General features: G+C 45.0%; 1 protein-coding gene across 1 annotated transcript; it reads right to left on the bottom strand.

Moving 5' to 3' along the window:
- Window positions 1–22844: 22844 nt before the first annotated feature.
- Window positions 22845–71254, bottom strand: TGFBR1 (transforming growth factor beta receptor 1). Its single transcript, XM_037035701.1, has 9 exons — window positions 71075–71254; window positions 46808–47053; window positions 43240–43470; window positions 38191–38421; window positions 34236–34403; window positions 33395–33551; window positions 31678–31802; window positions 30510–30640; window positions 22845–27158 (listed from the first exon to the last, which is right to left on the bottom strand). Exons 1-9 carry the CDS (start codon window positions 71163–71165, stop codon window positions 27033–27035), a joined length of 1506 nt encoding a protein of 501 aa, XP_036891596.1. The 5' UTR covers window positions 71166–71254; the 3' UTR covers window positions 22845–27032.
- Between the last annotated feature and the right edge of the window lie 835 nt (window positions 71255–72089).

Here is a 72089-nt window from a genome sequence, read left to right as displayed (position 1 = left end):
GCTGCTCTGTCTCGGACCCCAGCGCAGCCACCCTCCATGACAAGAGGCAGCTCCACCCTGAACACACTGTGTGCTCCTCAGTCTCTGCCCACCCCTGGTCCAGACAGGGAGGGTGCTGGCAGCAAACAGCAGCAGAAGTGGCTTTGATCAAAAAACTTCTCACCTTCATGCACTCTGTCCCCCAGTACATTTAGTTTTTTAAAGCTCTTGTCTTTACACACTATGTCCTTTAGAGTTCCTTCACTTCCTTTCTCATTTAAACCTCCACACACGAGACAGGACTGAGGCGGTATTATCGCATTTTACGGGGGGGGGGGGTGCTAAGGGTGGGGGTGCACACAGCTTCTGAGCATCCCAGCTGGAGTCAAAGCACAGCTCTCTTGGCATCCCAGATGGAGTGTCCTTGTACCTAAGCAACCATCTTTAGACCGCTTGCTAGGATTGGGAGATGACACTTTAAAGGCTTTGAAAGCTCTGTAAGTGAGGGGAATCCTTATCATCTTTCTTTTAAAAAGTTGCCTTTTACCACTTCCCAGATCTGCTAGGCATCTGTCCGGCTGTCCCTACAGGAATATCCGATGTGTGGGCGACCATCGCCCTCTGGTGGCGGATAAGCAAAGTGCGTTATAATCTTCGCATCCAGAACAAAGACCCAGGTCTCCCAGCTCCCTGTCACTGGCTGAAATAGTGACAGTTCTTTACTCTGGGGACCCGGACTCACTGGCTCAACTGACTAATGAGATGTACATTAGCTCAAGAAAGAGCTACTGAGAGCTTGGTGGAGCGGCTGGATCTGAGGGTCTGAGGTGAAAATCTAGCTTGGTCAGTTGTGCTGGCGTGTTTGAACTTTGAGAGTGCCCACGAAGGTGATGCGTGAGTATTGGTTCCCCCGCAGAACCCACCGCAGCCCATCCCCCAGCTGCCGCTGAAGTCCAGCCTCAAGGCCCAACTCTCACGCCCTCCTGCAGGAAGCCTTGACTGCTCCCTGCCGCCCTCCTGAAGCTGGTGACCGTGGAATGCCCTGGTGTGAGGCCCCGTGTCCAAACAAGCCAGGATTGTGGGGGATGTCTGCTCAGCTTTGACATTTCTAAAGGCAGGTGCCCGTCTGTTCAGGTCCCAAAGTAAGGCCAGGCCTGGCCAGGCCCAGGTCCAGTGAGTGAGTGAGTTTGTTGTGTCACAGAAAATTTCAGCTCAGCCATCGTCTCGCAGGCCCACAGTGGGAAACGCAGGCTTTGTATGTCTTGTACCCGTCAGTGCTTGGCTACAGGTTCAAGGATGTGGCCAGAGAAAACACTTCTGGGTAGCGAGGCAGAGTGAACATCTGACCTGCAATGCTGTCTTCTCACACACTTTTGCAGCCCGCACTTCTCCCAGGAGTCCTCTGGGCGGCGCCTGTATGGGGTGTGTCCCCTGGCCAGGCAAGCCTGGGAAGGAGCGAGTCCTCGGGCCTGGGACTAATTCTGGGCAGTCATCTCGGTGCCTTTACTTTCTCATCTATACAACAGGAACAAACAATATTGAAGAACCATTTTCAAACATAAAATCACACAATTGATACAATCCTGTTTGCACCGCAGTCAGTCTTTCTAGTCACTTCTGGGTTCTGAGCCCCCTGGGTAGGCATTTCCTACCAAGTCATTCATTCAGTCACTGCGGCAACAATATGGGATAGTGGCTGGAGTCTTGGTGCTGGAGTCTTGGTGCTGGAGCCAGATGGCCTGAGTTTGAGCTCTTGCTCTGACACTCACCAATGTTGGGACCTCAGGCATCTCATCTAATTTCTCTGTGTCCAGACAGCAAGTCTGGAAAAGAAAATGACAGCGGCATTCCCATCAGTGGAGTATGGGAGTGGTGAATCACTGAATGCATGTAAAGACAGGAGACCAGTGACTAGCTCTTAGGAAACACTCAGAAAAACAGGCCCTTCCTGCATTATTACATAGAAGCTGCTTATTAGGAGGTTGGCTCAGCCTGGAAGGGTGTATCTCAAAGATGGAACTGAGCTTTCATTTACATAGAAATTGATCTCTCTCTCTAATGCACATGTTTGGTATAAAGTTCTCTACCCTGTGGTCAACATACCACACAATATGTCATAAAGACATCTGTTGCTCTGATGTTTACTGAATTACTTAACAGGTTCTATTTTTTTCTGGACAGATTTGCACACTATGCATACCTTTGTAAATGAGGGAGCAATAACATACAATAGAAATGCTGGGCATGATCTCCAGCCCCTGACTGCGCTAAGCAGAGGCCAGTGGCCGAGACGGGAGTCATACATCTGCCGAGAGCCCTGGAGACCTTTGTGCCAACCCATGACCATTTAATATTTTCATTAATGACTTGAAGGATGGAATGGAGACCCAGATAATCAGATCTCTGTGTGATACGGGGCTGGAAGGGATCTTAGCTCCTTTGGAGGACAAGAATAAAATACAATACAAGCTTGACGAATTGTAGAGATGGACCTAAATCAATAAAGAGAGTGGCAATAAAGATAAATGCAAGCTGCTCTGAACAGGGCCAAGCAAATTATACAGCTTCCAAATGGTGATGAGAGGAATGAGCTTTGAGGAGGCTGGGAGGAGCTACCTGGATGTAAATTCATCAAGTATTTGTAAAGTGGAGGCTCAGCTCCATCACCTGGTGGATCCCAAACTTCAGTGAGTGTAAGAATAACCCAGAGAGCTTGGCAAAATTCACACACCCAAGCCACAGGCCCAGACTGCAATTCAGTCGATCTGGAAAGGGCAGCATTTTGAGAGAGCTAAGCACCTAGCAGGTCACAAAGCAGCCTCTGACCACACTGCTATTTCCCAAATGTTTGCCCTGGAATGCTATCCCATGGGATGCTATGCAAGAATGAACTTCTACAGTAACATAAGCTGAGGAATGCTCCCTTTCTGAGAAACAAAAGAACATTATAAGGAAAGTGAGCATATTCGTGATTTTCTGCCATGAAATAAACATCTTAACTGAATCCCAAATTTGTTGCCCAGGGATCCATTTCTTCGTGTAACATCCAGCAGCCTCTTGTGGAGCACACTTCAGAAACTGTGATTCCACGTGACCCCCTTCCTCCGCAAAAGCTCCAGGATTACTCAGTCTTCCCACTGACTTGTGTTCAAACTCATCCAGGGGGCTGGAACTTGAAATCATCTTAAATGCTGCTCTGTCTCCTCGACTTCCCTGGGTCTTCCCTCTAATGTGTAAAGAGAAGGTGGAAGCAAATTAGCTTGAGCTTCCAGGCTTAGGTTTTTCTCTTGCCTGGTAACAGTGCACCGTGTATCCCAGGTTGGGGAGGACAGAGAGAATGCTTTTCCTTCTTCCCTCATTGCTCCTTGCCTCCCCATTGTCTGTTCTCTCCTCTCCCTTAGTAACATAGTAACAGAATTCCCTCCTTATGTTGATGGATGTGGCCCTGGGCCCATTACAAAACCTCACTTCTCAGCCTCCTTTGCAGATGAGGCTTAAAGTCAGAAGTACATGGGAGTCATTGGGGATTTCTGGGGAATTACTCTGAAGGGAGTTGACACATTCCAAAGCCACCTTTTTTTGTTCTTCCCCGTTTCCTTCTTCTTAATAGGAGCTCGGCAGCCATGTCGGGTGAAAAGGTAAACTGCAGATGGGAACCATTCACTGAGGAGGGCACAGCAGAAGATTCTGAGCGATAAGCCATCAGAGCCACCCTGCACTGCCTGAAAGAAGATGTACATGCCTCTTTGGTTGAAGCCATTGTTTCTTCAAGTCTCTGTCATCAGCCGTGCAATGCAATTTTGAGCTCATACAGAGCAAAACCAGCAAAGCCTTTTTGTTATTCTTCCGCAAACCTCAGCCATGCTGGGCTCCCACCCTAACCACGCCCCTACACGTCCTTGCTGTGCTTCCTGCCTGCGTGTGCGTGCGTGATTGCGTGCGTGATTGTGTGCGTGCGTCCTTATTCCCTCCTTGGCGTAAGGCAGTTAGTTACGTCTCTTGAGCCCAGCCTAGTTCCCATGCTGCCACGCCTGGGTCTCTGCCTGCCTCTTAATCTTTTTCCTTCTGTTGGAGTGAACTACAGAATGGAATGAACTCAGAAGGGCTTTTTCGAGAGCGTTACATCCCTCCAGAATGAACCTCCCTTTTGAAGTCACCGTCTTGAGACCATTTTTTCTCTAGAGTTCTGCCGTCTCCATTCTTGTCGGAAACCAGTGAGTGGCTCCTGAGAAAAAGTGCGATGAATGCAAACTCCATCTCAAGAACTCCCTCTAAATCACCGACGAGACTCACTGGAAAGAAAGGAAAAATCATGCGATCGCAAAGAAAAGCAAGAAATGAGCACCGTCAGAGTCAGAAGGATCCACGTGACTCACTCCAATGATGGGTCAAAGGGCAGGAGGGTGTCCTCTGCAGCCAAGTCCCCCCTCCCACTGGGCCGCCTCCCAGCTCCAAGGGCCCTTGGGGATTCGGTCTGAGACACTCCACTCTGTCAGACAGTCGGGAGCAGACCCTCACTTTGCCACTCAGGTATCTGCCAAAGAGAAACAGACCCACCGGCCTTTCTGCTTCTGGCCCCGGGATCTCAGAAGCAACACGAAGGTCTTTGACCTTTCCCTCTCCTCTTCTTTGACAGGGAGCTTTTTTCTTTTCTTTTCTTTCCTTTTTTTTTTTCAAGGAAGGTTTTTCCAAGTTCGAACCTAGTGAGGCTGTTGCATTTTCTGAGAGATTCGAATGGGAGATGCTCCTGGAGAAGGAACCAGCGCCCACTGAAGCCTCCCCTCTGACTGTGCGGACTCGGCACTGTTATCTTCAGTTCAGCTCCTTCTCATCTTCCTGCCCTCTGAGCTGCCGCGCCAATGGGGCTGCGAGACCTCTGTGGTTTTCACTGACGTGCAGAATAACAAACCTGCTCAAAGCGTCTGTTTTTCCAATAATACAGGTGGCGTGTATGTGTCGTCTTAAAACGAGCAGAAGCCACGTGCCATGCCCTGTCCATCCCCAGTGCCTCCCGGTGACTGAGTGAACAAATGAATGAATACTGAATCAATATTGGACAAATTTAATATTTATAAACATGTGCAAACTGTGTTACTCCCCTAGGGAAAGACTTTAAGGTGAAACTCAACAGGGTTTCACTGGAGAATAATTGGACTCTTGCTCCCTGATACTCTAAACAAAAACAGCACTATTCTTGCCTGAATAGCTCCCAGATGATATCGTCTCCTTGCAAACAAAACTGTTTACCTGAAAACTTCCTGAAATAGAAGAGGTGGGTGTCTGCAAAATGTCAAGTCAGTTTTTCCATATACTTCCTGGGCTGCTGACCGGATGCCTGGTGTTTCCATCTTCTGCAGCCTTTGGCCAAACACACCAGCCCATGCTCGATTCTCCAATTGACTGGATGGCTCAGGGAACAAACCCTCAAATCTGATTACAGGAAAATTCATTACTTGAAGTCCTCCCTTAGGGTTCAGAGCTCATAAAAGAAACCTCCAGAGGCCCCTGCTTAGAGGATGAGGTACTCCACCCCCCAATGCTGTGAATCTGCAGATGGGCAATAATTAACCTGAACTAATTATGGCCAAGCCCTGGGTCAGCCTCCCCAGATCAAGGCTGCCTCCTGACAAGCGGGTTTTCAGAGGAAGAGCTTTTCACTCAAACACTAAAGAAACATTCAGCAGATTTTAACATAAAAGAGCCTCACTGGAATGGCACCCTCTACCGGGCAGAGATGGAACTGCCGGAGATTCCGCGCTGGGCCCCAGTCACGCGAGTGTGCAGGGCTGCTCCCCCGAACCAGCTCCCAGGGTTCTCAAGGACTTTGAAACAAATACAACCACAGATATTAACACATAAAGACACCAGCAAGCTATGAAAGCTACGTTTGACTTAACATATTAAAAGATAACGTGGAAAGATAAGGGGGAAACCATGAATACTCCAAAAGAAAAAAGGAAATTTTAAGGAAAGATAGTTTGCCACAGAAACAACAACCAGTCAACACAACATGGTTTTTGAAATGTTCAACCTCACTCTAGTAATAAAAAAAAAAAAAGCAAACAATGAGAGAACTTTTTGTCTCACAAGATGAATCATTTCTTCTGTTAATGGTAACACTCGTATTCATAAGGGTGGTGAGTTGGGCCCTTTTATATACTGTTGGTTGGAGTAGATACGGCAACTTTTGGAAGGCAACCGTGAAAGATAAAAGAAAATATGGGTATCTTTTAACGTTTTGACTTGAGAACTTTATCCTCAAGGAAGTGGTTCTCAAGCACAGGCCACATCACCACCCAGGGGACATTTGGCAATTTGGGGATATTGACTGACAGGGCACTGGGGGAGGGGTGCACTACTGGGTTGCAGGACAGCTCTCCCCCCAGATAAGAATTGTATTGGTCCGAATCATCAATAGTGTCACTGTTGAGAAAACCTGCCTTCAGGGAGGACCCCAGGCAAGTCACGGGGCTAGAGATGGGAAGACATTCAGGGTGGCATTGCACCAAGGGCTGCAATGCTCAGAATGGCACTCCTTTATAGGGGACTAATTAAGTAAGTCACACTCCACCCTACACCAGAATACCGTCAAGCCACTAAAAATCACACCAATCCGGTGTTTCTTGACAAGGAAATGCATTCATCACGTGGTGCTAAGTGAGTGTCTGGTTTCAGAATCACATGTGCCTAATGGGATAGGGTTATTTGTGTGCCAGTTTGTATAGGAAAAAGTATGAACACTTCGAACCACCATGTCACATATTTGACAGTGACTTTCTTCAGGTAGAAACATGATAGGTGATATTCATTGTTGATTTTTAGCTTAGCGGTGTTTTCCATTTCCCTTCCAACAGCGTGGCTAACGGGGGCCTTGTCATGCACTGCTTAAGACTAGTCAGACACTGAGTGTTCTGGCTCTGTCCTTTCCAGTAACACGGAAACAGAAAGCTCTGCTACCAGGGGGCTGTATCCCCACCTGCCACTACGCATCTGGGGCTGCCCCCTTCGCTGGCCTCAAACCTCATAAAGTCACCTGACAGCATGATGTCAGTAGTTCCCTTTTCTCTCCCTGGAAACTACCCCAAAGTAACAGTTTTTATGGGAAGGGCTTTCCAAAGCAGTGGGAATAAAGCAAGAGCCCGGACAGGGGACGCAGGAGAGGAAGTCAGGAGGCTAAGCCCCAAAATGTGACTCTGAAAACTGAGGGTCACTCCATCATGCGCAAAACTGGAGCTCCTGGTTTACGCAGTGGGAAAGAAGAGCTATGGGCCAGCATGAGGACACTTTCTGGACACTGTTTGGTTTTCAGAAGCAAGGGGAGGTGGGGCTAAATGAGAGATCACCCAAGTTGGCCATATTTGCAGGAAGCAGTCTTCCTCTGAAAAAACTGAGGAGCATGAAATTGCCTGGCAAAAACAAGCACCTCCCCCTGCAAAACATCAAATGCAAACCAGCTTCTCACTGGCTTGGGAGCACCAAAGGCAAACTAACCACACACAATACCTTGCATCATTTTTATAAAAAAACCCACTGTACTGGGGACATAATGGTGGAGCTTGCAGACATGCCTCCTGCCTCTGCAGATCCCACAGTTGGGTAGGAGGCCAGGAAATAGTCAAATTTTGCCACAATTTGCAGATGAGATATGGTGAGAGCTTGGATTTGGGAGGTGGATAAGCCCAGGATCTAGCCCCTACTCCTCGGGGAGACTCTTCGAGAATCTGCCAAATGCAGGAGGGCTGCTGTGGGGTTTACCAAAGATACTGCAGGCAAGTATTTAGCACAATGCCTGACACAAAGCAGGTGCTCCCCAGGCGTTTGTTATTGTTGCTGTTAATACAGCTGACATTATCCACAGCAGCAGAATAGTAAGAGTAGGATGAAGGGAAAACAAAAGTTGTAAGGACTCACAGTGGGGTGGGGGTGGGAGATGTGGATCATGAAAGCTTCTCTGGGGAAGAGCTGGAGGAAACACCAAAGCATATAAGTCTCCAGGAATTTACAAAAATCTTGGGGATGATTTGGATTCTGCCAGTGCGCAGCACAGGTGTGATAGCGGAGCTTAGCTGGATCTCTGGGGCCAGGAGACCCCGGCTGCCACCTGCACCCATTCTGGCACTAAGGGCCCCTCCCCCACCCCATTCTGCCTCTGCGGACAGCAGGTGTGAGCAGCCTGGCAGGAGCTAATGAAATGTTTACTGGAAAGATTAGCTTGTCAGTGGAGCCTGAACAGATGGCTATTGATCCTCTGCTGTCTGTCATCCCTACTCCATCTGAGACTAGGTGTGGGAGCAAGTTCCCTCTGACCCAGAACTCCGGGCGGGGGCTCAGGCTTCAGGCACAGTGGCACACAGAAAGAGATGTCTGCAACGTGAGAAAGTCTCTTAGATCTGTGGTGTGGTCAGTGTGGTCCCTGAGTCCCTAGATCCCCCACTTCTGCTCTCATGCATTCTTCAGCTGTGGAATTATGGACAGAGCAGAAGAAATATCAGACTGAAGTTCAAATCCTGCCTCTATGATTCTGTGGCCTACAGGAGACTCAATTTTTCTCATCTGTAAAATGGGGACAATAACACCTACTTCATGGAAGTGTTTAAAGACAGATCAGGAAATGGTTACCAAAGTTCTAAGAACCAATATTGTTGAAGGGATATTTTTCTGATTATTTTTAAATGAGAAAATTGAGGCCAAGATGAGAACTCTTGTCCTAGTCCATGAATTCTTCTGAGGTATAACCTAATGCCAGTTGGGGGTCTTGAGAAATCTGACTTGCAGGATGGTCTGAAAGTGTGACCTTTAGCACGTGGACAACGCTGAGCCACTGAAGGGTGTGCCTTGATAAAATACGAGTTTAGCAAGATCCTCTGGCTGTAGGGAGGTAAGACTGCAATTTGTCACAGCTAATGTTATGGCAGTGGGAAGACAGAGGCTCCTTGGAGATTGAAAGTGTAGGGCTGAATGATTAATTGATTGATTGATTGGACATGAGAGATGGGGGAGGAATGACTCCTGTGAGCAAGGCAATACTTTCAAGGAGAGGGAAAGTCCCAGGGGAGACACAGACAAGGTGGGGATAACGAGCCAGATCTGAATGCGGTGACTGTAACATGCCTATACAGCTCCCAAGCGAGGTGTCAGCCTGGGCGCTGGCTGGGAGCCTGATGCTCAGGAGTCAGACCTGGACTCAACACAGAGGCAGCAGCTATCTTCTCCATCTTCGTCATCTAGTTGGTAATGGAAGCTGCCAGCGTGGCGGGGGGCTGCCCATGGAGGAGGCGTGAGTGCAAGAGAAGGGTCCGGAGGAAACAGGCAGGAAGGAAAGTTTTCTTGGGGGCAGGAGGAGAGTGAGTCCCAGGAAAGAGAGAGAGAGCAATAGAAAATTCTGGACTTCTGGCAAGATGGAGGTGTAGGTACACACACTGTGCCTCCTTGTACAAGGACAAAAAAGGACAAAAACAAATTTAAAAAGGAAAAACAACCAGAATTGACAGAAAAATGAACTGTATGGAAGTCTGACGACCAAGGAATTAAAGAAGAAACATTCATCCAGTCCAGTAGGAAGGGTGGAGATGGACAGCCAGGTGGAGAGGACTCATGGCACAGCAGCTGGAGGACCAGGGCAGGCAAGGCGGCATCTGGTGAACCTATTAAAGCAGCGGATTGAGGACTGGGCGGTCCCACATTCACATGCAGATAAACCAGGAGGAACAGCTGGGGAGCAAGACAGACCTTGAAACCCAGAGTTCCAGTGTGGTGAAATAAAACCTCAAACCACTGACTGAAAACACCTGTGGGGGTTGAGGTGGCAGCAGGAGAAACACCCAACCTCACAGGAGAGTTCGTTGGAGAGACCCACAGGGTCCTGGAATGTACACAAACCCACCCACTTGGGAATCAGCACCAGAATGGCCCAATTTGTTTGTGGGAAGTGGAAGAAGTGACTGAAATCTGGCAGAGAGCCAAGAGAGCACCATTGTTCCCTCTCCGACCCCTCCCCCACATATAGCGTCACAACCCAGTGACTGGGTTGACCTGCCCTGGTGAATACCTAAGGCTCCACCACTCACTATGTAACAGACATGCTGAGACCAAAAAAGAAAAAAAAATAATGACGAAAAAACAGATCAAAGCTCCAGAAAAAACACAACTAAGCGACAAAGAGATAGCCAACCCATCAGATGCAGAATTCAAAATACTGGTGATCAGAATGATCACAGAATTGGTTAAATATGGTTGCAAAATAGAGAGAAAAGTGAAGGCTATGAAAAGTGAAATAAAGGAAAATGTATAGGGAACCAATAGTGATAGGAGGGAAACCAGGACTCAAATCAATGGTTTGGAGCAGAAGGAAGAAATAAACATTCAATCAGAACAGAATGAAGAAACAAGAATTCAAAAAAAAAAAAATAAGGAGAGCCTTAGGAACGTCTTGGACAACTTTAAATGTTCCAGCATCTGAATCATAGGGGTGCCAGAAGAAGAGCAAGAGCAAGGCATTGACACTTGTTTGAAAAAACAATGAAGGAGAATTTCCCCAATCTGGCAAAGAAAACAGATTTCTAGGAAGCTCAGAGAGTCCCAAACAATTGGACCCAAGGAAGCACACAATAAGGCACATCATAATTACATCAACCAAGGTTAAAGATAAGGAGAGAATCTTAAAAGGAGCAAGAGAAAAGGAGACAGTTACCTACAAAGGAGATCCCAGAACACTGTCAGCTTATTTCTCAAAAGAAACCCTGTAGGCAAGAAGGGGCTGGAAAGAAGTATTCCAAGTCATGAAAGGCAAGGACCTACATCCAAGATGACTCTACCCAGCAAAGCTATCATTTAGAATGAAAGGGCAGATAAAGTGCTTCTCAGATAAGGTCAAGTTAAAGGAGTTCATCATCACCAAGCCCTTATTATATGAAATGTTAAAGGGACTTACCTAAGAAAAAGAAAATCAAAACTATGAACAGTAAAATGACAACAAACTCACAACTATCAACAACTGAACCTAAAAAACAAAAACAAACTAAGCAAACAACTAGAATAGGAACAGAATCACAAAAATGGAGATCACATGAAAGGTTACCAATGGGGAGGGGGGAAATGGGGGAAAAGGAACAGGGAATAAAAGGCATAAATAGTAGGTACAAAATAGGTAAAGGGAGGTTAAGAATAGTACAAGATATGTTGAAGCCAAAGAATTTATATGTGCGACCCGTGGACATGATCTGAGTGCGGGGTGGGGGGCAGAATGCAGGTGGGAGGAGGGTGCAAGGCAGAGGGGAATAAAGGTGGGAAATGAGACAACTGTAATAACAATATATTTTTTCAAAAAGAAAAATTCTGCAAAAAAGTATATTTTAACCCCCCAAACAAAAACGTAATTCCTGGATTTTTAACAGGTGATTTAGGAACATGTGAGAGTAGGTGAGAGGTGAGGATATGCAATGAGTGGAGAAGCTGGCCACCAAAAGGGAAGAGAGAGGGAGGGAGGGAGGTCAGGACCATTTTAGGATGGGAGTCACAGGAGAGTATTCCAGCATGTGGGAAGAATCCAGGAGGGAGTGAAGGGCCAAGTTGGAAATTGGGGAGAGAGAGGAGCAAGATGGAGGCACAGACTCGGAGCGGGGGTGGGGCGCTCAGGGCACCTCTATAAGTAAAGGGGAGGGGGGAGGGGGAGGCTGAGCCTCAGCAGGGAGGAAGGGAAGCTAAGCAGAACCCATTGATGGTCTCTGTTTTCTTGGGGAGCGAGGTGATCAGGACAAGGAGGGACGAGTTAGGGCCTTAAGGCAAGTGAGGAGGTTGTGTAACAGTCACAGGAATGGGAGAGAGAGAGAAGCAGGCCTGGACCACCAGAAAGAACTGCCAGGTGGAGGAGGCCCCGCCCACCTGGCAGAACGGCCTCCAGACCCTGTGACCCTATGACCCTGGGCACTTCTCTTCCTTTCCCTCAGCTTCAGTTTCCCCTTGTCCACCATAAGATTATTTCCAGGGATCTCTAAGGACCCCAGTCAGTGAAGACTTCTTCAAAGTGCAGTTTTACTTTTGAGTGAGTGAGCTTTTCATAACCAGAAGCGCTGGGGCAAGATGAGGGCGAGACGGGGGCGGAGCCGAGTAACACAAACTCACCCTTGACAGCCAGCGTCTCGGCAAGATCTGAATGCAGAGCGTTTCCTCTTAATTAATGGCTTCTTTTGAGGCTATTAAGTTAGACTGGATAGGTGTGTGGCCTTTCTTTCTATTGCCCTTCCAATTAACAGGCACTTTGCTTGGTAAATGTTAATTTAGAGTAATTGGGCGTTCCGAAGAGGGACGTGCAGGCAGGGGAAAACAATGATCCCTCCAACTGTAGGTTAATTGCTACTAAGTGTTGTTCCCACAGCCCTGGTCGCCAATGATTAATGGCCTTGGAGTCCAGGCTGAAACCCCTGAGGAATGGCAGAGGCCTCGGCAGGTTTAACCCCTTGGTGACTGAGATGAGGGCGGAGAAAAATCACAGCGGTCTCCCCGGACCTGGAAGCGGGGCTCGGGCTGGCTCCTCCCCTTCGAAACAGACCGGTCGGATCTCTTCCTGCGGCAAGTTATGAGAGTCAGGTATCCATGGGGCAATGTTGGCAAAAACGCTCCCTTCCACCCATACGGAGACTAGCTAACCGGACCAGTGGCTGACTGCTCTCCGCCCGTCAGTCTCTTTGGGCTCAGTCACTTTCAGCCCGAGTGGGTCCGTTGGAGGTGTCTACCTGATTAGGCTACAGTCCCCCGTTACCCAAATGCTAACCTAAGCATTGCTGTGCAGACATTTTGTAGATCGGTTAAAGTTTATAATCAGTCGACGCTGCGAAAGGGAGATTATCCTAGGCGGTCTGAGTGGGGCTAGGATAGTGGGGCTGGCTTAGGTAAATTGAAAGGCTGTAAGAGTGGAAAAAACTCCACCGTGAGGAAAACTGGGAAGACGCAGACTTCTCGGGACTCGGATGGCCACGGCCGCACAGGAAGCAGCCCTCCACGCCCTCTGTTTCTATTTGCTCTGAGAGGGTCCCATCCATCTCTTACTCACCAACCTCCCTTTGCCACCCCCCCCCAACCTAGGCGGGTTCTTGGCTTCTCCCTCCTTTTGAGGAAGGGCAGGAGGTTTGGAGGGAAGGCTATGCCACCTCCAGTGCTGCCTCTCACAAGATCAGTCCGGGGCACGGGAGCCCACCATGGGGACAGGGCGGGGGGGCGGGGTGGGAGGGGGAGGAAGACAGGCAGAGAGAAGAGACCACTGCAAAAGGCCTTCAACAACCAGCTCCTTTCTTCAGCTGTGGTCCCCACATTCCGGGAGTCCAAAGTTAGTGCAGGGTCCAGGCGCACTGCTCATCCACCCCAAGCACCAACTCCTGGTGTGTAGACTGCAGAAAGATACTCAAGATGGGAAAATAATGACTCTACTGGAATTTCTCACAAGCAGATTATTCCGTGTGGCTGTGACATTTCAGTAAATCTCTTTCAGGGGTGAAGGAGAATTGAATCCTCTGAGGGACTTGGCTTGAAGAAAACACTGTCTCAGGGTGGAGTGGGCTGAGTTTTGTTTTCATGAGTGGGCAGCGGCACATTTGGAGGCAGAGCTCAGCTCGCCAGCACAGAAGAGGAGAAGCCGGGCAGGGCTGCCACCGGCAACCCTCCTCAATCGGAGCCTGCCCCGCCTTTAGGGAATAGCTGTTTGGCACAGCAGCATTCAGGTAAAAACAAGAGTGGGAGCTACACGCATGTATGTGTGTGTGTTCACGTGTATGTCTATCTGCATGCACTCATGTATGTACCTATGCATGTGTTCATCTGTGCAGGAAAGAGCCCTGGGAGGGCCCAGTCACAGGCTCTCATTAGTCCCCTCCAGGGGAGAGAACTGAGTAGCCCGGAGATCACATCAGGTAGAGACAGGACAGGCTGCTGTAAGCAGTGACCCCAGATTACGAGTCTGTAACAAGGCAGCGTTTCCTTTCTCTCTCAGGTACAAGGCTGGTATAAGGGCAACGAAGTGTCAGGGACCCAGGATGCTTCAGTGTTGTCATCTGCCACCCTACAGCTTTGTGCTCCTCAGGATAGACAAGGGTGGCTCCCCTTCTCCCCACCTCCTGCCACTGCACTCCAGCCAATAGGAAAGGGGAAACCCAGGAAGTGGAGGCTCCTCCGTGCCCTCCAGCCAGAATTCAATCACCTGGCCACACCTAGGAAGGGTCCTCCTTAGGGAAGTGGTGAAGAGCCCAGTTAAAATCTGGGGCTTTTTAAAGGAAGAACAAGAGAACGGATACAAAGGGACAACTAGTAGTCTTTATGTGGACCAGGAGGAAACAGATATTTTCACTTTATTGGTCTGTCTTATACCTTTTGAACCACATGAATTAAGAAAAAAATTAAAAACATATTGTACCGGAAGTCACAAATTGAGTACAGACATCTTCCTCTCCACTGTACCATTGGCCCATTAGAATTAAACATAGAATAAAATATAAGGTTTTTTAAAAACATAATTAAATCACACCAGTGCCAGAAAACAAGAGAAGGAGCCAGTAGATCAGAAAGTCTGAGAAAATAGCCCTGGTTGGTGTGGCTCAGTGGATTGAGTGCTGGCCTGAGAACTGAAGGGTCACCGGTTCGATTCCCAGTCACAGCACATGCCTGGGTTGTGGGCCAAGTCCCCAGTAGGGGGGTGAGTGAGAGGCAATCACACATTGATGTTTCTCTCCCTTCTCTTTTTCCCTCCTTTCCTCTCTCTCTAAAAATAAATAAATACAATCCTTAAAAAAAGAAAGAAATGAAAGAAAATCTGAGAAAATACAGGAAGCTAGAAAGTAGGTGGGATCAGATTGAGAAAGACCAAAGGTAAACCACATCCCCAAATACCAGCACTAAGAACTTCCTCTCTCTAGGTAACTTCGGGAAAACTCCAAACTCAGAGCCAAGCAGCCACAAGCAAGAGTAGGCCACAGGGCAACCATCAGAATCACTGAGCAAAAAATATCTATTCAGTGACTGGGCCAGTGGGGCACCCACCTTTTCCCTGCTCCTATCCCTTAATATACCTTCAACACATCAAGAGCAACTTTGCCCAGGACTCAAAAATTATTCTCCAAAAAATATGGGTTGTCTATCTAGGAAGAGATCCTCATATGGGTGTTGAAACTCAAGAGAGAAGTTGAGTAGAACTTAAAATTGCTCCATTCACAGCAGACACGCACAGCATGGGGGAGGGGACAGCTCTGCTCCCACAGGAAGCACAGGTGCTCCAGCCCATCATTTCAGGCTCCCCTCACATCCGCAGGTGGCGAGTGTACACATCCTCAGGCTGTGGTCCAGAGGCTGAGTCGGCTGACAACACAGCCCAACCGCTAGTAGGAGCCACTGGCCAGCCCTCCCCTTCCCGGGGACGCCTCTTGGGAAAACGGGCCTTACGGACTGTCTAGACATCTTAACCTAGTCCTTCATTTATCAAAGTGAAGCCCTGGGTGGCCACACATTTAAGGGAAACCAAAAGTACAAAAGAGGCAAAGAAAGATGAATAAATAAAAAGCCATCCTGGAAAAACGAGACACAGGGGGAAATATTCAAGGAGAAAACTTGGAGTGTCTTTGGAGAGAGGAGAGAGGATGTGAAGCCCCTGAAACAGGGGCGAGCTGCCATTAGAAAGGGAAGCATCATGACTTAATTTCAAGAAATCAAAAAATCACGTCTGGAAATTTAAGATGACCGTCAAAATCAAAAGAAAAATTTCAGCAAACGGAAGGAATGGCCAAGACCCCAAACCAGACCTGTTATCTGGAAGTCAGCAAAATCTCCTAAACACGGGGAAACCACAAGGCAGTGAAGAATGAGCGGGAAGTCTGGAGACAGAGGAAAGGCCCAAGAGGTGTTGGCACCCATTCGCCCAACCAGAGTGCGAGAAAGAACAAAGAGAGGGGGTGAGAAAAGTTTTCTGAGCAAGGGGAAAACACACACCTCCAGAGAGGCCCAGCAGGTACCAGGTGGGATACATAAAAATGAAAGCCGTACCTAGAGATCAGTAGAGAATGCAGAACCCCAGGAACAATGAGAATCTTAAAAGGCTTCCAGAAAGGGAAAAAAAAAAATAGGTCAACTACAAAGTAATGAGATCCTGACTGACATGACTTCCCAGCAGAAATGCTTTTAAACCATGCCTTTAAAATTCCAACCATCTAATCTGGAATAGGAATTTGGGCCTAAATGATGCTCCAGGCCACACCAGTAGTCAGAAAGGGATAGATATTTTCAGCTATGCAGAGAAAGCGATGCTCTCAAACTTACAAATGTACTTGAGTAGAGCAAAAGGCATCGAAGAATGAGATTTCAAGAGACATGAAATTCAAACTAATAAAAAACAGTGATAGCTGGGTAAAAGTGAGGAAAATAAAAGTGAAATGAAAAGACAGCTTTGAACCTCCCCAGTTGTGGGGTAGGGGTTCAGCACAGGGGATTCTCTTCATTTTTCTACAGATCCAACCACATTTTGTTTGGCGGTGACTAGCATTTCCATAACCACAATATGGTAAATGCTATTTTCATTAGGTTTGGGTGTCTAGAGTTCCCCTAGAAGACGTGACTACCGTTCCGGAACAGAATGGAGATATTGTAAACCATGCAAGTAGGAAGAATGTAGACCACATATGTTGCCATGGAGGAATGCACGTGATAGAAGCACGGAGAAGATGCAGAACATCTTCTGCATCTGGACGTGTACGACATGCCCCCATTCCCATGTTACATGTGTACTTCATACAGAGTGAAGCAGCTGGCAAACTTCCATTCACTTTTACTCTCTATACTTCCATGTAGTTTTATTGCTTTTACAAGCATGATCACTTTGGTAATTAGAGAACTTTCACTCGAACACTAGTTCAAAGATGTACTTACTCACTAGCCTTCTGAGGGGAGGTGGGGTTTTGGCAAGGCCCTGAACAGCGAACTGATTGAGCTTACATTTTGTGGAATCCATCATCTCGAGAGACAAAAATCTCAGCTGTCTAAATCTGATAAAAACAAAAAAACAACAAAAAACACCAGGCTCCCCAGCACCACCACCCGCAACACACACCAGAAAAAGTCACTGAAAGATCAACACTGCCATCTACTGAGCATTTCTTGGAGAACAGACTGAGTGGGGAAGGCTTTTTTTTGTTTTATAACCTTGCCTTTTAAGACCTCAAATCTGCTTTATCTTCCACCAGCAGCGGGGGTTACTAGCAACATGGGTAAGAAGTTAGGATCGCACAGACAAGAGTTTAAGACGTGGAGTTTGTTCATCCCGGTCAAGAACTGAGGGACGTGGTCTCAAATTTCTGACATGGCTAAAGTGGGGCAGTGTGGGAGCAACTTTCCTCACAAGTCCCCCCATTTGCCACAGATGAGAGTACACATGACTGAGACATGATGTGATCTGCCTGGGGAGGAAAGGTAGCCAGTTTCCCAGAGGAAAAAGGCCTTGAGCAGTGGCCAGTTTCTCAGGGGAAAAAGGCATTGAGCCCCTTCCTCCAAGGGCTTTTATTGGGAGGAAGGGTTGTAATACACAGGAATACAGGGCGGCAAGGATCAAACAGTAGATAACATTTCAAAGAAATCTGAGGGCTTAGTATGAGTCAGAGTCTGTCAGAAACAGATTTTTAGGGTTTCCTGCTCGAACCCTTAACATATGAATGAGAGCACTCTTAGCAGAGCAGATTTCACAGGTTTATCAGGAAGTCTTTGTGATGCCAGATTTTTTCCCAGGACACTCTCTAGCAAGGCAAGGAGCTGCACCCCTCCCCAACAGGTATTCAGGCTTAAGGGGATTAGAGCCAGGAAGTGCTTCTCCCAGAGAACATGGGGACTCGGACTATGTCAAAGCTGGGGGGACAAGAATCCACTGCTCTTTGTTGCAGCCCCCGTGTCCTTCCAGGAAGGCCTCCCATGTGATCAAGTCTGGCCTAGGTTGCCCCCTGCTGTGAGGGGTCTTACCCATCATTGACTTCCAACCAAGCTTTGGGGGCAGAGAGAGGAAACTGAGGCAGCACTTGCTACCAGAGACAGGCTTTGTCTCCTGTGGCTCACATTCCAAAGGCCGTCCCTCGCCCTTAGCCACAAGGGGTCGAGATACAATTCCTAGAACCAAGCAGAGTGGTCCACAACAGGGCAAAGGCCGGGCGTGGGGACCAAAGAAGAGGTGACAGGGCACCAGGAAGAACCTTTTGGCAAGTGTTGTTTTCCAAAAATACCTTGTCCTGTGAAATAGTGAACACATCCGTGGTCTCTGGAAATGGGGGTGCAGGCGGTGCAACCCTCTATCCTAGGAGTTACAGAAAGAACGTCTGTGTTTCTGAGGAGTCGGACCACGTGAGGGCCGTGGCATTCAACTAATGTTTTGGAGAGACTCAAATGTAGCCGAGGCGCCAGAGCCGAAGGGGAATGGAGCTGAATCTGCTGTGCCCTCTTGCCGAACCCAACCTGCTGTGAGAACCCTTAGGACACAGGCCTTAAAAACCAAGGCCCCGAAATCTAATCAACCAAACTCTTGTTCCTTTTTCCAGTAAAGGTTGTAGATGGCAACATCCCAGTAAGACCAAAGCTGACTTCATTCAGTCACTGGGTCACACACACACACACACACAGCAACGAGTATATATATATATATATATATATATATATATATATATATATTAGAATTACAAATTTATTAAAACTGAAAAGACTTCCAAAATCATCTGGTTCATGGAGTCCAAACAGGGCTGAGCTCTGGAGTGCGTATTTAAGAACTCTCAGTTTGAAGTTGGAAGGATAGTGCAAGAAAAAGAAAGAGATGAATGGTATGGACAGGATTGGTTATATAGTCATTGCTCAGTAAAGATTTATTGAAAATGTAAACAACGTTCTTTCACATTAAATAATTCCAATCCTAAAGGCACCAACGTCCATCTTACTAAAAGGGGCCAGGAAAAGAGGAAAAGGACTCATGGACAGGAGAGAGCGGGGTATAAGGGGACTAAATGGTAATAAAAAAAACCTATAAAGATTACATTGAAACCATAAAAGGTGCGGAGCTCTAAGGAGAACCCACTGGTTTTTTTTTAAACAACACTGAGTATGAGACAAGTACAAACTACTAAAAGGACAACGGAAGTAGTAGATGGAATAAGTAAAAAGAGAATCAATACGGAAGCCAGAGACTGGTGGGGCGGGGAGTGAAGACGGGAAAAGGTCTCTAAGACCTGAAGGGAAGCTGGGGTGTGGAGCTTACAGACCCTCCGTGCGGAGAGCCCAGGGTGAAAGGCTTTGCTTCTACAAAGGAATTGTCCAGCTCCATAGCTTCATTCTGTCTGACCAGTTCATGTTCACTTAGGATTCCTGTAACTGGATGGTCATTCACTCAACAAACTCTTCTTGGGACCTGCTCTGAGCCAAACCCTGAGCTAGGCAAGAGGTTCACACACGTGCATGAGGGGTGGTCCCTCATTCCCAATACTTTGGGGTATTCATTTCCAGCTGCAGAGGGCAGGCCCCGGAACCATTCAGGGACAGAGAGTTTGTGTACGGGCATACAGGGAAGCGTTCGTACGATAGGGCACGGTTTCACAGGAGGCAGAGAGGACTCCACTAAGACATGGATGGCATCGTGCTTCTGACAGAGCACCCCAGGCAAGCCACGCTCCCTGGAAGACAAGGGACCAGCAGGGTTAGCAACCTTGTAGCTCTGGGAAACTATGTTGTTAGTCCTTACAGGAGGTGCTGGGAAAAGGAAAGGTGTGAAACCAGCTGCTTCCTTCATGGTGAAGAGGGCGAGTCCTAAAAAACCCTGAGGGGGTTAACAGGGGAATGGAGTGGAATTGGAGGCTGTGCAGACGTGATCTGGAAACACTGCTGGGGACCGAGCACTGAACAGGCAGGAGCAGGTCGAGGGTTGGGTGGAAGAAATGACCTCTGAGCAAACCCTTGGGATGATGCTTGTAAGCAGGGGGGGGGGGGAGGAGTGCAGCCAGCAGAGCCCCAGCCGAGGGGCCAGAGGGGTGCTGGGAACCCAGAGCAATTCAATGACAGGCAAAAACAACAGCAACAAAAAGTGTGCTGGGTGGACGGAGTGGCACAAGTGAGGCGTTTCCATTCGGACACCGTATTTCACTCATTTCACGTGTGCAGTGAATGACTCAGTAAATTGATAGTTCTGCATCCATCACCAAAAATGCAGTTTTGGGAAATTTTCATCACCCCCAAAAGTTCTGGGTGCCCACTTGCAGTATTTTCATCATGCGTATTTGGCTTTAGCATGAAGGTTTGGAAGTTCCGCCCCGTTGCAACATGTACTAGTGAGTAGTCCACCCCTTCTTACTGCTGAACAGTAAACCACGGAACAAAGAACTGTAATGCCTTTAAAAATCAGGTCGCCAGCCGGTGGCCGTTACGACTGCTTCCACCTGGGGCCCCGACGTGCTACGCTGCTGTGAGCACGCACCCTCGATTCTCCCTGGGGGGTATGTTTTCATTTCTCTTGCATGAGGGTTGCCATATTTAGCAAGTCAAAATGCAGGACTCCGGTTACATTTGAATTTCAGATAAGAAACTCTGTCTAGTTTATGTACTATTTGAGACATACTAAAAACTTATTTATCTGAAATCTAAGTTTAACCAGGCATCCTGTGTCTTGCCTGGCCACCCTCCTGGGTGCACCTATGTAGAAATGGAACTGCTGGGCCACGCAGTAGAGGTTTGTATCTACGACACTGCCCAGCCGTTTCCCAAAGGGACACACCTCAGAAACACGGGAAGATGGCGTTTTTTTCTCATCTTCCCCAACGCTTGTTTTTTACTATGGCCATTCTAGAGGATATGGAGCGATTTTTCGTTGTGGTGTTAATTTCGCCAATCGTCTTTGAGAAACTGTGTTTATGAGCCATTGGTGTCTTCTTGAAACAAAGGCCTATTGAGTCTTCTGGCCATTTTTAAATTGGACTATTTGTCTCGGGGGTGCTTTGTGCACCCTGTCATTTGTCAGCTGCATGATACGGGAATTCTGTCTCTAGCTCATCTCTGAAGTTATTTTTAAAGTCCAGATTTTAATTTGGATGAAGTCCGATTTAGCAACTTTTTAAATGGATTTTGCTTTCGGTGTCACACTGGAGCCTTTGCCTAACCCAAGGTCATGAAGACGCCCCCTTCTTCTTTCACTTTTTGCCTTCGTTTCTGAAAGCTAGTTGTATCCAAATCTTGTCATGCTCCCACCCCAGCCTCTGCAGCTTGCTGAAGGTGTAGAGATAGCCCCGTAGCACCCAGTCTCTTCACTGGTCTTGAGTCAGAGATGCCAAGCAGGCTTTAAGATTAGATGCAGCAACATCAGACGTGCTGGGGCCCACTGGGGAGACAGGACACTCACTCCAGAATCTGCAGGCCCGCAGCCTGAGTCCCAACCCCAGGGTGTTCAGCCTCTCTAAGCCGAAGGAGCTTCCGGCTCACTCCTGTGAGATCAACAGCTGGAAAAGGAAGGAAAGCTCTGAATCTGGCACAGAGACATCTGCTATGAATGCACCCAGGTACCCTCCCTGTTTGGGAACCACAGAGAAGTGCTCCTGCAGGTCATCCATCGTGTATTCTACCGGTAGTGCTTGTCACTGCCCTGGCCCGTTTCAGATCTGGGTAGGTCGGCTACATATGGACAACACCTGGATTCTTCAGCTCCCCACCCCCACCACCAGATGTCTGATCTCACTATCCTTGAGACGGAGGTGAACACTAAGACTGACGCTGGGGCTCGGCTGGGTGCCACTGGTCTCCCAAGCTATACAGCCTCCCAAATTGGAAGTCCCCGGGGCACATGCTGAGCTCCGACTTCCCATGAAAGCTCACAGCTAGAATGGCCATCCAGGGAAAGAGGCCATCCCTGAGCCGCCCGTGCAAAACCTGCCCTTTTCGGCCTCACCCTCTGTCAAATCCACACTGAGGCCACCTCCAGGCAGTCCCCGAAGGGCTGCCACATTCCTCTCAGTCCTGGGTATCCTGGCTCAATCCTTAGGACACCTCCCAATTGGTCAACATCCGTGCTAGTTGCAAAAATCAGGAGATATGCAAATGAAAGCCTGTGGACAAAACTCAAATGCTAGGGTAGCGCATTTAATCCCAAACTCACAGAGCGTCCATCTATTCCAGCTTGTGAGTCCCGGACCCACCTGAGTCCTCGAGGGTCTCAAGAGTGCCAAGCAGCCATTTAGACTTCACTTCAGTGTCGATGTCCACAACCTTTCCCACGTGCTTTCCCCTTTTAAAGCGTCTAACATCACCAGGCAGCCTGTCAACTCACACCTCCCTCTAAATGTAGACCTCTCTGCCCACCATCTCTTCCAGTATTAAGATCCCAAGCATTTAAGAGCTGCTTCTCACAACACGTGCACATTTTATTGCTGATCTGCACCAGTACTCCCCTTTATCTCCTATTTTCATTTTCCGTCCATTGCTTTCTTTGGAGAGAAACATCAATGTGAGAGAGAAGCACTGATCAGTTGCCTCTCGTATGCACCCTGACCGGGGACCAAACCCACAAGCCAGGCTTGTGCCCTGACTGGGAATCGAACCGGCAACCTTTCTCTTTGTGGGACGAAGCCCAACCCATGGAGCCACACCAGTCAGGGCTATGGCAACTACATTCCATAAAAGCATGGCCCACTCTGATAGACACACTTTATTTTAAATTAAGCCACTAGCACTGGGAGGGGGAAGTAATTTATTTGCATTGCTTTCATTTTTCTACTGTAGTGTTAGGACTTGACGTAAGTATCACTCTCCTACTTCCTATTTACAGTTCATCCAGAATATGACCACAAACACAATATACATATTTTAAAAACTTATGGGGAACTGCAGTTTTTGTTTCTCCTCTTTACAAGCTTTTCAAAATCATTCAACTGAAAGGAAACTGTATATGGACATTTTCTGTACACATCTGAAAAAGCAGAGATCACACGGATAAAGCCAAAGGATTATGCACAAACACAACAGGACACAGAAAACAGAGCACAGGTGATGTTATCTGGGGCACAAATATACACAGTGCAGTACCATGTGAGTAACGCAGCAACACCATACTCCTACTTTACAGAAATAAAACTGCAAACCAGAGAGTGCTCTGACAAATATTAAACATATATATACAGTGAGGTAAATGTACCTTGGTCTCTTGAGAGGTAATTTCAGTTTAAAGCAATTGATATTTTGAAGCATCTCCTTAACGTACGAAGAGACACCAAACGCCCCGTCCCGTTGGCACATGTGAAAGAAGGATATCAAACACGGTTCGTGGCATCCATTTGCCAATCTTGTTAGAAAATAAGAACAAATTCACTGAAGTTCTTGTTAAGCTTTAAAGAAACAGACTGAGTGCTACGAGTCACCTTTTCAAAGTTTACAATTAAAATTTGACACAAATACAACTGCGTCACGGGACAAGTGTGACGGGGTGACAATCCTCAGAACGTCCTGGAAGCCCCGCAGCCCCGGGCAGAGGGCCCGCGGGCGTCCCAGTGTTCTGAGTCAGCCACCAGGAGCCGCAGTGCATGTCCAGAGTGACTCTTACGGATCTCAGACCTGTGAGAATTTTTTGCCAAGTGGTAACAGAACCATACTTTGGAATCTGCAGCATCTCGGAGCCAATACACCACACCACAGTCAAGAAACGGAAAACCAGCTGACTTGCCGCCGCTCTCTCGGTGCAAGGACACAAGTGAACTTGTGATGACATGCCTAATGGGATACCGATTTTGTTGTGCATTTTAATGAGCACTTTGCCAGGTTGTTTCACGAAACATTCTACGTGTGACAGTTCTCAGGTGTGGAGGAAAAAACGGTAGTTCATGTATAAACCACAAAATGGCCACAGGACCACTCAGAGCTTGGAATAGGAACTGACGTTCGGAATTCCTGACGGCCGTGGCACGCACACCGACTCAAGGCACTTCTTGAGCACTATTACTACAGCAAGTTTCCGGCTCAGTGCTTTGGGCCTTACCCTGTCCCGGACAGGGCACAGCTGGCCGCTGCTGCTGGCACTTCTCCCACCGCCACAGCTGCCAGTGGTCAGCCAAGGCTGCAGCTGCTGAAGGGCAGCCAGCAGGGCCCTCCTCTGCCCAGTCCCTAAACATGGAGACCCCTCCCGGCAACATTCAATGAATCAAGGACATGAAAGTATGTCCCACAACTTCCAACGACTATTTTGCTCCAGGTATCAAAGGCAGCTACACAGTCAAAAGACAGCTGGGGGAAGGGTGCTGGAGAGGGGGGACGGTTGTCAAGGCCATGGTCGCTGAGTCAGGGATCGGCAGGAAGGCAGGGCGGGAGAAACAGGGCTGAAGTCAGTAAAGGAAGGACCAGGGATGTCTGTGCCCTGCTAGGCCAGACCTCCCCTGTCCCCACCCCTCCGGTGTACCGACCAAAAGGATGTGGACAGGTCATTTGCCTGAAGGTTCCTTTAGCCAAGTTGAATGCTGGAAGGTGAGCATCTGAAGACAGGCAGTATAAAAAGGCCTGAGTTTCTGAATTTCTAAATGACAAAGTTAGTGCTCTGGTCAAATTTACCTGTGGTTGATCCACTTCATCTTCTAAATCACTCTCATTTTCAGTATTAGCCAATTGAGTCTTATCAAACCATCATTCGCCAAAAAAGGAATCAGCTGCAGTAATATGTAAACCCAATTTAGAATTAAATTCCAACTTTAAAAAATTCCCTGATTCATCAAAAGTGCATTTTATTCACTTAGGAAAAGTACAACTGTAACTCGATCTTTGATTTAGTAAAGAACATCTTCAGCAAAGTTGATTACCTTATATGAAACTGAGAAATCATGTGTCACAACTTTAAATCAGACAGGAACTTTTGGTATGTTCTTAATAAAATTATATAAAAATAGTTTTAGTGATAAAATGCATTGGTCCCCTGGATTTCATAAAGATCTGGTAGGCTTAGAAACGGCAAAGGGGAAAAAAGAGTGTCTGATCACAGAGCTGGAGACTGTGAAACAGGAAACGTAACACAACTGTAAAAACAACCCTCTCAAATACATATAGCTGTTTTGATGAAATCACAGTAACTACAGAAAAAAAACTCTCAAATTTGGAGTCAAAATATTAACCTCTAAGCACATTCTCCCCGTGATGTTTTGAACACATGAAATCAACACTAAATTCCTAAGTAATACTACTCTATCTAAAATTACTTTGGTTTTAAGACCAAACAGTCTCTCCGATTTACTCTATGAAGAAGAGATAAGACATTTCAGAACGCAGCTCTGCCGGCGCCAGGGGCCGTTCTCTCCTCCCGACCTCAGTGCTGGCGAGGATGTGCGGGCCCTCGCACTGGGGACTGGTGGCCTGTGAAGACCCTGTGAGGCCAGGGTCTCGCCGCACGGCTAAGAGTCTTTGCCCCCTCAGAGTAAGATCACAGTGATAAAGAAAAGTCTGAAAACTGAACAAGTCTTGCAAAGAGTTTCAGCACTGGAAGTAACAACCAGTTACTATCAGCTAGTTTCCACTTAATGTGAGAAGACCACAACCAGTTTATTTGAAACATTTAATCCGACCAAAAAACACCTGTACATGGAGAACCTGTGTTTAGGATATGCTTTAGCTACCACTCTCCCACATATCCGGAGTGCACTGAATCTGTTACATAACCAGGTAAATCGGGCAGTTAAAATACCTGCGCACAGAAGGAAAGACGGAATTAGAAGCTGCCTTCCTCAAAATGTAGTGAGACCTCCAAACCACACTAAATCTAACCCTAGTCACAAGGACTGAAACTGCACCGAACAATGACCCCTACGTGACAAACATGACTCTCCTGCACACCTGTTACCTACTCCAATTATTAACTACCTTTACCCTCCTAGAAAAAGGCCTATCACTTAACATCACCCATATGCTACCTTGAAACATAATTCATTTCTTAAAAAAATAACACTGTCTTTGATCAGATAAAGAACAAAATGGCTTACAGAATGCCACACAACTTTTCACAAGCAGCTAGACAAATTCTCCCTTTTAGAAAAATTAGTCTGGATGCTACAAGTTTCACATGAAAGTACCAGAAGCGTCTAGAGTGCCACTCGATGCTTTTAAAGCCCACCCGGACAACACCGCTGAAACGTCAAAACTCGACGTGAGACTCTTCGAACGTGGCTGTGGTAACAATGTACAGTTAATGCCACCTCATCTTGTTAGTGGCTTAAGCGCATTCTGGCAGGAGAAAGGCATTTTCAGAATGGGATACCAAATGACATACCACAAAACCTCTTCCCCAGAAACAGAACAGAAAAGGTCTATGTTACCAGATAAATACACTTTTTGGATCAAAACACTACAGGTTTCAACAAGCACAGGCTTTAAGCCATTCTGCTTGTTTCCATTAGAAAGACACAGAAGTGGCACTTACTGGTGTAGTACAACCCCATTTGGAAGGCATGTAATGTTCTGAATATGTGAAAGAACAGTAACAGTATACAAAACACAATTGCATAAATTACGTTCCTCACTACTATATGAGGTCATTTTTAGACTCAAGATAAGAGTTTTTTTAAGTGTTAGTTTTAAGATCCTGAAATGTATAGAACCGTACATTCAAAGTCTGAATCAAAGAAACTCTTCAGTGGTTCAGAATCCTCTGAGAATGTACTAACCAGGAGTAAATCACTTTCTTTAAAAATAAGAAATGCTCCGTATAACTCGCAATCCAGCTCCTTTACCCTTAAGATGATCTTCAGCACAGCAGGGTCACCAAAGTTAAGACCAGCAATCATCTTTAAAAAAAGGCTTGTGTTAATAAAAAGTAAAGGCAGACTACACAACACTCCGTGACTGTCCCGGGAAAGAAGAGTTCATAGTGCACGGCGAGGACCCGCAGGGCTGGTTCCTGGGCCCACAGCAGTCCTGGGGGGTTTGACTCGACCTTGCGAAAGGAAGCGGCGTCCTTCTATCCCCTCTCGGTGAGGTAGAACAATTGACCTCCCAAATCAGACCCCAGGAGCAGATCTGAAGAAGAGCAGAGTTCGGGCAAAGCCGCAGAGTTACATTTTGATGCCTTCCTGTTGACTGAGTTGTGACAAAGTTTTCTTAATCCGCAAAGCCGTGAGCCGAGCTGCTCCGTTGGCGTACCAACACTCTCTCATAATTTTGGCCATTACTCTCAAGGCCTGCAAGAAAACACACAAAAATAAAAAACTGTAATGAATGCATGCACCACTTTCCACTGATCTGGATAAGGCTGTTTACCTGAAAGTTTTCTTTTTAAATGACATGTATACAAGTCGTTCGTTCGTTTGTTTGAGCACTGTCTGTAATACCACGTGACTAGAAATAACCAAAGTTCCCATCAGTGAAGTGCTGGTGCCAGCAGCCGGAAAGCAGACAGGCACAGTGACTTACTTAGCAGACCTGAAAAAGCCAAACCCACACCCGACTTGTGCAGGGAAAGAAGGAACCTGACTCACACTGAACCACCACCTTAAACGGAGGAATTAACTGTGTCAAGTACCTCTAGAGTGAAGTTTAGACGAAAAACAGAAGCATCAGCCAAAAGAACTGGAACCCCAGATGCCTACCCCTCCCCTGCTCCAGCAATAAGCTAGAGGTTTGTACCCAAGAGGGTGCAACAGGAATTCCTGACTTGGGAACACAGAGGAGAAAGTCCCACATTGGCAACACACTAAATGCTAAGGCCGTAGGCTTTCTCCACAAAACACAGGCAGCAACACACACATCCTCCTCCAGGCAAGAAACTGGCAGAGTCTTCCCTGGGCAGTGTGAGCAGCCCGAGAGGAAAGACCTGAAGGGACTGACATCAGTGGTTCCCCAAGGAAGCGACCCTGTCAGATCACCTTCCAGACTAGCCAGAAAGCTCCATCTATCTGCATGAAGCTTCCTGCAAGCTTTCAGGGCCCTGTTTTCAAACACAAAGTATGAGTTTGGTCAGGCATTTGGGAAAAGTACATAAAATGAGAAGCTGCCAGAAACAGACAAAAAGCAACTTGGAGAAAATGGAAGCTGTACACAGAGAAAAAATATCATTAACAGTCTCAAAGAGAATAAATAAAATATGGTAATAGCTTTTTGTTTCTTTCTTGACCTTGAAAAGGTCACTTTACAGAAGTGGGAGATAAACCTGATTTTAAAAAGCTGATAAACCTGTTGGAAAGTGGAGGGAAAAAACAACAACAAAGAAATGGATAACACGAGGGAAAACATATGCAAACTGGGAGGAGGTCTAACATTGATAATCAGAGTTGAAAAAACAGAGGAAAATGCGAGAGAACAAATCAAAGAAATATTTCAGAAACATTTCCTAGAAGTGAACATTTGTTTCCAGATTAAAAGGGACAAGATGCCCATCAAAGGCATATATTCGGTCAACAAATATTTTCTGAGTGCCTGACACATATCAGATACTATCCTAGGCGCTAGGGGTACATCCGTGGACAAACAGACAGAACCCCGGCCCTCATAAAGCTTATATTCTAGAGCAGCAGTCCCCAGCCTTTTTGGCACCAGGGACCATTTTGTGGAAAAATGGTTTTTCCACAGACTGGGGGGGGTCAGGGGTGAGAGCAGTAGGCGGAGCTCAGGTGTAAATGTGAGCAAAGCTTCGATGGACTGCCCACCACCCTGCTGTGTGGCCCAGTTCCTAACAGGCCATAGGCTGCTAGCGGTCTGTGGCCCAGAGTGGGGACGGGACCCGTGTTCTAGAGGACTAAAGCATACAGTGAATGAGGAAGCAACCCACACAGACTGTCAGCGGTGAGGCTAATGAGAAACGTCATTTAGGGAAGGAGAGAAGATGAGCTAGGCAAGAGGATGGTATTTTAAATAGACAGAGAGGTAACGTCTCGCGGACCACCTAACATCTGGGCAGAGGCCTGAAGGATGCATTAGCAAACCCAGAAGTGGGCAGACGTGAGATCCAGGAAGGACTCCCACAAAAGAGGCAAAGGGAAGCCCAGGACGACAGGGGAGGAAGGCTGCGCAGATGGCTAGAGAGCACGTCTGACTAGAGGGAAGGTCGGGAGGTTCCGTGAGACACTTCTTTAGTCAGGTTCATGTTCTATTTTTAAAGACTGTGTTTAAACTGTGGAGGGGAGATTTATAAAACCCTAGAAAAGTGAAAAATTGAATCGGTGATAAGTGCACACAAAATTAACAAAATGGAGAAAAACCAAAATGTCAGCGATGGCATTAATTCAGAATAATGTGATGGCAAGTGGCATGTGTGGTCTTAGTATTAACTGTGGACTTTTACTTGTGCTTAAAAAGCCATCTGTTCAAGAATAACCTGCTCTAATTACTGAGTGAGTGCATAAATACTCAAGTTTGTATTCTGCAGTATTAAGATTGAATTTTTAAAAGACAAAAATGTAGCTCAACTTCATTTGTTAAACATGCCAAGTCTTTGCATCCACAAGATGTATTGTATTGTATCTCCCACATATGTTATTTTGTTAGCGGGAGCTAAGGAGCCCTCTGCGTGTCAAAGGCTCTATGTTATTTTTATTATTTAATTTTTATTTTAACATTTTTTATCCTCATCCAAGAACATTTCTTCATTGCTTCTAGAGAAAGTGGAAAACACTGAGACAGAAGCATCGACTGGTTGCCTGAGGCAAACGCCTGGACCAGGGATCACATGTGACCCAACCGAGGACTGTACACGCCCAGACTGATGTGGAGGGAGCTGGAGACCCAAACCTGTAACCTAGGTATGTGCCCTGACTGGGAACTGAACCCTCAACCTTTTGGTTGCAGGACAATGCTCCAACCACTGAGCCACACTGGCCAGGGCTGAGTCCCACATTATTTTAAGATGTAAAATCAACTACTTAGTGACTAGCTTTTTATTTCCCCTAAAGTACAAAACTTCATATCTGGAGGGGAATGCTTTGCCTCAACATTATTATAATTAGTAACGGCTGGCAATTAAAGAGAGACTACATAAAATTTGTCTGACGAATTCTTTAAATTTACGACTACAAAAACATTTCTAAAACCTTTCGCAAGAGCTGGGGTTGAGAAGCTCAGACACTGCTGGGAAGCACCTTCCCCGAAGTCCTGGTGCATGATCGCACGGGCAGGCAGATGAGTAAGACACAAAACCATCTGAACCTCTTCATAATCATCTCACTCAAGCTCCTCATTTCACAGAGAGTCCTGTCACAGTCCTAGAACACAGGGCTGCCGTTCCCATCGGCACTCACCCCCACGCAAGGCCGCCCCGTGGCAGGGGATCACTCACGCACAGTGCAGGTGCTGTGGCGACGGGCAGCCCCACGCGCTGTTCGGAGGCCGCTGCCAGGAACACTCCACAGCCCTTTCGGTGCACTTACACACGAACATAAAAAACAACTTGTTCTGCTTTTTCTCACTGGCTCAATTGCCATGAGAAAGAAAGAAAAGGGAATTCTCGTGTCTGTTATTCTTAAAGGAAAGTAGCAAATTTCCACTTCCCAGGCAGAAGCGGTTGAGGAAGCCTCCCAGTAACTAAGAGAAACACTCACCTCGCAGCTCTGCCACCTGTTGGGAATATTCGGCCTCAACTTCTGCTCACAGACAACCTTCCTCATTTCTTCAACTGATGGATCGGAGGGTACAAGATCATAATAAGGCAGCTGGTAATCTTCATGAATTCCTATGTTGGTTTAAAAAGAAAGAAAAAAGAAAATCAACTTTAAAGAACTTACTCAGATAATGCCAGACCATTCTTTGAACAGACAGGAAAGACGCACCGAGCATCTGACTACCAGGCCCCACCACTAACACCAGGTAGGTGGGACGGGCCCGCAGCTCGCTCTACCTCATCCACACCTCGAAGGTAAACAGTCTCGTGGGATCGCAAGGGCGGTTTTAATGACAGTGAACCAGGAGCTGTGAGGTCTAGGTCGACATCTTCCCCTAGAACTGTGATGTGCAAAAAATGAGTCTGTATCCTGCCGGTGCACAGCCTCTCACTTAGAACAGGGATATGCCCTCTACCATGGAGCTGTGACTCCTACAAGACAAGCCTGAGGCGCAAACACCTTCCTCCACCTGCCTCTGTCAATAACCCGTCTGCGTTGCTACAATATAGGGACACACTTTACCCCTTACAGCCTCAAAAACTTGCGACCCTAGTCTTGGTCAAGCATGGGCCCCCAACAAATAAGAGCCTTCCTCAAGGAAATATTCAAAGTGCTCAATCTGAAACTAAACTTAAAAGTTAAAACAAACTCACTTTAAAAAGTACTGTAATGGCTGTGTGACTGTACTGTACTCTGTGTATCTAATTCCCCACTTGGAGAAAATGACCACTGTCCCGGGGGTTGAGGGCGGGGGGAACCAGCCTGACCCAGGTCCATGTTCGAAACAGTTTCCTGGGTGGCCACAGAAGCAGCTACCCATTCCGAATAACTAAGTTTTAGGATGATAAAGGGTTAGTTTCTGATGTTTTCCAAGATTCAGGTGGAAACGGAAAAAGAGCACGTCAGGTAGGCAGTGCACTAGGCAAAGCCCGTGGCTATGCTTCCTCACTGCGCGTTCCGGCTCTTTGTCTCCCTTGGCGTGGCCCGGGTTGCCCAGCGACCACAATCGCAGTCTGCTGCCGAGTGGGATTCTCTTCCATATGAGGGGCGGCAATCCTGTCTAACAATTCTGTTCAGGATAAACCGTTGAGGAAAGGGGGGGATTTACCACCAATGGAACATCTTCGGGCTATTTCCCAGAATACTAAGCCCATTGCATAGATGTCAGCACGCTTGAAGGATTCGAAGTGTTTCATATTTATGGAATCATCTAGAACTTCAGGGGCCATGTACCTAAAAAGGAAGCCAGCACTGTATTTTACTGAATAGTGGCCATGTGACAACTGAACTCTTAACCCTTGAGAATTAAAAATAAAAAGTCAATATCAAGACTCTCATCCTCTTTCAGCACAGTTCTTTTTTTTTCATGACTCCTACCTCTTACAGAAATTTGCCCGAAGTACATAAGGTGCAAAGTGAAAAATCATGCCATTACTGGCACACTATTAACATTGGACGAATATGCTTCCAGACATCTCTGTTCACACGGATGCAGCACTACACAGCTGAGATCATAACATGGGCTAAACCCTCACTGCTATGTGCCTTATGATCTTAGTCTCCTCTGAAAGCCACAGGGACCAGTTCTGCTTGTTAAATTTCTTAACATTCACCACCTCCTTTGTCATGTACTCTGCAGGGACTATGTATTTCTAGAAGTCTCCTCACTAAAACAGAATGGAAGATAGCGCAGGGACAAATTTCAGGGAAGAAAATAATAGATTAAAATGAATGCCAGTCCTCCTATTGACGCTGCACTGTGGAGCCCTAACGTTTTAAAAACCCTGCAAAGGTTACAGATAGGGACCTACAAAGACCTGCAGGGGAGTGGGGTTGTGGGGAGGGGGCAGACCCTGCACAACCCCTGTCCTAGAACCCAGAGCCGAGAGTTCTGAGTTCCTGTTGAGCCCAGAAACTATGAATATGACTTAGGCAGAACAAAGAATTGCTCTATCCAAGGCTAAGGCAGTGGTCTGAAAAGATGTTCTGGCAACATGCTGTGATATAGGGCAAGCTTGTGTTCACAGGTTCAAATCTCACCTCCTTAGTTTACTATCCATCCATAAGAGAGGTTGGCCACATTACAAAACCTCTATTAGGTACATTCCTCTGTGAATTGAGTAATCACACCTACCTAGTCAGATTCTTTTGAGGACTTGTAGGTTTAACAAATATTTACTGAGGACCTATTATGTATTAGGCACTGTGATGGATGCTGGAAATACAGACTGCTCTCAAGCAGCCTGAAATCCAATGGAATATACAAATAAACAGACAATTACACCATAATGTGTAAAGTGTTTCAATGGTTCAAGTCCAGTGTGCCGTGAGAGCGCTTGGCAAGAATACCTAACAGGCCAGAAAAGCCTTCCTAGGAGAAAGAAAGGGTGCACACAAATTAGGGAAACAATAAAGGAAAGCAGGCTTTAGGGCACAGCGCATGCAAAAGTTCTAAGGAAGAAAGGCACATTTTCAGGAACTGAAAATAGGTGGGCTAGCTACTGCATGGTACTTGAGTTGGGCATTAAGTGAGATAATATATTTTAAAAGACTCAAAATGACTGGCACATAGTAGGTACCCTATAAACGTCAGCTCTGATTGCTACTGTAATCAATATAACGATGATATCATCTTCTGGAAGGACCGCCTCTCATCAGCAGGCATCTTTGTAGTCAGGGGACCTGGGTTCCTGAGCACGAAGCTCTTCTTCCCACCTGAGGCCAATCTAACAAAAGTCTGAGTCTCAGAGGCGATAAACATGCACAGATGAGAAGGAAAAGACACTGCTCTCCGAACACACTAACTACTATTTATTCCTGTGTACCTTTTTGTCCCCACTCTGTGGTTTGGGGCGATGTCAATCGTGTCTGTGGCTGAATCATGCCTCACTGCCAGCCCCAAGTCCGCAATACAGCAAGTTCCATTCTTTTTTACCAAGATGTTTTTTGATTTCAAATCTCTGTGAGCAATGGCCGGTTTTCCTAAAGAAAAACAAATAAACACACATAATTGCTTTTTAAAAAGGTAATACCAATCACAATTCTCTCTTTTAAATTCAAGTCTCTTCTCCTGTCCCAGTGTCAAAGCATTTCAGCCCGCATCGCCCACAAGACTCAGGCCATTACGTAATAACCTCAAGTGAATCAGGTTGTAATAAGTGGATAATCAGAGAGCAGAGAGGTATTTCGATCTCTGAGATTCTACACGGTACAAAAATCATAGCATAAAAATTTCCTAACTAAAACTGAGTATTTAAGTTTTCAACTATAAAAGGCTCTCGTGCAGTCTCCTTATCTCGAAGTAAAATATAATCTTGTTAGATAGCCAGATAACATTTATACAGGCTGCTGGTGTTTACAAAGCATCTTCACATGTCATTTGATACTACACATAAAAAAATACAGTCTTTCAGACTTGAATTCTAAAATGAAGATTCTCAAAAATCACAAGTAGGGAACTAACTGAACTCACAAAAACACTAGTGCTATTACAATGACCACAGGATCTCTCAAAAAACTCCCTGATTCCTAACTCCATCTAAGATGTTCAAGAGAAAGATAACACCTCCAATTAGGTTGCCTTCTTGCAAAACTGACATTAGATCCTGAATAGACACTAGATCCATAGGGTTTCCGAGCCTAAACAACAGGACTGCTTCACATTACCTTGGGTACCGACAATCTCCATATGAAGATGAGCAAGTCCACTCGCTGTGGACAGAGCGAGTTTTATCATTCCTTCCACGGTAACCGTGTATCTATTCAAATAATCAAAAAGGGATCCATGCTCATGATAATCTGACACCAGCCAGAGCTGAGTCCACGTACCATTGTCTGCAAAGGACAGCAACAATTATTTCAGGTGGGCTGTAGAACATTTACAATTTCCTTGTTCAAAAATTGTCCCTTTCCTCTCTGCCCCAAATCCCACAACTGCAATATGATGGCACCTTAAGTCTGCATATATTTCCTTCGTATTTTTAGTCTGTCTTCTACTTGTATGCATGTATCCTTTAGGTCCTCAGAGGAAGCCCCCTATTCTTGAGATAAGGCAGGATGACTAATCCCACTTGAGAGACAAGAATCATAGTTCGAAGTCAGTAATCTCGAGTGTACACAGAGACAGTGGCAGAGCCAGAAACTTTAATGCCTAGAAAGATGGCTGGTCAAGGTCAGGTGTTCAGCAGTTGTTTCTGCAGGGATAGAGGGAAACAATGAAGGAGGGAGGCAGGAGAAGTGTCAGGACCCCAGTGTGGGCACAGTGGGGATGGAGTAGGTGGAGCAAAACTCAAGGTGAGATTAAATGAAGAAGTGCAAGCTTTAATGACAGACTCTATGTATAATTCACAAAGGAGCCAGACTCCAAGGTTTCCAGCCCAGAGAAACAGAAAGAGCGGTATCACTAACACGGGGGAAGCTGAGAGAGGCACTGATATGTCAGGAGGAGGAAAAGCACAACTGAACCCGGTGTTACACACATAAGGTGATTCTGATCCTCGAGAACTAGGAATGTGTGTGCCAAAAGTTCACTTGTAAGCTGATACATGAATTTGCAATGTGTTTTCCCATGAGAATTAAGGTAAAGGTTCTGGCCAGGCTGGTCTACAAAAGCCTATTTAACCTAGAAGTAGCTGGAAATATTACAAAAAACCGTATGTTTCATGAAATTGTGTGTTGGGGGGGGAAGTACCACAATCCTAGGGGGCAGCAGAGCTCAGTAAAAGGGACCAGCCCTAGGTCACTCGGACCTGAGCTGAAACCCAGGGGCTGCAACTGACTAGGGGACGTCAGACAAGTCTCTTAACCAGTGAACCTCTGCCTCCGTTCACACAACAAGAAGACCTTACTTTGTAAGACCACTACGGAGGCCTTTTCTTCAAAACACGAAGTAAAACGCATGGAACATTAGGATTTCAAATGCATTGCTTCTTTTCTCATGAGTTATAAAACAAAAGAAAAAACCCAAGTTGACAAAAAACAGCGTCCATATTTTAAAGGTTGTTATCTGCAGGAAAGCAACCCTGGTTAGAAGAGATTAAGGGCGGTATTTTCTTAAGAGCCTGGAGAGGATTTCTGAGTCCTTTCAAAAGGGTTTAGAGATTCATGATACAAGTTATTCATAGACTGGTGCTTCATCTTTCCTTTTTCCTCGTACAGATATACCCCTAGCTTTACCTGTGTGCTTGTTAACTACGACTGAATTCTGAAAGGCTCACAAATACAAAAATGTGAACAGGCCCACAGGCGGATGGAAGAAAGGTTTTTATGAGGTAACCGACAAGAAAGGCAGAAGGGAGAAGGGCATGTCAAAGGCTGTGCATATATAAAGGGCTATCCGGGTAAAATTAACTCAATCAGGAGGACAAAGATACTCAGGAGGAGAAGGGAACTGGGGTGGAGGAGCTAGGGAAGAGCCAGCAAGGCCAGCTAGTTCCCATGGTGACCACTAGATGACAGCACCAGCTTGGTTGCTACCTGAGTAAATGCAAACACTCAGGGCAGTGTTTGTGACTTGGGACATGCCTAAAATATGCTGGGCCTGGGGGAGGTTTGGGCCTCAAAAGGCAGATTTGAGAGTCACCACTACAATAGAGTTTGAAGCCACGAATGTGGGTAAGTTCTTTAAAGGAGCAATTACTACTTGTAGAATGAGATCCTTCACAGAAATCAGTAAGAAGAGTTTGAAAAAACAAAGACAACTATTAAGCAATAAATAAAGTCTAGAGTTACGGAACATAATAAAGGTTGTTTTACAAACTGAAGAAGCTAAATGGTGTCCAAGGCAGAAGAAAAGGAAAAGTCAGGACTTGGTCAGATTGGGGTCACTGGTTTTGTTTAAGTATTGTTTTTAAATTAAGTAACACTGAACTGGTAGCAGCCCCCGATGATCACTGTCTGCATCCATCACTGACTCTAGGTCACAAAAAGAGATGATCCAACATTCTCTGTCTCCTGGCCTGATGCAGGAAATATTCAACAGGAAATATACAATAGATAGGAAATATTCTCAGGAAACCAATAAAACGTAATCAGATTCAGTCTCTAATTCTGACTACCAGTTTCCAGATAATACAAGGAGCAAGTTCAGAGACACTACAGGCCTTCAATTAGTAAAACCCAGAATGTGGTAAGCCCTATAGAACAAACAATCCAGTTTCTCAACAAATAAACTGCAACAAGAAAAAGCCTAGAGATTTTAAAGGACGTAAGATAAATGCCAAGCAAATGCAGTATGTGGACTTTAGATCCTAAAGTGAGTAGCCAATTGTTTAAAAAAAAAAAAGGAAACAACTGCAGAAATTTGAAACTGAATAGATATCTGATGACATTTTAAAAAGTGACAATGGAAGTATGGTTATGTTTCATAAAAAGATCTTCCATAACTAGAGATACAAACTCAATGTTTATGGATGAAAAGACATGGTATCTAGGATTGGCTTCAGATAATCAGTTAGGGGCCATGTAGGTGAAATTAGAGATCATATGACTGGCAGTGAGCTAACAATTATTTATTGAAGGCAAGTGCTAGAAGTTCCTTATGTTATTCTTTTCTATATAGTAAAATTTTTCCCTAAATAAAAGTTAGAAAGATAAACAATACATGCCTGTTGTAAATATATTTGAAAATACAGAGAAGCAAAAAGAAAAATTATAAAATCTTTCATAGTTACCAACTGAGGTTAAACACTGTTCAGTTTGAAACTATTAGGTATTGGTGAAGAAAATGGGTAGGGACAGAAGGAAAAAGATGACTGGCTCTGGCCGATCTCAAAGATAATGATAGCATTTTTAACAAAACAGGAAATTGGGAAACGTCTGATTCAGGGTGGGGATGAGGGCTGAGTTGCAACATAAGCCTCTGACAGAGGCTATAAAAGCAGGAACTGTGACAAAAGGTAGGGACTGAAGCCAAGAAAGTGGGTGAAGTACAGTGTGCAGTCCCGGCTCACAGCCACCACTCACGCTGACGCCCCACGGCCACAGCCGCCTTGCCTCCTCAGCATCCCGTCTGACCCAGACCCTCAGCACCTGCGGGGACCAAGCCCCTGAGCCACAACCAAGGGCGTGTCAAGGTGGTTTTGGGGAAACCATGGCTCTATTTAACTGAGGTTACTTACAAGATTGATCTGTTCAGCCCCTGGCAACTTAAAACACAGAATACAGGGAGGAGCTGTTTTTACTCTCCCTGTGAACAAGATCATTAGCAGGTGTCAGAACGCCCTGATGGTCAGGAAGAGGTGAAACGGAAACACACTTCAGGGCTCTATCCCACCCCAAAACTTTGAGCAACCTGAGTTTATAATTTTTTTGTCTTATGGCTGTACTTAATAACTAACTGTCCAGAAGCAAAATAACAAAAGCATGCAGCTTTTTAAACAAATTGCTCTTTACACTTTATAAAACAATTAGAGCTTTAGCAACATGTTACTAAGTCAAGAAAATCTCTAAGAAGTTTCCTGGTTCTACAGGCTTCTAATATATTCCATTTGACCTAGTAGATCTAACCTGTATCACGCACATCTATTTTTCTCATTAAATGTGACAATGCTTAGAAGTCGTCTCTGTAAAAAGGCTTAATTAAGTAGACTCTGCAACATGCAGAGGAGGACACGTCACTGACCTTTATTGTCGGCTGCTATGAATCCCAAGATGTTTTCATGACGCAACATCACGGTCTGATAAATCTCTGCCTCTCGGAACCAGGAACGTTCTTCTCTAGAGGAGAAGATTTTAACGGCGACTTCTTCTCCTCTCCACTTTCCTCGCCAAACTTCTCCAAATCGGCCTTTGCCAATACTTTCTTGTAACACAATAGTTCTCGCAATTGTTCTCTGAACAAGCAATGGTAGACCTGAAGGCAAAAGTAAACAGTACTCAGCACAAAAAGAAAAATCAGCAACAGTGGTTTTCCAACACCAGGAGAGGAAAGTGGAGCTTAACTCTTTTAAGCTCTACTTTTAAGGAACTTATAGTCTCAATAAGATAAAGACCATGTTTGCAAAAGAGGCAAGTCATGATTAAAAGGCAAATAAGGACCACAAACGAGTCTAGGAACTCCTGCCTAGAGGGTCAAGGTAGCATCTGTAAAGTAAGTTGAATTCAGACTGGCCTCCACAGAGGGCCAGAACCGAAACAGAGAAGAGGAGGTCAGGTACCCGGGTGGGAGGAACACGCAGAAGGAAGTGACAGACACGCGTTCAGGGAACCAGCGCGGATAACCGGAAAGGAGACACATGGAGTAGAGCAGTGGGACAGAAGGTGAGCTGTGACCAGACTATGATGAGGACTAGGTGCCAAGCTCAACATGACAGCTGTGGGTAAAGGAAGAACAGCTACAGATTTCTGAAAAGAGCCCATGCACACAGGGAGAAACAATTTAAAAATCTGATTTTGGAAAGATGAATCTGGTAACAGTTGTAGCTGTGGGAGGAGAAAAGCACTGAATACAAGACACAGAAGTATATGCTGGCCTAACCTTTAATAAGTCAGTAAAAATGATCACAGAAACCATTCTGAGATAGGCGATTAACTTGCTAGGAACTGGCTGCCTAGGCAACACTGGCATCCTAAACCACAGTGTCTTGTACTTGACTTTGTTAATGGGACACTGGCATTTTTTTTTACCAACTGAACCTGTGATACTCTAAAACACGTGATTTGAAGTACTGCCACACGTACTTCATTTTAGAAAAGAATTTACCACCTACGACACTTAAGTAACATTGTATCTGGAACTACCACAACTCATTTAGAAATCAAATCCCCCACAGACTAAGGAACTGTCATCTAAAATTATACTGACACTGACAATTAAAATACCAGTATATATCCTGATGAACACTAGATTCATTCTTCAATGCTCTCAGCTCTTCTCCTTTCACCTGCAAGTTTCTCAGATGGGTCCTTTCCTCCCGTGCTCTATCTATCCTCTCTGCCTCCTACAAAGTAGCGGGAAACCTCAACAACTGTTTCTATTTACATGCTAGCGAAAAACAGATCTGTGAAAAATCCTTATTTAAATCAAGGAGCTCATTTGTATTATGAAAAATCAACTAATTATGCTGTATTGTAGATACTAATGTAAATTAGTATCTACATGTAAATTAGTATGTAGGTTCTAATTTACATTAGTATCTACATGTAATACTAAATTTTCTTAAAGCCTTTGAGTAGGGCCACAGCATGTACGTAAAGATTTAAAGTACACTTAAGAGTGACTTCAGGAGGTTAACCTGAAGTTGGGAAACTGAGGAACAGAGAAGCAGGGGAACGGTGAATGGGAGGTTGGGCAAGGCCTGACAACTCGGGACGCACGTAAACGGTGTGATCAACAAAGGCTAATGGGACAAGGGAAGTTCTTGTTGGCTCCACCACCCCTGGATTCTAGATGCAGACCTAAAATTAAAAACCAAGTCTAGATTCATCATATTATCTATAGTTGGTTCCTATAACCTACATGAGTATCTGGACATTTTTAAAAAGTAGTAATTTTCTTCTCAGGACAAAAACAAACAGGTCTAATTTAGACCTCTATATCCTGCTTTACTCCTCTGTACCCTCAGAACTGCTTGAGAGAGACATAAATCGGGAAAAGTGCCACCTCGGTGAACATAAATAAGACCCGACTAGCACGCATCATGAGAGACCATAAGCCAGACCGAGACACAGGGGACACTGGTACGGGACTCCTCCCTGTCCAACACTGGCGCGAGTGCGCATGCACACACCCCCTCCGTGCTCTGATGACAGCTTGAAAACGGGCTCGGGCACAACCTGTGATTTAAGCCAGTGCAACACGGATTAGGTCAGCTCTAAGGTCCACGGTCTTCTCTGCAGTTCCCGAGTTAAAGGCAGTCTTTGTGATGGAAGGGCCTCCCCTCAGTGACGGTCGAGGTGTAAGTAATGAGTATGTGAACTCGACATCGAACGTTTAGTTTTACCTGTTTCTCAACATGTGAAGAATGAAAAAAGGTATTATGTACAGACAGTTTATTGACTCACAAGCATGAGTCCAGTGCACTCGGTGCATTAAGGTTTCACCATGAACAGAAGGGAAAGAGCATTTTCTGCTATCATTCAACAGACGAAGATGTTCTGTCTGGATAAACCTGGAGGCCACTCAGCACAGAATGGACTTGGACTTATAACAGGAAAAGGAGGCCTTAAACCAGGCTGTTTTGTACAACGCAGCAAATGGATATTGTATGTCAGAATTTTCTTCCAAACGTCTTTTCAGTCAGTCATTCGGACACATTTCCACCATCTACCACATGCTTCCACACAAACATCTTTGTCTCAGCTGAACCTCACAGCAAGCCAATTACTTTCGTTTTAAAGATAAAATAACTCAGGCATGAGACATCATCCAACCGCCCCAAACCACCACGCTAGCAAACAGTGCAGACAAGTGTCTGCGGGCAAGGCGGGCGAGGGGAGCTTTCAGAAAACAGAACTCTAATCTCTGATGGCTCTGGAAATATGGACGAAATGGAAAAAAGTATAATTCCACTCTTCACTTCATGTCTGTAACTGTACGGTAAATAAAACATATTCTTAGTGAGGAGTCAGCCGCCATCCAGACAGTGGTTCCTGCTGACCCTCTAAGGTGGGTCTGCTCACCTTGCACTCTGACACGTACCCTGTGCCAAGTGCCGTGAGCTGCTCTGAGTCCCTGGGCATAAGTCTGGCAACAACAGAGCTGGCCCAAGGGATTAATTAACTCCGAGTGATCTGCAACCACCCTGATTTCCCAGGACTTTTGGCCCTCGCTTATCATAGTATTTTGGTCCAGAATTACTTCTAGAAAGAGCCAGATCTCCTTCGGGAACACTGAGGACCACCCCGGAATCAGTGGGAAAGCCCAGGGCAGCCCTAAATCAGTCTCCACCCCTCTACCACTGCTGCCCAAAGGCGGTCCCGCCTTCAGTACCAAGGCTGCTCCGTCTCATTCCAACACCTCACTGCTTCCTTCACCACAATGGTCTCAGGGGTCCCCGAAGGCTACCCTACGGGACCTGGGCTTCAGTGCAAGCCTGCCTGTGTCCTAGAAGCCACAGCCAGAACTCACTCAGTGGGGGGTAGGGGAATGTATGTGTGTATATATATATATATATATATACACACATACATACACATACACACATACACACATATACATATATACATACATATATATGTATATGTATATATGTATATATGTATATATATGTAGCCAAATTCTATGGGGAAGACTTCAGGTCATGAAATCAGTTTCTTCATACTTAAATAAAGGAACAGACAGGCATGTACACCAATATCTATTAATTTCCTTAAAATAAATAGGCATCTGTCATTACATGAACCTTCTCAGACATGATTCTGTGCTTCAAAGTCATATTCTTCCTCAGTCACAACCTCTGCTTTAACATTCCTTTAGTCGCCTGATTTTAAAATTACTGAAATTTTCAAATCTTCAATTTGTCCATAAATGTAGCCCTTACTTGAAGTTGATTTATACTTTTCAAAGGCTAGATAATGCATCTCATTTAAAAGTCCTAACAAGCCACCTAAGTCGTATTCCCAATGGTCTCTGTTCCGTATTTCTAATGTGGAAACAGAAGCCCAGAGAGGACCTGGTCTAACCCAGGTCCGAGGGCCAATCAGTGACAGCGCTTGCACCGAATCCGGACCTCCTGATTCCTACCTGTGTCCAATTACAGGACTGTGGAGGACAGGGGTCCTCCCCTTTTAGCATCCTTCCGAGGCAAGAAAGAGTACAAAATGAATCTCCTTCAGCTGAGACATAAAGCACTGCTCCGTCCAAATCCACTTCAGGAGATAATGCGGCAATTTGCCAACCTAGTTCTGACCCCACAAAAGTCACCAGACCCGAGAGAAGCAAACATCAGTCACAGGGGCCGCGGGTCCATAAAGCTACAGTAAATAACAAGCTGATCCGACTTTTTTCCTGAAGTGAGAAAATGACTAAGAATTCATAACTTCAGTCAAAAAATTAGGCCCGAGGTAAGGAAACCATGTCATAGGTGAACAAAGTAAACAACCTTCACAATCTGAAACACATTTTCTGTCATGCCTGCCATCAAAAACAAAAATAAAGCTGGCACCCAACACTACCGAACAGGTAGGAGCAGACGGCCTCACCTACGTGAAGGTAATGCTCCTTATCCTTCCTGCCTCGTGGAGTCGTGAGAAGGGGAGAACACTCTGGAATTTACACACGCATGAAGCTGACACACTGACTTATTTCAGTAAAAATAAGCTCTAATCTGTCTATCCTAAACTTAGCCTCGTTCAGATATGGACCAAGCGTAAAGACCCTTCTTAGGCTGAAAGCTGCAATTGCATCCACACTATCTCAAGTTTGAACAAACTAAGCCAAGTGACTCAGCCAACTAATAATACAGTTAATTTGTTAAAGACTTGCCCTGGCTGGTGTAGCTCAGTGGATTGAATTCGGGCCTGCGAACCAGAGGATCGCAGTTCGATTCCCAGTCAGGGCACATGCTTGGGTTGCAGGCCGGTTCCCTGCAGGCCAACTCCCAGCAGGGGACCCACTAGAGGCAACCATACATTGATATTTCTCTCCTTCCCCTCTAAAGATAAATAAATAAATTTAAAAAATAAAAAAAAATAAAGACTTCTCAGGAAAAAGGAAAATCAATTACATTACCTGATCCAGACCCTGATGTCGTCATATCATAAATTAAATCTTTCAACGTAGTACCCTCTGAAATAAAAGGGCGATCTAAAGAAGGGTCCTCTTCATTCGGCACTCGATGGTGAAGGGCAGCGCGGTTATGGCAGATATAGACCATCAGCATGAGAGAGATGCAGACAAAGCAGACTGGCCCGGCGATGACAGCTGCCAGTTCAACGGGACCGAGGCCTGGGGACGGCTTTCCTGAAAAAGGGCAAGGGCAACAGACATCAACAACAACAAACACACTGCAGGTGATACCCACAACTTTCTAATCATCCACACTTCCTGTCGTTGGCCACCACTGCCATTAGTCATGGAGCCCCAACTACAGCCGCTCACAGGGCTCGAAACCAGAGCGAGTGAACCCTGTGCTTCCCCCCCGGGCCCTCCCCTTTTATGATCATGAACTCAGTCAGCATCCACCTATTCTTCCTGCATTTTTCAGCCATCTAAGTACATAACAGGGCCAGCTACCACCAACCCTGTGGGACCTCTCTATTTACTGCTCTCAGGTTACCAATAAAAGAAACAATCATCTGGACCAACTCTCGTTAATGTCTTCGTAAGTCTTATTCTTTTTAAGTAGTTCAAGCCATGCGTTCTTATTCCACGACCAGGATACATATGCTCACAGCAGAGGGGGAAATGTGTAAACACAGAAGAGCAAAAGTCATAAAACAATTACAGACAGCCTCACCACCCCAAAACAATTCACATTTAGTGCATGTATGTATGTGAATATCTCCATCCATTTTGTTTAGGCAAAATACGTTCTTTTGATTTTTATAACAGTTTGCATGTGCAAACTTTCTAGTCTATTTTAATCATTTCAGCTTTTAATTCAAGAGCATGTATTTTTGTATAATCTCTTAATAATTGTTGTTTCAGAAAGACATGACTTACAATTACTGTGTCCTCACCCGGAGCCCCGCTGGCTCACTGCACACCACCCTGTCTAACAGCACGTCTTCCCCACTGCTGACTTCTTATCTGAATTGATCCTTCATGACAGGGAATTCTAATTCCAGTGATCTCTTTCAGCAATAGTACATGGGTCCTTATACACTGAATACTTCATTATCTCAAGGTGCCTGTTACCTTTATATTTGAAAAATCTTGGCTTGTCTAAAGAGGAACAATCACTGTATGTTCGTTCCATTGCCTTCTGGATTTTTAAAAAAACAGAAAATCTTAACTTTTTCCCCTTTTATAATGAATCAGTGTTAACTCGTGGTAAATGTATATACATTTTTTCTTTATTCTTTTCTGTTTTTTATCCTCACCTGAGGATATTTTCATTGATCTTAGAAAGAAAGAGAAACATCGACGTGGAAGAGAAACATCAATTGGTTGCCTCTTGTACGTAACCCGACAAGGAATCAAACCCACAACCTGGGTATGTGCCCTGACTGGGAATCAAACCTGCAACCTTTTAGTGTAGGGAATGATGCTCCAACCGAGACACCTGGCCAGGGCTTTTTCTTTACTCTTAAAATTGGTGTTATCTTGCCCTGGTTGGTGTGGCTCAGTGGATTGAGCACGGGCCTGCAAACCGAATGTCTGCCGGTTCAGTTCCCAGTCAGGGCACACGTCTAGGTTGTGGGCCAGGTTCCCAGTGGGGGGGCCACGTGAGAGGCAACCACACATTGATGTTTCCCTCTCCTTCTCCTTTCCTTCTTCTCTGTCTGGAAATAAATAAATAAATAAATAAATAAAGTCTTTTAAAAAATTGGTTTATCTTTCATTATATGTATTTGAGTAAATATTTTTAAATGAATTTTGCATAGTATTCTTATCTCTTTTGTCTGCTCTTCTGTCTTTTTTCTGGAATTTTTATACTAAGCATATGGCATCACCTCGTTTGTCCTCTGTATCTCTTAGCTTGGTTACCAACTGTCTTTTTCTCTGAATTGTAACACAACTTCTCAAGCTTGTCTTGCCTTAAGCTTGTCTCACACTTGACTATATAATTATAGTATCTAGTCTACTGTTCACTTTCAATATTGTATCTGAAAAAATAACTCATCAATCGAGCTTTTCATCTGAACGCAATCTTTAACAACTGTGAAGTGTCCTCCTTTCACAGCGAACCACTGAAAACAGGCCTTGGTCTGTCTGAAAGTTCTTCCCCGTCCCGTGGTAAAGTCTATTTAAAAGAGTGACATCTACCCAATTCATCCAGTTCAGTTTACTTCTTTTGAACCATTGAAGCTTTTCATTTGGTAATTTTTCTTGATGTCTGCGCACCAGGGACTTGGGAATGAGGAATTTATATATTTTTAGCATTAGAAATAAAGTGGAATAAAGGTTTTGTGAGTTTCCATTCAAATATTTCAAGTCCAAACAATGAAAATGGGCAACTTTGGGATTATCCTTTTGTCATACTAGTATTGCAGAAGCTCACCAAACAAGCCAGAAAGTAAGTCTGACAGAGCCTGGCCGCAGAGAGATTCCCCACCATGCTGCGGACTCAGTCTGACTTTGCTGTCACCACATGCACCAGGGTGAGGATGGCCCCCCTTCTCTAGCTGGCAGGACTGGCCCTTTTCCTCCGAGCTACAGCAGTGCTTCCAGCGCTAATCAGCCTGAAGCCTGGACCAACTCTGAGCGGAACGTGAGCACTGTGGCCCACCCCTCCAAGCGCTGACACCAGTTGCTTCTTGAAGAAGGACTGAGAGTCTGCCCCGAAAGCCTCGCTCCAGCCCCTCAGCTTATGGTGTTGGCGGATTTGTAAGAGGTCCTTTACTTCTTACATAGTTAACTCTTCACTCATCTGAGGCCATCTGCTCTCTAAACTGCAAAGTTTTTCACAAGTGTCGGCTTGTGGGCAGCACTATTCCATTAACCCTGCGGGCATTAATACAGGTCCCCTATTTTTTTATATTTCTTTGATCATTACAGCAGAAATTTGGAACTCGAGGAAAGTGACAAAAGGGTTAAATAATGTGCTCAGACTGATATCTTCAACCAAAACCTTAAAATTAATCGAATCCTAAGAGTTTATCCTGGAAATTCCTGGCTTTGCCAGGACATTATAAATGTAAACTGCAGTGAAGGACCGAACACCTAGATATCATATGTAGTAATTTAAACATAAAGATCATAAAGCAAGGGAAAAAAATCACAAAATGAATGCGTCTGCACTATTTAGTGCTGCTTTCCATCCCCATCCGTTACTGATCGCCCTAAGAGGCTAGAGCATTAAACAAGGAAGAAGAAATTCACTCTGAGGACGAAGTCTGACATTCTGAGGATTTGCCACTGCAGGCGGCTTTGTCGGAACTCACTCTGAAGAGGCCACCATTTCAGGCACAACAGACCTGAGAGAAAGTCTATCACGGACCCACCTTCTCGAACAACGCATGCCCAGGAGTCAGGACCCTGGCCCCTCTCATAATCCTACAACTACCAACTGGTTTCTTCTTGCCTCTAAACAGCACAAGCCAGGGTAGACAATCTCTAAGACCCCTTCTAGTTCTGAGGTCAAAGTCAGGGCTGTTCTTGTGGTGCCAGGAAAACGTCTGAGGCAGCAACTTACCCACAGTTGGGAGCTCTATTTTATTGCAGTGGTCCTGATTGCAGCAGTACGGCGTCGTGACAGACCCCGTTTTCGTGGACGGCGCGCACACGAACGGCCTGTCTCGAGGAATTAAGTCGATTTCAGCTATGCACATGCTGTTGTGTATAATCTTGTCTGTGGTCTCTGTGACAGAGACAAAGCAGAGCCCATCTGTGACACAGGTAAAATTGTCTTTTGTGCAAAGGTGGCAGAAGCACTGTAATGCTGGAAAAACAGAACGAGATTTTATCAGAAAACATTCTCAAGGTAAACACTGAAATTATCCCATATCCACTATAAGGCATTCCCAATCCTATCCGAGTAACTTCTTTGCACTGTTCAAAAACCAAAACTCTTTGTTACTCTTAGAAGTCCCACATCCTGCTAAGAAGTACACATGTGTCAGAGCCAAATACGATGATTTTTCCACCCAGATTTTTTCTAAAACCTTTTTGCCTCCAAGTACAGAGAGATTGTTACATGAAATTTCATGGAGGTAAAGAGCAAGGATCTGCCCCCCCCATTTGAAACAAAGTACATTTAAATTTTTACTGGTTATCCTTACTCGTACTAGCAGTGCAGATCTATTCATTCATATACTCCCCCACTGGGAAGCACCGTGTGAAAATACTACAACCTGCCACTAAAGGTCGGAAATGCCATTTGGGTAGATTTACGGTAACGGAGTAATGGCAACAGATTTGTATTAAACCACTCCTTTTTCTTGAACAACCCCTGAGAAAGACATGTCTCTTCTAGCCAGGATTAGGGTGCTCCTTCCGTAAGCCACAGAGAGCGTACAAATAACGAACGACGCACATACACTCTAACAACACAGGCACCTGGCTACAGCAATGACGGGGAACGCCAGCTCCATGCCCACCTGCATCTCCTAGTCATCACCGACACCTCCCCACACACACACAAACATGCATCCACCGCCCTCTCCAATGGTTAACCGCTCCCCAAGGCACACAATGCGTACGGAATCACTGCTTTGGTTTTTCTCTCCCCTATGAAGCTATAGACTCCTTGAGGGCAGGGACCCATATTAATCACTTCTATAAATCCATATTTAGCGTTAAATCTGGTATACAGCAGCATTCAAAAATACTCATCGAATGAACAGAATAGGCACTTATATTTCAGTATAATCTCATGAAACTGAGAAGCACATTTCTCAAGACCACTCAAACTTCCCAATTACTTATTGGCAAGAAGAAAGAAAGGAAGAGGCCAGGTATGTGGAATGGCCACCTATGATGAGACCACGGAAGTCCACTGTGTCGAGAAAGAGGGCCTAGGCAGACAAGCCGGCCAGAAGAAACCTAATTTGCTGTGTAGGAAAGGGTTGAGTCAACCAGCCTGAGCTGCTCAAACCCTGCATGTTCCTGCGAAAGGATAGTCTTCATTCAGGGCTGGCCTTGGCCAGTTCCTAGGAACTGAGTTCCGAGCACGAGAGACACTCTCCCCTGAAAATGCTGCAGACCCGACTACGCCCCAGAAAAACCCTGGCTGCTAAGGCCCGGTGAGCTCCCTTGGCTGGCGGGCGCCGTCACGCCGCTGTCGTATGGCGTGTGCCTGCGCTCCCGCCCTGGGAGAGGATGCCCAGACTTCACCCCACGCACCTTTTCCTTTGATTTTAATATGCATCTTTCCACTGTGATAAACACAACCATCAGTATAACAGCTTTGTTACATCCTGTGAGTCCTTCTAGCAAACCATCAAGCCTGAGGGTGCCCGTGGTGACCGCCCAACTCACTTGCCAAATCCAGATTTAGGAATGTCAGGAGCTCCTCGGGCAGCGCAGCTGCTCCGTGGCTGCCGGCTTAATTAGCACATGTGCCTATTATCTTTACAGATCAGAAAAGGTGTACCTTAATCATTATTTTAAAAATTGTTCTTTCTTCATAGACAGGTCAGCTATTCGAATTATCTCTTCCCTCAAATGAAGAGAGCTCAATACAAGCATAAGAATTGAAAGAAGGTTAATACACAGCAGTTCCTCACAGTGCAGTTTGGTAATGACCATGGACTCCTTCAGTAGGATTCCTAAGGAGCGATTCTGAACCAGGAAGGTGTGGACTGGCTTCAGAGGAACATCAATTCCATAAAACAGTAGCTGAATGTTGTGTGTATCTGCATTTTCTTTTCTTTAAGGATTTTACTTATTTATTTTTAGAGAGGAAAAGGGAGGGAGAAAGAGAGGGAAACACTGATGTGAGAGAGAAACACTGATTGGCTGCTTCTAGCACACCACCCTACTGGGGACCGAATCCCAACCTGGGAATCTGCCCTGACTGGGAATAGAACAAGTGACCCCCTCCCCTCGTTTGTGGGAACAACACCGAACCAACTGAGCCACACAGGTCAGGGCTCTGTTGGCATTTTCATGGAGAAGGTTTATAGCTTTCAACAAAACCACAAAGGGGTCTGTCACCCACAAAAGGTTAAAACTACCACCGTAGGAGATTGTCATCATTCTCTCGTGAATCCTCTTTACTCATAAGTAGTCATTCAACCAAGGTTTTCCAAGCATTAGCTTTTTTAAAATCAGTTACCCTGCCAAAAGCTTAGTATACAAAGATCAGTAACTCGTGGTCATGGTCCTTGAAGATCCCCAAAGACCAGTGAAAGAGACATCACAACAGAATGCGGTAATTGCTACGTATAAAAATTCTGCCACAGACACTGCCCGAGTTCTAAGATCTTTGCAGCCCCCTTGGAGTACATGCCGTGATACTTGGACATTCAGTCTAAAAATGAAACATTTCACTTGAGGCTTCCAACTTACCACTCACATTACAAATGCTGCCTAGGGCCACACTTGTCTCATCATGATGATAATCATGTCTTTCGTGATCTTGGCCTTAACACATACTGTCTCTCTGCCTGGTTTAAACCCACTCTCTCATCCTTTAAGACCCTGTTCCAACAAGATCTTTCCTATGCTGTGCGCCAAACCCCTCTCCTACCCTTAAGATATCTGGGAAGCTCCTTCCAGTAAGTTCCCACAGCCCTCTTAGCATACCTTTAGGATAGCACAAATCAAACTATTTATAGTTTGTGTCTCTCATTACATTAAGAATGGCCAATTTTTTTTGTTTGTTTTCTCATCTTTGAATCCTGGATTCCTAGATAGTGATCAGAAAAATATTTGCTCAAGTGTTTCACAACAGGAGGTCACAAATATGTCAGGACAAAAATGGGAGTCTAAGAATTGTACACTAATTTTTTAACATTTAATTTAAAAGATAAGATAAACATTCTGGATCATGAGTAACTACCATCCAAACAAGTACTGCCAGCAGGCTTTCTCTGCTGCTTCTTCAGTTGTACAGAAACCTCCTTCAGGACAAATATCCTCACAGCACACTGTACAAGCAAAGGTTTAGTAGTAATTGTATTCAAAAGAGTGAAAATCAGAGCATACGGCAATACAGGCATGGGATATGCAAACGCCAACAGCTAGCAGCCAATACCATATATACGCTACAAGCATTGTATGAGTCCCACCTTTGCAGCACAATTTGCAGAAGTTCATTAGCAGTAAATGTGGTTGTGAGTATGAAATGACATTTTCCATTCTCACTCCAGCATTAATTGGTTTAGAGAACCATTTAATAAAGATTTCACTGTCATAATGTTAACCTCATCTTCAAGACAGCAGACAGCTCATTAAAACTGGTATTTGAGGAATGCTCATTGGCCAGTGTTTTGCTCAGGTGTGGGGTCTGACTATCCTAAGCTTACAAACAGCCTTGAAGTCACAGACACCACCTTGCACAACATAACATGACACTGGGCACTTGCAGCTCTTAGGGTCACTTAAACTGGAATACAGAAACAGATTTCAAACAGAATCAGACCTAAAGCTATTTTTTAAAATTGTATTTTACTGATTATGCTATTACAGTTGTCCTAATTTTCTCCCTGTGGCCCCCCTCCACCCAGCACTCCCCACACCCTCAGGTAATCCCCCCACCATTGTTCATGTCCGTAGGTCATGCGTATGAGTTCTTGGGCTACTCCATTTCCTATTCTGTACTTTACACCCCCATGACTACCCTTCAGACTACCCATTTGTACTTCTTAATCCCCTCACCTCTGCACCCATTCTTCCCCTTCCCCTCCCAACTGGCAACCTTCCAGTAACTAACTTCTTTCCTCTGGCTTTTAAGAGTCTCTCTTTATCTTTAATCTTTGGCCTCTTAATAATGATGTCTCTTGGACTGGGCCTCTTTGCATCCATCACAATTGGGACTCTGCACCTCCACTTGCCTACTTCCTTCATCAAATTAGGAAAGTTTTCTTTCATTATTTTTTCAGAAAGATTTCCAATTTCTTGCTCTTTCTCTTCTCCTTCTGGCACCCCTATGAGGCAAATGTTGGACCTATTAAAAGTTGTCCCAGAGGCAGCTTATATTATCATTTTTTTCTTCTTGTTCTGTGGCAGTTTTTTTTTTTGCTTCCTTATGTTCCAAATCACTGATGTGATCCTCAGCTTTATCCACTCTACTGTTGTTTCCCTGTAAATTGTTCTTTATTTCAATTAATATATTCTTCATTTCTAACCAGATTTTTTAATGCTGTTGAGGTCCTCACTAAGTTCCTTGAGCATCCTTATAACCAGTGTTTGCATCTGATTGATTGCTTATCTCCATTTTCTTCGGCTCTTTTCCTGCAGTTTTGATCTGTTCTTTCATCTGGGACATGTTTCTTTGTTTCCTCATTTTGGCAGCCTCCCTATGTTTGTTTCTATGTATTACGTAAAACTGCTTTGACTGTGCCTTGGTAGTGTGCCATAATGTAGTAGGTGTCCTGCAGGGTCCAGTGGCACAGCCTCCCCTATCACCCAAGCTGGGTAACTCAAGGGTACCCTTTTGTGTGGGCTGACTACAACCTCCTCTTGTAGCTGAGCCTTGGTTGCTGTTGGCAATGGGAGGGATTTACCCAGGCCAGTCAGCTGCAAGGACTGGCTATGACCACTTACCACCAACCTCTACTCTCCATGGAGGATCAGCTGTGCAGGGGCAGGGTGGTAGCGTGCCAGCGTGGTCTGGAAGCTGTCTACTGGGTGTGTTGGCCCTGGGGTTTTGTGGGTGGTGCAGGTCAACATCAGCCCCACCTGTGTTTTGCCTGGGGCACCCTGCCTGAGCTGTAAAGCAGTCTGAGATGGCTGCTACTTGTGCTGGGCTTGGAGATTCCCAGGTGACGCCAAGCTGCGACTATAAAATAATATGGCTGCCACTAGGGCTCACTGAAGCCTGCTGATGCTTGCTTGATAGGATTTAGGAGCCAAGAGAGCCATTGTGGAAAAGCAGCTTAGGTGGCCCCTAAATTGGGTGGGTTAAGGGCCTCTGTGGATCTCCAAGGTGGGTCACACAGTGTTAGCCAGGTTGATGGGTGTCTCAGATATAGCACCAGCCTTTTGGCTCTGTGGGGGGAGGGCTCAGCAAAGGGACAACGGCCTTGATGCCAGACACTTCAGTCTCTCCCTGCATACCACTGGTGCCCTTCAAGCTGCCACCCCAGTGCTGGAGCTCAGAGGGAGCAAGTCTGAGCAGGTGAGTCCGTGTGGGTTCGCCAAGAGGAAGTGCTTAGGGCTCCAGCAGCCTCCTCCACCAATTCAATCCCCGATGGTTTTTGCAGTCAGAAGTTGTGGAGGCTTTTATGCCTGGCACTGGAAGCCTGGGCTGAAGTCCTGGTGCAGATCTGGGACTCCTCATTTCTAAGATATCCCTCCCAAATATTTATCCACATGGGTGTGGGTGCAGCCCATTCCACATCCGGCCTCTCCTATCAGTCTGGGTGGATGTGTTCCTTCAATTACGTAGTTGTCAGACTTCTTTTCAACTCAATTTCTTACATTCCCAGTGATGGCTGTTCTGTATTTTAGTTGTAATTTTGATGTGGTTGTATGAAGACATGAGCCGTGTCTGCCTACATCGCCCTCTTGACCAGAAGCCTCTAAGGCTATTTTGTTCTACTGTGAAACCTAAACCTCATCTGTGACATTGAATAATTGTGTTAATCTGAATTTTGGTGGTTTTGTAGTTGTCTTTGTATTTAACTTGCAGACTTGGTCTACAGTTGTAAATAAGCCAAAAACATAAAGCTTTTATATCTAGTTTCATGTCCATACAATTTAAGTAACATTATGATATACTCTGTACTTTTCCCTTCAAAGTAGTCAATAATATTATGGCGATTTGAGAAAGGGCTTTTCATAAGTCTTCCAATAAGAACAGATCAGTGTAAACAACGTACAACACAAACTTAACCAGAGAGGCAAGACATGATGTAGTTGTTACAACCTCTGTATGTGCAAACTTTGCTCTTCAAGGAAGTCGTTATTCATTTATTCATCACTTTAATTAACTTGCACTGGCACCTCTCCTGAAACTAAAATTTAACTTAAACTTGATCTGTATTAACATGTCTTCACGAGATTTCATTAGGATTGAGCACTGCAATGAAAAGCTACTATGTTCACAGAATTATCAATCTCACGCTAGGAAATAAAATTCTTAGCAGTAAAAATTTCCAAAGATTGCAGAATAAATCACAGAATTCTCAAAGTCTGCAGATGCCAGAGCGACGTCAAGGACTGTCAGAAACCAAACGTCTAGCTACCAAGGAAGTGACGGTGGTACCAGGAGATGGCAAGACCCTCAGGGTTATCTTCACTGCATTACAGGATCAGAGCAACAAATAATAAACTCCAAGTCCAGATTCTGGCCCTTGGTCCTAACTACAAAGAAAATGTCTGCCGTCGCCTCATGTGTCTGGAGGTCACATATCAAAACACTATCACTTCTGTCTTCTCCCGGCGCCCAGCACCGTGTCCCATCTCCAGGAGACCCGTCCTCTCTTCTCCTCTCCCTCTTCCACCTCTGGGAAAGGTGTGTACACCATATGGGTTAGGGTCCCTTTAAAAAACCTTTGTAAACAAGGCTAAAACCCTGACAGCCACTGCCTCCAGCCCACCTCCCTCGGTTTTGTTCCTCAAAGGACTCCCTGGGTCTTCTCAACCCCACCCCCTTGGGGGACCCTGCAGTGGCAAGGTCACAGAGAGCCTGTCAAAATACTGTGCGCCACATGGCGTGAAAGTAAATTCTCTCGTAGTCTAGATAACATTTCACTCCCAAATTTAGAGCTTCAAACAAAAATATGATTTATCCAGTCATTTCTCCAGATACATTTCATTTACTTCTGCTACCTTTAAAATACTTAAGAAGCATCATTTATAATTCAGCACACACCTTCATCTGGGAAGAATGGGGGACACTCCTAAAGTCTCAACCACTTGTTTTTCTACACTATCTCCATTTAATAGTCTCCTAAGCTCTATGGCAGGGGTGTCCAGCCTTCTACCATCTCTGGGTCACACTGGAAAGAGAAGAATTGTCTTGGGCTACACATTAATACACCGTGACACAAAATCACACAAAAATTCATAATGTTTTAAGTATATGTGTGACTTTGTGTTGGGCTGCATTCAGAGCACCCTGGGCCGCATGTCGCCCGCAGGCCGAGGGTTGGACACCCAGCTCCATGGAATTAGCTGGTACAATGGTCACTGTTTTCAGAGCCAAGCACACTAAGAACAGGCTGCCTAAGTGGCAGGGTGAGATTTAATAGGGACCATTTCTACAAAGGCCTTCATTTAGATTCAGTATCTAATAAAATGCACAAGTACAGGATAAAGATTTGCTTAGCAGATTTGGGGAATCTGTTTAACAACAGATTTTTTAAAAAGTCAACAGCATTTAATGTTAATTGTAGCCATGGTGATGGGGAGACAGGGAGAACCGGGCACAAAATCCCACAAATGTCCAATATAATAAGTAACCAGTAAGTGTTACTTGCCTATCAACGTGCCATATAAATATGAGTCAGAATTGAAGAACTTACGAAGTTGGATCTGAGTGGTCCCTTAGCAGTGCGGACAACCCCTGAGTCAATTATCTTAGCCCTGTGTAAAATCAAATTATGGGGTCGGGATGTGGTAAATTTTGCTTCATAAAAAATCCTCTTCTAACTACAGCTCGTCCCCACAACCCAGCTGACTGCCCCAGGAGCTTATGGCTTTCTCCATCATTAAAGGTATTTAAGCAGAGGCCTGATGACCAGTCGAGTTCATGAAGTCGGCAAGGACCTCCTGGCACTAAATGAAAGGTCAGTCTGAACCTCTACAATCCTGTAAACAGGAGGATTCTATTATTTTACAAGTTACTTCAAATATTAAATCATCCATGTTTTCATTTTTTGACAAATTCAACCTAGTATCTTCAAGGTACAACAACTACAGCAAAGCACCTCATTTTCTAATTGTTTATTTATCTATTTCCTCCATCCAACTGTGAACTTCAGGTCAGAGACTGGGTTATGGCTTTAAGCACTTCCGTACCCCTGGGGCCCAGCCCTGGCACACGGGAGATCCAGCGATGTGCTTCTTAAGTAAACATCCAAGAAACATCTCTTTAGCACGTGAGAGGTTGCTATCACCAGATTTTACTGCTATCCCCAATAAAATGGCCAAGCACACACGTTTTTTTTCTTTTACTTTTTTACTACCTTCATTTTTAAAGTCCTTTCAACTTACCAAATTCAGGCTTAGGTACCCCTCAAGCCCATTTGATATAAAACATCCCATTGTCCAGAACAACCTAGCTCTCTCCATATAGAGGGCAACCTGACACTTTCAAAATGACAAATAAACACACCCTCTGACCCAGAAGGACTGTAGCCTGTACACACTTGTACGTGGATCAGGTGGCTTATATACATGGTTGTTGGTTTCCTAATGCTTCATGCTAGATTGTTCCTAATCCTTCCTATGCATCTAACCTATCAATAGAACTCATAAAAATAATATGATGTACCACTATAAAATGCAAGATCATCCAGCTACTAAAAAATGATATTTTCTAAGTACTAATGCAGACTCTTGAGATGTCTTAAATCAAAGTGCACAGTGCAGAGCAGTGTATTTAACAGAGTAACAACTGTGCTAAGAAAGGGACAGAGGGGGAGGGACAGGAAGGCAAGGGAAGGGGAGAAGAGGAAGGAAGAAGAAAGGAAGGAAAAATGCATATGCATATTCGCTTGTATATATTTCAAAGTATTTTCTGGAAGAACATTAAAAAAAATGTAACAGTGACTTCCAAGGAAGGGAACTGTGTACCCAGAGGATAAGGGGGTAGGAGACTTTTCACTATACACTCATCTGTACTTTTCGAATTTTGAAAAATGTAAGTGCATTGTATCTATTCAATTTTTAAGTGCCTCTTTGTGCTCATTCCCTTTTCCCTACACTGTCTTCAAAACTCCAACTCAGGGTTTTTACCCTGTGGAGTACAGCCACTTCACGCTTATTTTAAAACTTTAATGTTCTTTCTGGAAAATAATTCACCAAGATATAGCGAGAGCCTTTAGAAAGCCTGTATCTTTCAATCCATTAATTCTACTGACCAGAATTTTGTCTAAGGAAACAATTGAGATGAGATCAAAGACAGATGCACACAGATATTCATTACAGTACTGCATGGTTGAAAAACAATCTATATGAACGACAAATTAAAACAATCGTAAGTGCAATGCTGGAGCCATGAAAGTGATACTTCAGAAGGCTGTTTAGGAACAGGAAAACGGTCACGCTGTGAAGGCTGTGTATAATGTGGTTACAATCCCGCTCCCAGCCAGCGGTCCCGTGTTTGTTCCACTCTGAGTAGAGGGGTGGATGTTACCATGCAGAGCCTGCGTGCCGACTTAACCCAGCCTCTGCAAACAAATGGAGAAGCTTTTCTTTCTGGTGGTGAGTGCTAAAACATTCACTGAATTTCTTATTTTCCCCAATCTAAACACATTTTGACACAGTTCCTTATTAGATTTTACATTGACCAACAGATGTCACAAGAGTACGGTGATCTCATGGAATTCACAGACAAAAGGGCTTAAGTTCGAATACTGTCTGCCAGCCCGCTTCTAAGTAATCCTGAGGAAACTGCTTAACTGTTTTTGAGCCTGTTTCCTCAAATCTGTAACAGTAGCAATCTCAGAAGGGTTGAGGGTTAAATAACATAAACAGAAAGAACACTTAGCATAGTGCCTGGCACATAACAAAATACTCAAATATTCATTTATGTATTCACTTGACAAGTCTTTATTTACCACCTACTACGTGCCAGTCCTTATTCAGGTGCTGGACAGAGAATCTGGGTAAACCTTTGTACAGCTCCAGGAGGCATCGTGGAATATAATGCGGACAGTGTGCAAATGACGCAGTGAATACGCATGGCAGCTCTTCTCTTTCTCCATTCAGACTCCCGTTCGGAGTTTTTTGGCAGTGTGACTGAACAGGGTTAGCTCAAGAACCTCACTGTAGAGGCATGACAGGTACCTACGGGAAGGTAGATTTTCAGTTCCAACTCAAATTAATAAAGTGTTGGCACGCATCTAGTGTGCACATTTATATGGGATACTCCGACTAACAAAGAATCACAACTCGTTCACCATAAAATGTTCGTGCTGGAAGGAACCGGACAGTCACCTGATCCTAACCCCTTATTTTACAGACGAGGAAACAGAAGTGCTCTAAGAGTTTCATCAACATAAACCAGATTTATTCTAAAAGCACAGAACGAAAAAAAGGACTACTAAATAATCTCTGGTGATCTCCCCCAAGTAAGACTAGACAAAGGACTCACCCCATCCCTCTGGGAAAGCAAAAGTGGCTACAGACATGTGACCCGGTGGCACAGATACTGTCTACTGATGAACCTAAATGAAAGTGGCACATCACTCTGGCTAGGGGAATGAAAAAGAAACTGTGGTAAGAAAAGGAAGTAGTAACCACCCACCAGCTGCCTTTACATTCAGGGCAGAGGAGTTACACCTGGGCCGGCAAACAGCAAAAGAAACACCGGAGTCACAGTTGAAGAAATTAGCTGGCTGCCCTGTGCTGCTGGTACTTTTAGAAGCAGAAAGGCCTGAACACCTTCTACCAGAAAAGAACAGCGCATGCACCCTTTGTAGAGAGAAAGAATGTGCCTTTAGGAGGACAGGGATGATGAGGTGGAAATTCCTGCTCTCAAGGACCTCACACTGCAATGCAGAGAACAAGCACGCTGAGTTAAAGGGAAGTACAGACCAAGTGCAGAGAGAGCACAGGACAGGGGGACTTCTCTCAAAGAGTAACCCTACATGACGTGTAAGGAAGGCTAGAGAAAAATGGAAGTTCATTCCAGGAAGGTGATATACAAAGATATTGTACACAGATTCAGCAACAACAGAGTTACACAGTTTAGGGAAATATAAAGAGATCACATAATCATCTGGATGTAAGCAAAAAGAAAAGAAAAAGAAAACTGACAAAACTCAATACCTATTCATGATAAAATGAGAAAGGTATTACACCAAAAATTCATCAGCTTTTCTTAAACCAGCAATAAGTAGAAAACAAAAATGTGTCATCTATAAAAGCATTAAAAACATCAAATCTTAGGAATAAGTCTAACTAGATATGTTAAGCCCGTGACAGAGAAAGTTTCAAACCATTACTCAACACTGGGATTTCCTGCTCCACAGAAGCAATGGCATTTTCTGCTCTTTTTTTTTTTTTGCTCTTTCTACTCTTAACTGAGTCTCCTGGCATTTAGCTTTATGTCCTTCCCACCCCTTCGTAGAACAAAGAAAAAAATATTGCCAAAGTGAGAGGTCCTGTCCGGTGTTGAGGGAGGAGACTGAATCATAAACAGGGCAACAATATAATTCGTCATCCAAACTAAGACTCTTTGAGTGTCCTTAATAATTACACCGGGACAACAGGTGTACAAAAAATTACCAAATTTAGCCAAAAGAGGGATGATACTACTAGAAACCTCAGAGACTTGGTGAACCACACAAATGGTTATACAAACTTTCATTTCCTTGCCTTCCTCAGTCTGAAATGTTCATTTTCCTTCTCAAACAAAATGTCACAGCAAGCAGTTCGGTCCTGCTGGCAGTCACCTAGAGGAACATAGAAAACTATACCAAGCAAGGGTATTAAAGCCCAGCTAAATCACAGGGCTTTTATAATATTTTATAATATGTATATTTTTATAATATTTTTATATTTGATCAAATGACTAACCATTGAACCCATGGCCTCCCTTGGAGCGTAAGTATGCACGCAGCTAGTCTTATCTGAACTCCTTTCAAAGGAAGGTTTACCCTTCTCAGACTCCCGTGTATATAAACACTGGAGCTTGGGAGGCACTGTAACCAACCTAAGAAAGTTTTCAGACCTCACAACCCAGATATCCAGAGACAGCATTAGGGATATGGGTTTCGAATTGCTGAGGCATCGATGCTGGCATTCTGGTCACTGAAGGCCTCTAGTTGGGGGAAAGGGATGTTACTAAAACATTAAGGTATGCCAGGGCTTGGTGTTTATCCTTAAAAAAACCCAGAAATATAGCATAGAATTATGCAGCATATGTATGTGCAGAATGGAATTATGGCATCTATACACAGTCAATAATTACCAGGTCCTAGCTGTGGTTTAGAATGGTTCATAGGTGATTATACCCATTTGCTCCATGAGCCTTTTTCCCAGTTCCAGGATGTCTATGCTAAATTAGATGCAAACACCCAACCGCTCAGAGCAGCTATTTCCTTAGGGCACACCATCTGCTGGCAACGCACAGCTACTTCTGAGGCTGGTGGTCCTTCAGGAGTATCCCCTGCATTCCCGCTTGAGCCCTAAAAGCCAATTTATTAAAACTCCTCTCTCCTTCTCCTTTTCCCACCATTAAGAAAGGGAAGGATGGATCTGACAAACTTAAATAAGAAAGAGTGGAAAAGCTGTAGCTAAAAGAATATTTATATGGTCATTTTCTTAAAAAAGCAGGGGGGATCAGATGGAAAAAAGCATTGTGATCTTATGGAGAAATACTATAGGAGAACAGAAGAAGAAATGCATTAAAAATAAGAAGGAAAAAAACGAAAGTAAAATATACCATGGGAAAATAAAAAGCAAAACAATAAGAGGGAAAAAAAGCATTTGTAACAATGCGATGTACAGTGCTAATTATGCAAACCTGTTTGTCTGCTGGTGGGTTAGGGAATTTCAAATCTGCAAGGCACAATTATCACTCGTCGTTTTTTTTTTAAAGGAGAGGGAAAGAAACAAAAGGAAAAGGCAAAGCAGACCTGCGGTTCTCAAGCCCCGGAGAATGCCCAGGAAAGGGCCTAGGATGTGCACTCCCAGAGGCTGCGGCTCCCGGGTCGTTTCACTTCCTTTGCTGGTAGCAAGCACTGCTGGTTTGCCTGTGTTTACATCAGTACCAGACACATCTGGGGTGAACAGATGTTTCAGCTCCCCCGCCCTCCAATATTTTATTATGAACATTTCAGACATTCAGAAAACTGACAGAACTGGGAACACCTATATACCTACCTACCACCTAAATTCTATCATTATTACTATTTAGCTACATTAACATTATTGTTATTTATCCACCTATGCATCTATTTGTTAGGGGTCTGATTTGACAGATTCTCCCATAAATTTGGGTGATTTTTTTAAAAAAATCATTTTACCTGAAAGAGGCTTGCATCAGCAGAAAAGGGATGCTAAATGAAGTTCTAAAGTGAGGCGGAGGCCAGATTCCTGTTCAGTCATTAGGGACTTATCCTGATTATCCTGAAATACCACATAACTACTGAGCCCCAATTTCCTCACCTGTAAAAGAAAACCAGGTGAAATAATAATCATGATCACCTTAGTTATGATTCCTCTCAGTCTAAAAATTCTGTAACTATGAAAAACTATTTTTCTTAACAACTATCATTTACTTGGTGTCTTCTGTGTGCCAAAAAATGTTGTAAGTTTTACGTGCATGATTTCATTTAATCATCACAGGTCCCTTAAAATTTCTGAGACACCACATTCATGAAAACATCAACTGTTTTAAGTAGCAGGTAGCTACTCTCCAGTTGCACTTCCTCTCTATGTGTCCGGTACTCTTCACTAGCATCAGATTTTACATTGCTTTGGTGAAACTTGATGGAATGAGCAATTGGAAATTATCTTTCCTTGACCTGGCTGATGTGGGTCAGTAAATTGAGTGCCCACCTGCCAACCAAAGGGTTGCCAGTTCGATTCCCCGTCAGAGCACATGCCTGGGTTGTGGGTCAGGTCCCCAGTAGGGGGTGCATGAGGCAACCACACACTGATGTTTCTTTCCCTCTCTCCTTCCCTTCCCCTCTCTCTAAAAATAAATAAAATCCTTTTAAAAAAAGAAAAAAATTACCTTTCCTCATTGAGAAACATGAATAAACTCTGGCCCCTGGTTTGTAATTTTTTCCAAATGTGGAATGAGATAAAATAGCTACAACTACTTTAACTTGTTTATTTTGGTAAAATAATTACATATAATTATTGTTGAAGGAAATCTACAATACACAATCTTGGTGTTTTTATTTAAATCTGTTGCAGACTGAATAACAAAATTAAAATATCAGTTTTTCAACTAGAGAAAGTACTCACATCAACAGCCATGTGCTAAACAAAGAGACTCAATTAGAGCACATTATGGTTCAGTCGGGAAATGAATACATCAAGTAAAAAGAAAAAAAAACTCCACACATATATTGTGTGTTTTTGTACAGATGAAAAGGAACAGTTACTGCTTTTCTATCTCTATATTCCTCTTAAAATATAACTATCTCCTCTAAGTTCAGTGCTCCTGAATATGCACAGTACTCTTCCCTTCTAGTAGAAAAAGCCATTTATTTGTCTTTGCTTTTTTTTCCATGGGAGCTATTTGTGTTTCGATGCATATTTAAAGATCTTATATTGTAGAAATGTAACAGGATGCCTGCACAAGGTGTCCTAGAATTATAAATAGGACACTATTATGTAATCGGCGAGGTTCACACCTAGGAAATCTAGATGGAATGGTTATCCTTAAGGGAGCGAACAAAAACAAGGAGGTTCGGCCCTGTGGCTAGGACAAAGAAACATGGGAACAGGCCTAAAGTAACTCCATAACTGTGGAATAAGAAAGGAAAATGAATCCACACAAGTCACAGAGAGTGATAACCCTGAATTCTTCACTGTATTTTCCAGTGCTCCCGACACAAAGACTTCTGCAATGGATTCTGCTCAAGAGCAGGGAGAAACCTGATTTTCCCAATGAAATCAGCCCATCTCTAACCAAAGAATGCCCTTCATGGTAACATATGTGGGTATCTCATGTAAATATTGGGGTTACTATGCAAGCTACATACGGTAGGAGCACTCTGAGTAAACAAAGTCATCATTCCCAACATCCACTACCCAGGAGGCAGCTTTTCAAACAGGAAACCCAAGCACAGACACCCTCTGGACCTTACTGTCTGGTGCCTGTGTGCTGAAAGGTGCTGTTCACCTTTGGTTACAGTACCGGGACGAAGACTGCCAAATGGAGACAGGCCAAAAGATAAGGACGTGAGGAAAACGTCTTTGTAAGCCAGGTTGAAGAGTTTCATGTTTCTCTCTATTCATTATCCTCTAGCTTTTAGCAAAGCTTGATTTAAATGTTCCAGTCTTACATCAGCTGTTCCCTTGGCACTAGGTTAAGACTAGCGTGTTCATACTTGGACCAGAGCCTCAGAGTGCAGGAGAAAAATGGTAGCGGCAGTACTAAACTGAACCCTCAATACGGGGTAAAGAGGAAGCCTGGGAAAACAAGAAATCAGGGCTGCCAGGTCCTGGACCCCTTACCACTTGGAGATTCTCCCTGCATTGCAACCTTCCTGTTTGCACCTCCGTCTTATTAAGGAGGATGGCAGCCTCCTCATGAGTTCTCTGCCTTAAGCAATGAGATCTACGCAGACTATCAGGTTCCCTTCCTCACTGTTAGAAAACTCCAAGCTATCTATTGTGTTTGACTGCTAAAGCTTTCTTCTGCTAAAAGTTATAGGTAATCGTTCTCTTTCTTTTCCTCTTTTACTTATTGATTCTTATTTTTCCAATCATCAGTTTTGTTCTTAATGTTTTTATTTCAAGCTTCCTAAATCCTGTTTTGAAAAATGGCCAGAGTACATAAGCCAGTTAATGAATACATTTTCCCCATACAATAAGAAAACTACAAAACAGTGATCATCTCAAAGCCTTAAAAGCTAGGGAGGTTGAAAGCCTGTATGCCAGCTAAAAACAGTGAGCAAAGAAGCTGGGATTACACCTAGCAGTGCAGAGATCTAGAGCAGAAACAGAATTAGAGTTAATCAACTCCAAGAAATTCCTCCTACAACTTCTCAGACAGACGGCAATGCAGCTTCTGTCCGAATCCTCCCAGTGACAGGGGACAGCGCCTCATAATGCTCAACTTTATGACCGTTCCCATTGACAGAAAGTACTTCCTTAGTAGTGAGTGTGCTCTGCCTGTCAGCCTACCAATTAATCACAGTTCTTCATTATATACAATGAATTTCCTCTTCCAAAAGACATTCCCTCAGTTGTTTAAATATATAATAATTTCCACTTATTGAGTATCTACTGGTATCAGGCCACGTGCTGCGTGCTTTAGAAACACTGCAATACACCACCTCCACAACTGCCATTTGAGTTAGGTGTTATCCTCCTTTTAAAAGTGAGTCCCCGAGAGATACGCTGATTAGAATCTAATTCCAGACAAATATAGGGGGTTTCTATATCTACTCCCACAGATAAAGGCTTTATTAAATTACTGGAAACCTAGTCACGTGATTTGAGGGCCTTCAAAACTGGAAGAAGAACAGATCAATGCAAAGAGAAAAACAAAGATGGTCTACGAATACAACTATACCAGTGTTTGATCCATGGAGAAAAACAACGACATGAAAAGCATTTAACAAGACAGCCATCAGGGAGTTCCAGGAGAAAATAAAGGTGAGACCTAGGAAATCACAAGCATAACCTGAAACCAGAGGTGTGAACACAGGCCAGGCACCCGAGCAGATTCCCAAGAGGTCAGTCACATCACTGCAGAGAAAGCAGCACAGCCTAAAGGCTAATTCCAGTAAAATCAGATGATCACAAGTAATAATTCTGACTATACACTTCTTTGGTGTTGNGGGGGGGGGGGCCTGGGGCAGAGGGACAAAGCATGGACCTGAAGTCCAGGAGGGAAGAATATCACAGTGAACTGAAAAAGATTCCCTATCTAAGCTAGGAATTCAGGATCAAAGTAAATACTACTCCACTAGAGGTGACAAGGTACTGGATCCAAGGGAAAGAGAGCGAGGTGAAAGGTAAATGGTGCTCATCACTTCTTTGCCTAAGGTTCTCTCCCAGTTCCAATCATGTTCCAGTCTTATATCTGTTTGATTTGAAGCAGTGTCTTCCTTTTATACTTATAATTAAAAGATGAAAGATAAAATTTAACATCTGTAGATAATATAAGAGAGCTGAAAAGAATCTTGGGTTAGAACCAGTGCCCTCAAAATCTACAGTTATCTTCAAAGCATTGGACCTAGGAACAAATGGACTTAAAAAGCCTTGTATTACTAAGTAAGAACATAATGAAGCTTTTGCATCATTATATAGCTATCATACAGGGTTGGTTCTGAGAGTAAATAAGGCAAGGCAGAGGGAATGCCTGGCACATTCTTATAACACAGAGTCTGGCAGAAATAAGGCCTGCTTGGGTGTGGTTGGGAGGGTACATGAATGTCTCACACGAGATGGAAAGCAATTTGAACATTTCACCTAAAATGTCATACAGTGTGCTTGAGTGTGATATTGTTATGTTACAGAATCCCACGCTTATGATTTTGTAATATGAAAAGGGGCGTTATTGTGCTGGAGCCAGTATATTCCTTTCGGATTGATAAAATAGCACAAGTGAACCTTCAAGAAATGTCAAAGCAACCTGTGGCTCTACCTAGGAAGTCATAATTTTTTTAAGTTAGACATTATTCTTTATACTGTGCAATGCTCTCAGACTGCCAAAATGAGAAAGCACCTTTACAAAAGGCTGGATCTGACCTATAACACTGGACCCATAAAACCAATCAAACTTACTTCACTCACTAGTGTTTGAGAACATGTTTACCCAAGGCAAACACCTGCAACCCAATCAGTCACGGATTCACACCAAAAAGGGGTAACCATAAGAAACCTGTGTGTATTATCTGGTCCAAAACCACACTGGATTGAATTCAGAGCAGCAGCAAATCCTAATGTTTATGGACACTACCTGGATTTGACATTGAGAAAACTCAGTTAAGAAAGGTGTTAAATGTTATCCTAAGTATTCAAGCTAGGCTGGGTAAGATAGACCAGACATTCTGAGAAGATTCCCAAAGTTTTCCTGAGCCAGTTCTGTGGGTCAAAGCATGAACATCCCTGAGAAACATGCCAGCATCTGCCCTCAATTCCAGAAGCAGGAAGCAAAGATGTGACCCAATCACATGACACCCAACCACAGTCCATCTGTTCTCAGAACTTGCATTATGGAAGCCACTATCGAGAAAGAACAGCAAAACACAGGAGGTTTGTCAACATATGCAGCAGGGCCTTTGCTTTGGAGAGGCACCTTCTTTCTTAGATCAAAAGGCAACGGCAATTTCAAAACCCATTTCATTAGAAATGAGCATATCTGATGCAACGTCATGGTGTAAGAATGGTGTCGAGTTCAGGTAACTGTTTCAGCTGGGCCTGGAAGGACCGTTCACAAAGGGCCTTCCACACAGGAACGAGATTCTTCTTCGTCTTGATTACCTTGATCATGTCAGTTCTCCATTTAATTTCAACAACAAAGTAGGTCATCTAAAATTCTAAACCTAACCATGAGCTGCAAGGCCTTTCAATTACATCCCATTTCAATGTACCTCAAAACTGTTTGACCATCTTCCAAAGTACGATAAGCCTAATTTTCTCAACCAATAAATACTATACCAGGTTCTTTCATAAGCAATATAAAAAAGATACTGACCTTCTCTTGAGGACTCGATAACTTCCCCCTCCTTCCCACCTACAGGAGTCACTTTTCTGAGGTTCTTTGAAATCTAGATCACCTAGGTAAGTCACTCTGTGGTAGGCAGTTATAGACACACATGAACAGAGCAAGAATGATATAGGTCAAGTACAGTCTCCACAGCTGAAAGCCCAGGGTGCCTAGCAACAGGCCAAACTGTGAAAACAAGGATTCCCCACCCCATCCCGCCAATGGTAATCTCTCCTCCCCTAGTGTACTGCTGGTCATTCTGTTTAGACCCCTGATCTTTCATAGCACAGGTCGTGCAGTGCAGGCCCTCCCTGACTTTCCCTCCTTTGCCTGTTGCTAGTCAAGGGGTTCATTCTTCCTTAAAGGGGGAATGAACAATGGGCTGGAGAATAGCCATTAAGCATTAAGTCCCCAGGACAATGAGGTTCTGACCTGCATCAAATCCATGTGGGCCTCAGTTGTGTTCCAGCTCCAGGCCAAGAGAAGCAGCAAAACCCAAAGCAATGCTATGGCTAACGCCCTGGTGTTCACCAATCAGTGGACACCAGGGCCCTGAAAGCACACACCTGGAAAGCAGGTGAATATTCTATTGAGACCCTCTCTTAGGACCTCCCCTGAAATCTCTACCCTTAAAAGCCCTTAGGACAGCTCTTAGGACAGGAGCTCTCCCTCTGTCTCCCCCTCCCTCTCCTCTCCCTAGGTGCATTACCTTCACCCTCCTTTCAGCTATGTAATTGGTTTCCTGAGCCCATTCTTTACAGTTCACAACTTCTGCCTCAGTGACTTTCTAAATAAACTCTTTCTTATAGTTTGAATCTTGGCCTTGAATTGTTTCTTAGCCAGGACTCAAGTACTGTAGGGAACCGCTTCAAGAGACGTGGAAATGTAGCTCAACACCCACGTGGAAAACCAGTGGGGAGTGAGTCGGCATGCAGGACCATGCCCGTGAAGAAGTTCTCCGTTGGGAAATCAGGCCTGCATTTGTGACTGCTTTTGCTAAAACTGCTTAGCAGTTTTAGGCTGCTTTGTGACTTGCTCTTGCTAAAACTCTTTCGCCCTGAGTTCAGGCAGCCAATGCTTACTGCATATCTTTAAAGTAACTTCCTGAAGTCTGTGCTAATTCTCCCAAGGATTGAAGTATAACCAGACCTGTTGTTACTCTTATCGTTTCCTCGCAGTTGCAACATTTTTCCTTGTTAATCTGTAAAAAGTAATCTGTAATATCCCTTCTGTTGCTATCCGTAAAAAGTAAACACCTAAAGCAAACCTAAGTATAATGAATGAAAACTTTCTTTGATGTATGCTATTATAAAGCCAATAAAAGCTTGTCAAGGCAAGGGTTGGCACCCTCTCCCCTTGAAAGAGTAGCCATGCCGTCCCTTTCCCTCCCCAGGACTCAGTAGTCCATGTGAATTTATCTTGTCTCATCCATAACGTCACGGACACTGCAGGCCGGTATCCACGTCAAAGCATCGAGGTTGCTGAACCAAGATCCAGTCTGACTCCACTGGTCTAATGCCTGGTGCTGTTTTCACAGCCAACGACTCCACTAACCCTATCCCTCCTCCCCTTTGAGTCCTTCCTACTTTAAAGAGCTCCAGAGGGCACAAGATTTGGAATCATAAAATCAAAGTTCCTATCTCGGTCCTGCCTGACCCTGAGATAATCACCTTACCCGTCTCAGTCCTGTTTTCCATCTATAAACTGAAGTGACTAATGACTTTCACCTCGGAATGACCAATCCTGATGAACACCCCATATTATTCTCCCTCCCTTATCCCACTTAGAATGCCTTTCTTACTTATGTCCAATCACATATTATGGAGGTTTTAGAATTGCAAAGAAAATAATAATGGTGAATACATCCAAATCACAGTATAAAATAAAGAACTTAAAAAGTAACTTGCCAACCAGTCAATAAGTGCTTTGGTTTCTGTGCTGTAGGGTAGGCCCAGGGACAGTTGGGGGACACAGTTTGCAAAGACAACTTAACACTCATTGAATCCCCCTCTTTGCCCATCAAGATTCTAGCCACCTTTCAGAGTCAGTTTAAGTCCTAAAGTGTCCAGGAAATGTCTCCAATCACTTCAGACTACGTTAATAATTTCCCTCTTTGAATACTGATGCTCCTGTATGTGCATGTGTGTGTAGGGGGCGGGGGTGATGCCAAAAATATTTAACAACTGGTGCTACAGTGGGACCAACCAATCAGAAAGGATGTCTGACCAATCAAAACACACATGGCCAATGGGAATTGCTGGATGAACATCAGACCTACCTACTACTACCAATACCAAACAGCAACCTCAAACCCCAATACAACTTTCTCATTTGAACTTCACGACCCCATGAATTAGAAAGAATATGTATTACCCATTTTCTGCATAACTATAGGTGAAGTTGATAATAATCAAATCTAATAACCACCTGCTTCTTTCACCACATCGTATGACTTGTCCTGAATATACATTGTGTTATCAACTAATATTAAATAAACTATACTTACATATTACAGTGTATTACATGAATGCTCAGCTCAGTCAAGTGGAATTTATTTAATCAACAAGTATTTACCTAAGTGGAACAGAATATAAACACAGTGCTAGGTTCTGAGTGCAAAAAGAAGATAGAAGGCATAACTCTGGCCCTCTGGGTAACTATGCCATGTTCAAGAGCACAGCTAAATAACAGTGCAGGGCGGCAGAAATAGGCAACAGAAACTGAAGTGCTATACAGTTCAGGGGAATAGAGCACAGGCAGTCAGGACTGAGGACAACTCTCTTCACACTTCCAAAAGGGGGAAAATTAAGTATGGAGTGAAAAGGCTGCAAAGTCAGAAGTGGGAAAACAGAAACCACTGGAACTGAGGGTTTGCAATAGTGAGAAGGGCTGGATACTCAGGGATGACCCTAATCATAAGCCTCAAATGCTGCTCTAAGTGCTGAATACAAATGGATAATCTGGTAAAATCTTTGTAGGGATGACTGAGGAAGATTAGCTTGGCAGTAGCCTACAGAAAATCCTAGGAGAGAGAAACACTGGAGAACAACCAGACTTCAAGGATAATACAGGCAGGGCTAAACTGATGCATACATACAAAGGAAGGATGAGACAGACATTCAAGAGGTACCAATACAACGAAGAGCTGGGTTTAGGAACGTTGTCAAAGAAAAAAGTTACGACATGGCAGAGAGGAAGCAAACTGTTCTCACGTGAGATATACACGCAGACTTGGTGGTACTAAACTGCGCACTACAGACAGCAAACCGATTTCCCTAGAGAAATCTATGTTGAAGAGAGCAGAAACTGGGCAGAGAAACACAAAAACGATACCCAGACAATAAGGAACTGCAAGCGCTTGAAAACGAAGCCAAATTATAAACTTAGAAAAAGCACTGAGCTTCTTCAGAAGACATGAAAAGATGGCCTGGAACATCAACATAACCATCAAGGGCAGGCAAACCATTTGAGGTTGTCTATACTTAAGTGTACTAGCACCCGAATCAGCCTTGCATCCCATGCATGCCACTGGAGTCCCTAAGCTCCTCCAAAGCCTGGACTGAGCATCGTTCTGTACATCAATTACTCCAATACTGTTATTTGAATCCATGGAAACTATGTGTGGCAGGCTTGGTGGAAAAGAAGGAACTGTTACTCGAGTTAATAGTGGTGTGAAAATGTAATTTTTGCTTGAGGGAGAACTATATCGATTCTCCCATCTGTCCTCACATCTATCCTGCCCTCCCTCCTTCTTAGACCAATGTCAAAGATCTACTGTTGTTCCTAATGTACACCCAAGGTGAGGGGACTCCAGGAAAGTACTAGGAGTCAGAAAGCCAATTTGATTTTCAAACTAAGGGCAAAATCTAAAAGTGAATAATAAAGATCAATTGCTCACGAGAGGATGGAAAAAGCCAAATAGGCTAAGCCAGACAGTTGGGTGGGATATTAAAGGTGTAAAGGCTTTGGAAACACAGCCCTGGGTGCAAATCCTAACTCCAGCTCTTAGTAATTGCGTGGGGGAAAAAAACCCCTCTCCACACCTCAGTTTTTCATGTATAAAATGGGCAAATGCTACTGGCCCTGAGGATTCGATTATGAGGATCAGATAATGCACTTTGGTGCACTTTTTATACCTCTACATTATAGTAAGTTCTTAGTCCTAAGTGTAGCTCTTAGTACTAATTGGCACCCTCAGGCCTGAGTTTTTGTTTTTCAAAACATCTAGTATTTAATTTCAGAAATGGAAATGTACTTTCGCTATATTTTAGTTGCTAACACTAGGGCTTCTTGGTTCAGTTTTTAGTATCTTAGTTTGGATGATAACAAAGTTTTTCACTCCTTGGTGGTAAGCAGTGACCAAGTACCTCAGTTCTGATTTAGTATTTTGGCAAAAAAAGCAAAACATTCTCCCTTGAAAACCAGCTACACAGACGATGGATTCAAACTGTCACTCAAGAAAAGGAACCTCGCTAGCAATGTTCCTTCTAGGAAATAAAAGCATTTCATCAACTTACAGAGCCATTCCCATTCAAACATTCCAAACCCCGTAGAGTGAACAAAAGTTCAAGTTTCCACTACAAAAACAATCTGTAGCCTTCTGGTAACTGGATTCACTTCAACACTTCCCAGACGCACGGGAGAAACACTCCGCTCGTCTTCGTACCTCCTGTTCCTCACACAAAGCTTCTCAGCTCCTCTTCCAATGCTACCGCTGGCTGAAGAAGCAGTCAGTCTCGGCGGAGTCGGCCCTGCTGACCCAGGGGTCTCAACCACACATCACCCCCTCCACGCCCGGGGAAGCCCTGGAGTCTCAAAGCTCACACCCTGCGCGGGAAGCCTCCTCCGCCCCGGGCCCCAAGAGCATCCCGCACCAACCCACTGTGGGTGGGGTGCCCGGAACACCGCCACGCAGCGCTCGGGCTGAGGCCAGTCCCGGCCAGCCTCAGCCCTCGCCCACTCCCTCCCCAAAGGGCAGCCCCCGATCTCTGACCGCCCCGGCGACGCCTTCCCGCGGAGTGGACTGCGGGGTCGGCCGCCTGCTGCCAGGCACGTCCACCCGCGCTGGACACACGCCCCCACCCCGCCCTCCCTCCCTGCCCGCCGATCGCGTGGCGACAGCCCGGTCAGAAAAGCCCGGCCCCGGACCGGGCGCCGCCACCTGCGCCCCCGGCCCCGCGCCATGTTTGAGAAAGAGAAGGAGTGAGCCAGAGGCCGGGCCCAGCCCGCGCGCCCCGCAGCCTCCCGCGCGCCCCGAAGCCGCCCGCCAGCCCCGACGCTCACCCGTTGCCCCCGGGACCAGCGTCACCGCCGCCGCCGCCGCCAGCACGAGGGGGAACAGTCCGGGACACGGAGCAGCGGCAGCCGCGTCCATGGTCCCGCCGCCACTGCCTGTGGCCCGGCCCGGCCGCCGCCTCGCCTTAGCAAGCCTCTTCTCGCCCCACCTCCCCCGCCGCCGCCGCGGCCTCGCTCCGGCCCTTTGTAACTGCTCGGGGGCGCGCGTCCATTGGCTGTCGTGCTCCCGCCGGCCCCGCCTCCTGGCCGAGTGCGAGCCGCTGAGTGAGACACGGCCTGGAGCCCCGCCTGCGGGTCTACTGGGAAGCCAATCCAGAGCCGCCGGCGCCTGGTCGCTGGCCACGCCCACAGACTCCCCAGAGTTCTTGCAGCCAGACCCCTGCCCCAGCCGGAGCTGCTCCGGGCTTGCTGGAGGTTGTATAGGGTCTAAACTTGCCCAGGCCCTGCCGTCCCAATAGTGCCAGAGGGCCAGGGCTGATCAATGGGTGTGTCTGGGTGTGAGTCGCCTTCGGAAAAAGGCTGTGGCCACTGGACGCTCTTTTCTTCTTGCCTCCTCTAGGTACTTAAGATCTGGTGCTGATCCAAACACAACCCTGACACATTCACCCAGATCCGCAGTATCAGGCAGGCTTCAGCTTCCCCTCCCCGATCTATAACTCAACTTTCTACGACTCTGCCAAGATCCTTCCTCAGTGCCCTTTATATACGACTCAGTCTCCTGTTTCCTCCCGCTGTCAGCGAGTACTCCCAACTAGACACCACCCCCCGCCAAATTCCAGGCCCAGCAATTTTCCAAATCTTGGCCTCAGATACCAGCCTCAGGCTTCGGATCCTGAGATCATACACATCCCTGAAGGGCCTCCCGCCTCCCTCCGTAACTCAGAGCAGACCCAGAACAGGACTTCAAACCACACTCCTGCCCTCTCACCCCTTTAAGATTCAGGTGGGACAGGGAAGGTCCCCACCTCCACCTCCAGAATAGGACTCCCCTTCTTAGAACGCA

Source organism: Sturnira hondurensis, unplaced genomic scaffold (genome assembly GCF_014824575.4).
Source record: "Sturnira hondurensis isolate 20B ecotype Veracruz unplaced genomic scaffold, ASM1482457v3 Scaffold0022566, whole genome shotgun sequence".
NCBI classification, from domain to species: Eukaryota; Metazoa; Chordata; class Mammalia; order Chiroptera; family Phyllostomidae; genus Sturnira; species Sturnira hondurensis.
Note: the sequence above shows the minus strand (reverse complement) of the source record. Positions and strands in the feature narration are given on the sequence as shown.

Coding starts and splice junctions, on each gene's coding strand:
- TGFBR1 (XM_037035701.1), bottom strand. CDS start 71,165: ATGGACGCGGCTGCCGCTGCTCCGTGTCCCGGACTGTTCCCCCTCGTG. Junction 33,552..34,235: donor GGAGATTGTCGGTACCCAAG/GTAATGTGAAGC, acceptor GTTTTTCTTTAG/GAAAACCGGCCATTGCTCAC. Junction 27,159..30,509: donor ACAGGTGGCAGAGCTGCGAG/GTGAGTGTTTCT, acceptor GTTTTCTTGCAG/GCCTTGAGAGTAATGGCCAA.